Raw genomic sequence first — 55277 nt, 5'->3', positions numbered from 1 at the left:
AGCTCTCGGACACCTCCTCCTACTTACCCCTGGACCATGACCCCACTGACGAGCAACAGGCCACCATCTCTAGCACCATCACCGACTTCATCAACTCCCACGCCCAGCCCGCCCGAACCTCCAACCTCATTGTTCCACAGTCCCGCATGTCCCGATATTACCTTCTCCCCAAAATCCACAAACCTGGCTGTCCCGGTAGACCCATTGTCTCTGCCTGTTCGTGCCCTACCAAACTCATTTCCACATATCTTGACTCCATCCTATCCCCCTTGGTTAAATCCCTCCCTACCTATGTTCAAGACACCTCAGACACTCTCCATCATCTCTGCGCATTCCATTCATTAGGCCCTCATCCTCTCATCTTCACCATGGACGTCCAGTCATTCTGCACCTCCATCCCCCACCAGGATGGGCTCAAAGCCCTCTGGTCCTTCCTTGACCGGTGAAGCAACCTATACCCGGCCACTGACACTCTCCTCCGCCTAGCGGAGCTGGTCCTTACGCTCAATAACTTCTCATTTGACTCCTCCCATTTCATCCAAATACAAGGCGTAGCTTTGGGCACGTGCATGGGCCCCAGCTACGCCTGCCTTTTTGTCGGGTACATCGAACAATCCTTCTTCGAGATGTACCAGGGCCCCATCCCGACCTCTACCTCCGCTACATCGACGACTGTTTTCGTGCCACCTCCTGCACCCACACACAACTGACTGACTTCAACCACTTCACCACCAACTTCCATCAAGCATTCAAATACACCTGGACCCTTTCCAACACTTCCCTACCATTCCTTGACCTCACTATCTCCATCGCAGGTGATAGACCTCTGACCGACATCCACTATAAACCCACTGACTCCCATGGCTATCTGGACTACACTTCCTCCCACCCTGCTTCCTGTAAGGACTCCATCCCCTATTCCCAATTCCTCCGTCTACGCCGCATCTGCTCCCAGGATGAAGCATTCCACACCAGGGCATCTGAAATGTCCTCATTCTTCAGGGAACGGGTGTTACCCTCCCCCACCATTGATGAGGCTCGCACCAGGGTCTCTTCCATACCCCGTAACACTGCTCACTCTCCCCATCCCCCCACTCGCACTCTCCCCATCCCCCCACAAAGTCCCCCTAGTCCTCACCTTTCACCCCACTAGCCGACACATACAACAAGTAAACCTCCGTCAGTTTTGTCTCCTGCAATGTGACCTCACCACTCCCCACATCTTCCCATCTCCCCCCATGTCTGTTATCCACAAAGAACGCTCCCTCTGTAACTCCCTTGTCAATTCTTCCCTTCCCTCCCATACCACCCCCTCCCCGGGCACTTTCCCTTGCAACCGCAAGAGATGCTACACTTGTCGCTTTACCTCCCCCCTGACTCCATTCAAGGACCCAAGCAGTCGTTCCAGGTGCAACAGAGGTTCACCTGCATCTCCTCCAACCTTATCTATTGCATCCGCTGCTCTAGATGTCAGCTGATCTACATCGGTGAGACCAACACCTCATCTCGGTCCGCATTAACCAACCTGACCTTCAGCACTTCAACTCCTCCTCCCATTCCGTATCCGACCTCTCTGTCCTGGGTCTCCTCCATGGCCAGAGTGAGCACCACCGGAAATTGGAGGAACACCACCTCATATTCCGCTTGGGGAGTCTGCATCCTGGTGGCATGAACATTGAATTCTCCAAATTTTGTTAGCCTTTGTTGTCCCCTTCCCATCCTATCTCTCCCTCAGCCCTCGGGCTCCTCCTCCTCCTCCTTCCTTTCTTCTCCCCTTCAGTCTGAAGAAGGGTTTCGGTCCGAAACTTTGCCTATTTCCTTCGCTCAATAGATGTTGCTGCACCTGCTGAGTTTCTCCAGCATTTTTGTGTACATTCGATTTTCCAGCATCTGCAGTTCCTTCTTAAATACTTATTCTACCTCCTGTTTAATCATTTACCTTAATCTAACTTAGTACCTCCTTCCAAGGTGCAGGCTTACCCCTGTTCAAAAACATCTTAAAACTTATGAACCAGTTCTCCAAAGATGCTGTCTTTCCCATTGAGTCACCCCAGTACTTGTTAAAACATATAGAGATGTGACTTAATGAAATCAACAAATTCCACATGGGTGGAAGAGGTAACCCCGATGTAGTGGAGAAAGAGTTGGAGGATGGTGCCATGGCATGTTTGAACAAGAAATATTCAACGTAACCCACAAAAAGGCAGGCATAGCTGGGGCCGATGTGAGTGCCCATGGCTACATCTTTAACGTGGAGATAGTGAAAGGAGTTGAACATGAAATTGAGGGTGAGAACAAATTCCGTCAGGTGGAGAAGAGTGTTTGTAGATGGAAATTGATTGCGTCTCTGTTCAAGGAAGCACGGGAGTGCGTGGGCACCTTCCTGGTGAGGGATGGAGGTGTAAAGAGACTGGGCATCTGTGATAGAGATGAGGCAAAGGGGGCTTGGAAATTGAACGTTTCTCATGAGTTAAAAGGCATGTGGGCTGTCTCAGATGTAGGTCAGAGGGCCTGGATATGGGGGAATAGGATGGAATCAAGTTATTTGGGAGAAAGTTCTGTGAGGTTGGAGCATGCAGAGACAATGGGTCTGCTAGGGCAGTCCTGTTTATGGACATTGGGATAGAGATAGATATGCAGGGCTGGGGATCAATAAGATTGGACGCTGTGCAAGGGAGATAACCTGGGTGATGCAATCAGAAACAGTCGAGAAGGTGATGGCCTAGTCTTCAACTGTGGGGTCCTGGTCAAAGGGTAGATATGAGGAGCAGTCTGAGAGATGGTGCCTGTCCTCAGCATGATAGAGACACTTCCTCTGGCAGCTTGTTCTGTCCATCCAACACCCTCCGAGTGAAAAAGTTGCTCCTCCAGCTCCTATTAGATATTTCCTCTCTCACATTTGCCCTATGCCCAATGGGTCTTGATACCCTTACTCTGGGTAAAGACTGTGTGCATTCACCCGAGGTGTGGGCAGCTTGATTGTGAACATGTATAAACATGCAAAGTCTTTTCACTGACTGAATAGCGCCAAAGCACCTTGATACATGTGACAATAAATTAAACATGTCCCGGAAACATCCTCGTAAATCTTCTCTGCACAGTTTACAGCTTAATGACATTCTTCTGTAGCACGGTGACTAAAACAGAACACAAAACTCCAAATGTGGCCTCACTAATGCCTTGTCCCACCCTGCCATAACATACCAACTTGTACATTCGATACCCAGATTGATGAAGGCCAATGTACCAAAAGTCTTATTCTCTACCCCAATCTACCTGTCACACTATGCTTCTTTAGGGGAACTATGTACCTGCACTCCTAGATCCCTCTGCTCGACAACACTCCCAAAGGCTCTTCCATTTATGGTGAAGATGCTATCCTGGTTCAAATTCTAAAATTGCAACACCTCACACTTATCTGCATTCAAATCCATTAACCATTCCATTGCCTACTTGCCTTGCTGATCAAGATTCTACTGAACTTTGTGCAAAAGGCTTAAATGGTGCAGAATTTTATAGGTGTATTTAGAGATGTTTTTAAGACTTAGTAATGGACACTGAGTGCAGTGAACATTACATGGAACCCGGCTACACAAACACAGTCATTCACACACAAGATTCTTTTTGTTTTGATGCTTGTTTATTAAGCTGATGAAACTACAATGTTACAGTTCAATCACAATCACTGGAAGCACAGAACACACTGTGAGCTTTCCAAACCTTGGTGTAACAAACAATGTGAAATTAAGAGTTTAAATAAAGAGAGAGACAGTAATCATTCCAATCAGCACAATCTAAATCAAGACAGGATCAGCCTCCACCACAGGGACTTTCCCACAGTCCGTGTCTGCCCATCACCACCACCCCCGTGCCCCTGACACTTTCTTGTCTACATGTGTGTATCAGAGAGATGGCACCAAATGCCCTGGACACCACTCTGTAACGCTGCATCTTTTAACTGGGATGCCCAACTATTCCCAGTGGGATTTGAGGAAGGGCTCCAGCAGAATGGACGAGGAGGGGAGTCTGGTTAAAGAGGGCGGACGTCTGTTCTGAGCAGTCCCTGTGCTTCAGTCAAGGGTCAGTGTGTGGGGCAGTGCCCTGGGGTTTACAACCTGCAAATCCATGTAGACATCACCATGGTTCCCCGCTCCCCATCCCTCTCTCAATGTGTGACGGAGAATGGCCGAGACGCTTGTGTATTGAGTTTGAAGCCATTACCCTGTCAGTGAGGGGAATGAGAAACTGGAAGGACTCAGTGAGTTGTTCCTTACCCCGACATAAACAGCCCTTTATTCTGGAATCAACATTACTTCTACTACTAATCTGGTTTAGAGAGGAAAGATCGCAAAGCAAGGTCATATTCAGCTAGTGTAGTTTGAGGAGATTGTGTACCCCTCTGCACATTTAAATGCTTTTTGGAGCCAAAACATTTAAAGTGTACAATCATTATTATCTTTAATTATGACTTTCCCTTCTTGTGTAAATGTTGTTGATCCCCAGTCAATGATGTTCCCTCCATCACTGTAACACCCCTGACTGATCAACTCAATCTCATAGGGTTTTAGAACACGATCCCACATATTAACATCAGTTATCTCTCCGACAAAGGATTGTTCGATGTCAAATTTACCACCGACTGAGTCTTGCTCCTGACCAATAAAAAACTGGCCACCATTTTTCACAACTCCACCCTTACTACTAACCTTCCTTAGACTACGTCCCCCATTGACCCAGACTGTTATCTCACCATTTTGAGACTCCCAGCTCACACAGATGTGTCTCAACCAGGCATCCATTTTTGGGAGTGAAAATCCCGTTATAACAGATCCTAAATACAGGTCAAGTTGTGCATTAGTCTTTTGCCAAATCAGCAGCTCATTGTTGGATCCGCTTACTGCGTAGGAGAACAAAGCGTAATTATGTTTCTCTTCAGAGGCTGCTCTGAGGCAGACAGTAAAGGCAGTCAAATCAGAGAAATCAGCTGCATTCAACTTGACGAAGCTGGTGGCTGTTTTGGTTGGGAATATCACTGATTTCTGCATCAATCCTGTAAAATATGAAGTTTGAATGTTAAATCTCTGTTTGAAATTGTACCTTTGTCATCGGCGATGGAGCATAGGATAACTAGAGAGCAGATTTCTGCAAAATGATTTTTTCTTGAATTCTGAGAGACAGGGCAGGAGTTTCAGAAGTGCATTCTGCAGAACCTCTTCAGCCCGTTTCTAGTTTACAAGGAAGGCAGCATTGCTGAAATTGTTCTGGTAAATTAGCCAGAACTGGTAGAGCAAGTAAAGCAGAGATTACTGCATCCCAAGGGTTAACAGGATGCAGATCATTGCATAGAAATGGACATTGTTGCTACTCCCCCAGAGGAGAGTAGGTCAGGAAATGAAAGGCAAATTCTGGAATGGTCAGAGAGAGCAGGTATGGACATCATGGGCTAAATGGCCACTATCCATGCAGTATCCTACAGTGCAGATAAATGCACATTGCAAGCACTACCAGTAAAAAGAGTCAAGAATATGTCGAGAAATAAAGCATGAATTGTTCAGTTAAGGCGATCCCGGCTCGACGGGCAAAATGTCAACTGGTATATGTAAAAATGTAATAATTACTGCATAGGGGAAGATGTAAAGATGTAAAGATGCACGTTCCGTAGATAGTGGGGCCCCAGCTAAGTAATTTTGACTTTGCCGAGTTGTGTTTTGTTATCTTCCTCAGAGACCCGGGACGGCATACAGAATTGTCGGGGACAATTGAAGAGAATAGTTGGACCACTCCAGCGACTGGGTTGCCAAAGAAGTCTGGGACTTCAGAGATCAAGTTGGACTTGACAGGAAAAGAGTAGTTGGACTGCTCGGGTAACGGGGTTACCAAAGAATTGTCGGGGGACAATTGAGAAGAGTGGTTGGACTCTTCGGGCGATAAACAGGGTCGTCCAAGGTAAGAAATTTGGGCATTCAGTCAAGTTGGACTTGACGGGGAAAAAGTACAGTCATAATTGTCGAGGAGGGAATCAGAATGGGCTCGACAAACTCAAAAGCTTATGAAAGTGATGAGAAATGTATGTTTATACAAAGTAAGCGTAATTGTAGATACTTAAACAAGTGGAAAGAAAGGTATGATTTTAGTGGTAAGTTACTTGTTGATGATTGTAATGACTGCTATTGCCAAAGATGCAACAAAAAGAAGGAAGGATAAAGACAAGTTGGGCTACCATGAAGCACGTCTGTGGCTTCAGGAAGCCAGATCACGCAGAGACGGAAAGGAAAAAGAGAAGGAACAACTTACCAAAAGCGAACCATCGACAAACGCTTTCCTCCAGAAGGGGGACAACGAGGTCCCCCACCGATCACCGGGTATGGCGAGTGCCCCCCCTCCATACACAACGGAGAAAAAGGGGGCGGCCTTGCCACCGGTGTAAGAAACCGTTGGATCGGACTCAACAAGAGCTCCAACCCCCCTACTGGAACAAAAAACAACCATTAAGGAAAGCGGCCAGTTGCACCCAGGTTTGCAAAGTCCGAAAATGACTCACTCAGGTACCATTTTCTAATCTTCATGCAGGTCCTATATTTGAGCCTAAATCTCCACGGTCAATAATAAGACCAAGCAGGGCTGAAATGTATCCTATGATTGCAATGCCTAATCCAAATGCCGGCACAGTGGGGCCAATGTATGTGTACAGGCCATGGAATATGGAGGATATTAAAAAGGCACTGGAGGGCATTCCACATCCTAGAGATAATTTGGCAAAGTGGCAGAGGGACTTTGGAAACGTGGTTGTAAGTTATCGTTTAAATGCGGTAGAATATGAACAAGCGTTGCGAAGTCTTGTCGGGTGTGATTGGTGTTTAATTGAAGGAGACTGGAATGCTATTGTAAATGGAGCACCCCTTCAGTGGGCACCAGGTCAGAATGATTATCATAACAGACGAATAGCTATTGAAAATCGAATAAGAGAGCACTTCCAGAGAGGAGTCGATTACAATAAAATTAGGGAATGTACACAAAATAAAGACGAGCCTGTGCTACACTATTTCTCCAGACTTAGGGTTGTCTTTGAGGCAAATAATGGACAAGAAGTACCGATCCCGTGGGTGGATGATGGACCGTTTGCCCAACAGTTTAAAATCGAACTGTTAAACGGATTAAAACCCGAGATTAGTTTGTATATAAAAAAGCACATGGTGGGATGGAAAACAAAGGCATTCAATGATGTAAAAGATTGGGCAGTACATGCGGTGGAAAACACCAAACAGAAAAAGATTGTAAAGAACGCTTATCTGGCCGGGAAATAAGCGAAAATACCATCCCTGTATTCTACCGCGTAAAACAAGGAGATCAGGGGCGGAGAGGCCAGAGAGGCAGAGGTAGAGGGAGTAGGTCCCCAAGGGAGGAGGGATGTTTTGTCTGCGGAAAGAGATTGTCCCCAGGCTAAGCATATTACACTAAGAGAAGGCGAGGAGGGTTCAAGGTCCCGAAGCTATGACCAATCCTGACTGATCGAGGCTGGCGGGAGGGACAAATCAACCAGAGATACTCCCACTCCCCCAGCCGACAAAGAGCCTCTGCAAATATTGGATCTAGAAGAAATCTTCTATGTCTTACAAGACTACCTAAAGCCTACGATAGGTTTAATAGTGAATGGGGAAAGGATGACATTCTTATGCGATAGCGGAGCATGTAAAACTGTCATAATAAAAGATGAAGAGCCCCCGGGAACACTATACTCCAAGAATTCATTAATAGTAAAGTCTGCCACCGAGCATACTAACATGGAGTTCTTGACAAAACCACTTCAGTTCCAAGAACCAATATCTAATGTGTGTTGTGAGGAATAGGTACTGGTCTCAGCGATTTGATCAGTAACTTTGCTAGGCCGATATATTATGATGGGATAGTGGATTGGTATAATACCCACCACACATAGATGACCCAGATGTCAAAGCACAAGTGGATATTTTAACTGCTGCGCTGCTAGCTTTGGATCTTGACTTTGAGGAAGAAAAAATCTGTAGTCACTGTTTAATCAAACACAGTTGCAAACGGAATCTGCTGCAGTTGATCCAAGAAGGGTTGAGCAAGGCAATGTGTCTTTAACTGCTGACATTTTAGTCATCATTGAGGAAGACTGTGTTATTGATACAGTGCATATCGACCAATCACACATTGCACCACCCTTTTCTACAATGGTAACAGATAACAGCAGGAATTGGCGCTTCAAAGCAGATCTTTCCGAACAACTTATTTTGCTGCTGGAACTGTACAACCCCAAAGATGTGTATAACTATCTGCACCCCTTATCTCTCAGCCTCTGTGCGGATAAGGTATCTTCAGTCCGATGGATTGCCTACAGACTGGTGAGTGAGATGATCAGAAAATGTTATGAGGCTTCAACTCCTGCTTTAGCGGTGGACTTGATCAGTGAACTTGTTGATAGGTTTTGCCACAGTGTGAAGTGATCAGGTCGTCAAGCCTTTGTCTTTGTCTTTGTCTGCCAGGCAGTGATAGAAGATGATTATATCCCAATAGAACAATTTGCTGAGCATTTAATGCCACATTTGCTACAGCTAGCATCTGATCCTGTGCCAAATGTCAGAGTACTGTTAGCAAGACTTTGAGGCAAACCCTAATGGAAAATGGATGATGCGGAAAAACAGGAGGATGGACTGTGGAGATATAAAGATGGACGCTTGATATTGCCAAAGTCCTTATTCCGATTTGCCTGTGTTATGAGCCATGGGGTAACCCATGTCTCAACAGGAGGAATGGTGCAACTAATCGAGAAGGTGTTCAAAACCTATGGGTTCACGAGTTATGCAAAGAAGTACTGCGAAACGTGCGAGATATGTGCCAGGTACAATCCACAAGGAAACATGAAGAAACAACAAGGGAAGTACCCACAACCAAGGTACCCATTTCAAAATTTACATATGGACTTTATTGAATTAACCCCCTCGCAAGGAAAGAAATATTGTTTAGTGATTATTGATGTATTTTCCCAATGGGTTGAAGTTTTTCCCTCTGCCAATGCGGATGCATTGACAGTGGCAAAAGCTCTCCTCAGGGACATCATACCAAGGTTCGGGATACCAGAGAAAATATATAGTGACAATGGGAGCCATTTTGTCAATGAGGTAATAGAGAAGCTCACGGTGACCCTAAAGATACAATTAAAACATCACTTCTCTTACCACCCACAGTCTGCAGGGTTAGTAGAAAGGACGAATGGAACTATTAAAAGCAAATTAAGGAAGGAAACGGGATTTTCCTGGATAGATTGTCTCCCATTAGTCTTATTAAATATGAGAATGCTGCCGAGTACGAGGGGAATGTCCCCGTATGAAATATTGTATGGTAAACCATTCCAATACCCTGTTCTACAAAGGTTTTCTGAAACAGTAAGTGAAGATAGTACCCTAGCACAGTACATGAAGAAAATGCAAATAAACAAATCTCGTGTGTTGAAAGGTTTAACAGGTCTTGACCAAGCGGAAGGGGATCTCGTGGAGGAATTAAAGCCCGGAGACTGGGTGTTCGTAAAAATTATCAAAAGAAAAAGGTGGTCAAGCCCTCAGTGGGAAGGTCCGTATCAAGTACTACTTACTACTCCCACTGCGGTAAGAATTGCCGAAAGGCCAACGTGGGTACATATCACACACTGCAAAAGAGTAAAATTCCCAACTTCAGAGTAGGAGAAAGGGTGACCGACGACGGCTGACGGCCTGTACAGGTCCAGTAACGATCGGAAACCTACACCTCCGAAACCATGAAGTGGGGCTGATTATTCTGAGTGGAATTGCATTAATCACCAGCATATGCGAAGTATACAATATACCTGAACCGAGGAAGTACTTGCACTTTTGAAATCGACCCATGTCAGTATAAAACTAACAGTTGCAAGGACAAAGCATACGTAACGGATGGGGCGTATGTCTGTCTAGCACCCTGCTCAAAATGGCACTATGTTTTCCAACACTCTGAATCCTCAGGCTATAAAGAGACCGGAATGGAGCAATACCAGCGATGGTCATTAAAAAGAAAGTCCTGCACCCATACGAACCCTGGCTGGAGTAACCGGGGAAGATGGGGAAATACACAGCCTACTTGGAAAATGTATATAATTGTGAGAACCATCCAGAAGAAAGATGAAGGGTGGTATGACGTGTGTTGACGTTACAGCTGATGATGCCGTTTACTCACGTAACACTGAAAGATGTGAAGGAGAAATCTGAGACAGGGAATAGAGTGAAATGGGAACTTGCTAAAGGTTCTTTTGATGCACGCATTTACATAGATGAAATTGGAGTGCCCAGAGTGGTTCCAGATGAATTTAAGGCACGCAATCAAATAGCTGCAGGATTTGAGTCTGTAATCTTCTGGTGGTCAACCATTAATAAAAATGTAGATTGGATAAATTGCTTATATTATAATCAGCAGTGATTTATCAATTTTACTTCGGAGTCACGTGAGTGACTACGTGAAGAACCCACCCAGCGCGCAGGCGCGGCATTACGTCAGCAGTGCAACAGCGGCAGCAGCTGGAGCCAGGCTCTCCAGCGGCAGCATAAAGTCAAGACCTCAGGTAAGTGCCTTTTTTGTGTTACAGAGTCGCTCAACGGTGGAGAATTATGGCCACCAGGAAGCGACCAGCCAGAAGGACTGCCTGCCCTACTCCACCCGAGGAGGGGTCCATAGCTGGGCGGCAGCCACTCGTAGCGGAGGAGCCATTTCAACACTCCCGCTCACCCGACACCGAGCCGCCCCCTGTGCTGCCGATATCAACGCCCCGCACAGGGAGGAAGGCTACCCATAAAACGGACCGGCCGGTGTCCTCCGATTCATCGGAGGAACGGGAACGCTCTCCACCGCCGAAACGGGGAGACGCCCGCATCAGCTGCATGAGGCAGCTGTTGGAACAAATGATCGATGAGGAGATGCAGGCTAGGCATCTCCCAGGAGGACGGGCTTTGGCCTCCTCCTTACCATCTCCACACCCTTCTGTACCCTCTATGTTCGAGGGCAGTAAGGGAGGCCAGGACTGGGCTGGCCTATCCCAAGGGCAGGCGGACGACAACATCAGTATGCCGGGCGTGCTAGAAGAAGAGCTACTGGGTGTAGTGGGTCGGTACGCTGCGCCCCCAACAACCGGGATGGTACTACCACCTCGACTGGCGGCCAGCATCAATAGGCTTTCCAACAAGCCGCTGCTGGAGAAGGTCGTCCAGCAGGCCCTTGAAACCTATACAGCGCCAGAGAATTGCGAGGCGCTGCGGGTGAAAACAGTCAACGGGCAAATATGGAACCAGCTGGGGCAGCAGATAAGGACTCACGAAGTAAAAATGCAGCGGGTCCTGAAGCTCCACTCTGCAGCCGTCACCGCCTTTGCTCGGTCCGTCGGGAACGAAGAGCTTTCCATACCCCAGCAGGATGCACTGGCGTTGATGTGCAACACCACGTACGAGCTTAACAGCCTACGGAGGGATAACATCAGGCCTGCCCTCAATCCAAAATACGCAGGCCTCTGCAAAGCCCCAGCGCCCGAACGGGAGGCGCTGCTATTTGGTGCAGACCTGGCCAAAAAACTAAAAGAGTTGGAAGAGGCGGCAAAACCTGTAGGCCTCATGAGGGCAGCGCCAGGACCGAGCAGGGTGAAGACACCCAGTTGGCAGCACGCCTCAGCATCCACCAGCAGGTACCGAGCTGGTGAAAGCCTGGTGACCGCCTCCCACTACCCCCAGAGCTCTTTTTTAGAGCGGGGCCCAGGGCGGAGCCGTGGGAAGATGCGCCGCCCCACCGCAGCACCAACACGGACAACCTTGGGCCAAACCTACCGAAAACGGCCCCACAAATAAACATGGAGGTAGGTGGGTCTGGTTCCTGCCAACATGCACAGACAAAGGGTGTTGTATTAACAGGAGGACGTTTGAGGTTCTTCAAGCATGTTTGGTGCTCCCTTACTAACAATAAGTTTATACTCAACAGTATCAGTGGATACAAAATTGAATTCAAACCAGGCATAGAACCGCCAGTTCAGCACATGCCCCAAAGGGTATTCCTTCCCTCAGCAGTTGAGAAGGTAGAAGGACAAGCTGAACTAGATCGGCTCGTGGCTAAAGGCATCATAGAAATGACCACACACGAGCCGCAAGAATTTGTATCAAATATTTTTCTCAAATCCAAAAAAGATGGTGGATGTCGCATTATTATTGATCTGACGTCACTTAATCAGTCTGTTGAGTATCAACATTTCAAAATGGAGACATTTGTCACTGCCAGACAACTGATCTCCAAGGGATACTACATGGCAAGCATAGATATCAAGGATGCTTACTATTTGGTACCCATTCATAGAGATTATTACAAATATCTGAAATTTATCTGGATGGGCCAGCTATGGCAGTACAAAGCCTTGCCCAATGGTTTAACGACAGCTCCCAGATTATTTACAAAAATTCTCAAAGTGGCCATGAAAAAATTGAGAGAACTAAAACATTTAGTGGTGGCCTATCTGGATGATGTTCTCATATTAGGGAGAACAAGGGAACTAGCTGTCGCAGGAGTTTTAGCCACTAAACAACTCCTTGAAACTTTGGGATTCATCCTTCACCCAGATAAATCAATATTGGAGCCTACTACTAACATGGATTACCTAGGCTTCACTATTGACACTGTCCATATGACTGTCACTCTGCCCAGAGACAAAAAAGTTTCACTCATCGAAGCTTGTAACCATTTAATTGCTACACCGCAACCAAGGATACGGCACGTAGCCAGAGTTATTGGCTCTATAGTAGCAGCATTCCCGGCTGCCCAACATGGGCCCTTGCATTATCAAAATTTGCAAAGAGCAAGGACTCATGCATTACGTCTTAATAGGGGGCATTATGACCGCAAAATGGAGTTACCCACTGAAGCCAAATCAGAACTTCAGTGGTGGGTTGATAATATTTGGCACAGTCACAGTCCTATCACCGTAACCAATCCTAACATAACCATTACAACGGATGCCAGTGCTTTAGGCTGGGGAGCCACTAACTCCATAGACAGCACAGGTGGCAGATGGACTAACTCAGAGGCATCGCTACTACAATCACTGGGCATTAACTTCTTGGAAATCCTCGCCGCCTTTTATGGGCTAAAAGCATATACATCTGATATGCGGCATGTGCATGTTAGGATTATGATCGACAACACTACGGCGGTATCTTATATCCAGCACATGGGTGGCATAAAATCAGTATCATGCGACAAATTAACTGCTATAATCTGGCAATGGTGTGTCGAGACACATATTTGGCTATCAGCTGCCTATTTACCAGGCAAGCTAAATTTAGTGGCGGACACCAGGTCACGAAAATTCAATGACAACATCGAATGGATGTTGGACCCAAAACTATTTGCTAGAATTGTCAAGCAATATGGAACGCCAGATATAGATTTGTTTGCGTCTAGACTAAATCACCAACTACCCATGTATGTGGCTTGGGAACCAGACCCAGAGGCAGCAGCGGTAGATGCCTTCACGCTGGATTGGGGAAATTTCTTTTTCTATGCTTTCCCTCCCTTCTGCCTCATCAGTCGGGTACTCCAGAAAATTCAGGCAGACTCAGCCTCCGGCATTCTGGTCGTGCCCGACTGGCCTACCCAACCATGGTTCCCAATGTTCCACGACATGGTGGTAGAGACACCTATGGTCCTTCACAACCACCCCCAATTATTGACTCACCCGGTAACTGGCATTAGTCATCCATGCCACCAAAAATTGAACCTCCTGGTTTCCAGATTCTGAACAGACCTTACCGGGGATTGGGGTTATCAGAGAGAACAATCACCACCATGTCGGCATCCCTGCGAGTTTCCACCAAAAAACAGTACCTGACCTACATCAGGAAATGGGAACAGTACTGTCTGGAAGCAGGGACATCCTACAAGACGGCTTCGATCTCGGATGTGCTGGAGTTCCTGGCCCACCTGCACCATGACCTAAAGATGAGCTACAGTGCCATCAATACAGCTCGGAGCGCCCTGTCCGCATACCTTATGCCCATAGGACAGCATAGTGTGGGATCCCACCCTCTGGTTATCAAACTCCTTAAAGGGATCTATAACACCAAACCCCCTACACCTAGATACACCCATATGTGGGATGTAAGTGTAGTATTGTCACACCTTCGAGGTTGGCCTCCGGTGGGATCCCTGAGCCTGGAACAGTCCACTTATAAGACCCTCATGCTCATGGCGCTTGTCTCAGCTCAGAGGGTTCAGTCGCTGCATCAGTTAAATCTGAACCACATGGTGACCACCCCAGATACCATTACGTTTACCATGCCGGGGTTGGTCAAACAGAGCAGACCAGGTACATTAGTTGATCTTCCGGGCATACCCTCCAGAACCTAGGCTGTGTGTGGTGACCCACCTTTATAATTATATAGACACAACCCAAACTCTTAGAGGGGGAGAGAAAGCCTTATGGGTCAGCCATAAAAAGCCTTTTGGACGGGTTACCAGCCAGACAATATCCAGATGGTTGAAACAGGTCCTTAATATGGCAGGGATTAACACAGATGTTTTTAAATCCCATTCAACCAGGGCAGCGTCCACGTCAGCGGCGGATCGGATGCAGGTTCCCCTAGACCACATCCTCAGTGCAGCGGGATGGTCAAGGGAATCGACATTCCAAAAATTCTACCGTAAACCGCTGATGCAGAGGGACGTCTTTGCGGAGAGAATTTTAGAAACCGCAAATTTATGATTTAAAGACCAGGGGAGCTATTTTTTGTTGTTCTTAATAAACATTTGTTTTTTAAAACTAACAAACTTGTTGGTCTTTAGCTACCACTTCCTCCCTCGATGATCTTTCGGCAGTGAGTGATAAAACTGTTACACGGTTTGAAATCACAGACCTTTGAAGTCTTCACGTAGTCACTCACGTGACTCCGAAGTAAAATAGTGAGGTTAAACGAGTACTTACCAGTACAAAGTTTGATCTGTATTTTATGAGGAGTTACGATGAGGGATTACGTGCCCTCCGCTCCCACCCTCATTGTATAGATCAAACTCGGACTGATGTCTCATTAATCTTTACTATCTTTACTTCAATTTGTGTCTATCTGTGATTCCACACCGCTGCTTGGAAGTATGCCGCGCCTGCGCGCTGGGTGGGTTCTTCACGTAATCCCTCATCGTAACTCCTCATAAAATACAGATCAAACTTCGTACTGGTAAGTACTCGTTTAATCTCACTATTATACATGAGATGCTGTGAAAGGGTTAGCCGAACAACTAGATCAGACCAGTCTAATGGCCTGGCAGAATAGAATGTCCTTGGACATGCTACTAGCAGACAAGGGAGGAGTATGTGTAATGTTCGGATCATCTTGTTGTGCCTTTATTCCCAATAATACCGCACCTGATGGGTCGGTCTCCAGGGCCCTGGCTGGACTCACTTCACTGGCAGAGGAATTGGCTGAGAATTCAGTAGTCGTCACTTCCTGGGGTACTGGTCTGCAGGGGTACTGGTCTGCCTGGGCTGCTGCATCATCCCCTGTGTGAGAGGACTCGCCCAGTGACTGATTGAAACGTGTTAGTGCAGAAACTGACTAAGAAAATGACTGTTATACGAACTAATACCAACCAAAGCAGAAGAGAGACAATGCTATGAAATTGACTTGAGAGAAACATTCCTGACTGATTGAACCCTCACGAATGATCGAACTACAGAAAGTCGAGAGAACTTGTGGTTCTGTGAAGAAACATACATTTGAAGGACATAAATTTGTTTTAGATTATAATTCAGTAAATTTGTATAAAGAGGAGGAAAATGATGGAAAAATTGATGTAACTATTTCCTTGTGTATTCTATCTGTGTCTGCACAAGATTGTTTACCAAAACTGCCTAGGGCACAGTAATTGACAGGTCTCAGTCAAGAGATTAAGAGTCTATCACAGAACTTGCAGAACGGCTAATCTTGCTCCGGTGTAACTTTCCACAGCTAAATGTATGTCCTTTGAATCCTGAATGTCCTTGTTCATTACCATTTGTCTGGATGCTTTTTTGTCTAAATCAATGTATAAAAGAGATGGTTTTCAGCATTAGCTCAGAGAGGACTCCCACAGACACTTGGGCTCTGTGTCTCTCTCACAATAAAGTTCATTCAGTTTCTACCTCCGTTTTTGTAACAGTCTTTCTTGGAAAATTTCTAACAATTCCTCTGGCTTCAGACATAATTTCTGTTTTAATCCAGTGTCACGTTTTTGGAACTAATGATGTGACACTGACTAATCCGCTCCACGATGGGCCGCTACGGCGACAAGTGGCAGTTCGCCCACAGCCCGAGCTGCGCCCCCTCATCCGCCACCCCAAGAACAAGACTACCTTGCACACATCAGCTTCTGCCCCTACGGGGAGCGGGTTCCTCTGGGGTTGGAGCGGGGCTGGGCTGGAGTTGCTACTGGAAGGGTCACACACATGGCCAGGAAGCAGAAGGGTGTAGGTGGGGGTGGTGACAGATAGGGCTAACAATGAGTGGAGAAAAACAGAAACACCGACGTGCAAAGGAGACCTACAACATTGCACGATTTCTCTCGCGTTATGGCAGGTGATTGTCGCTGGGAAACTGAAGGGATCCACAATCTGCTGCTGCCCACCCGCTGAGTTAAAGAGTTCCCACGATAGACTCACGATACACTAAGGTAAACGCACGGGCCACTACGTTATTACAACGAGTTAAAATGTTTCAATTCTTAACCACAAGAGTAAAATTGACTCGTGGAAAATTTCAAACATGTTTGATTTTTTGCAAGAGTCGACAAGTTACAAGAGTACCTGTCGTTAGCGCCACAAACTTCTAATTTGCGTCCACGAGTTCCATACGTTTAATCGTACGTTATTACCACGAGTTTTAACTCGGGTTACCTCTTGTGTCAACTCGCAACGTGAGAATGGCCTATAAGGGCCTGTCCCACCAGCATAACATAGTCGCTTGAACCGTACGGCCTCGCGGGGCCGGTCCAACTTCGATCGCCGGAGCCATATAGGGTTGTGCGGAGCTGGTCCCGACATCGCGCGGGGCTCCGAAAAAATAGACCGTGTTTAAAAATTCTGCGTGGCAACGGCCTGCCGGCCCACAGCCGCCTCGACGTCGTGTCACTCACTTGACCTCCGCGCGACTCCCGCTTCTGGTTTGGTCGCGCTTGCCGCATGCAGGCGCATGCTGGTGGGACCCCTGTGAAGGCCGTGCTTGCCGCATGCAAGTCGCTTGCCCGTGGGACCGTTTACTCTTTTTGAGCACTGGTATTACTGATACTCTTTTCAAGCAGGTGGGAACCCCAAACCTCAATAATGAGAGGCTGACGAGGTCTGCAAAAACTCCAGCTAGTTGGTCCATGCAGGTTTTGAGAATACTATACCATTAGGTTGGGATGTTTTCTGAGAGTTCACCCTCTTTAAGGACCTTCTGATATACGCTTTGTTCCATCTCATGAAATTGAATGGGAAACTTGGTTTAGTGCGTGATCCAGGCAAATCATCCCAAACATGAGTACCACAGGTCAACAGTGCAAAAGAGAAAGGAAACAGGGTTGTAGAACATAGTGTTACAGTTACAGAAAAAGTGCAGAGAAAAAAAGTACAAGGGTGTTACGAGGTAGATAGGAAGATCAGGATTGGCACGTGAGAAGTTCGATCAACAGTCTGATATCAGCGGCTAAGAAGCTGTTCATGAATATGCTGGAATGTGCTTTCAAGCATTTGTGTCTTTTGCCTGAGGGGATGTTCAAGGAGGTAACCAGCAGAGTGCACAGGGTTAGGAATGGTCACTCAGTGTCTAGTGAAATTCTGGGAGCCTCTGCCTCAGAGGGTTGTGAAGGCTGCATCAATGGAGGTAGGAAAGGAGGGATCGTGGAATTGAGGATAACGGGATGGGTACAGAGCGATGAGTCCCGGTGCACATCATACATGATCATATTGAGTGGTGGGTCAGGTTTGAGGGGCTGAGTAGCCTCCTCTCTGATCATATTTTCTTATATCCAACTTTTCTTTATATTCATGATTTACAGGTCCCTCTGTCTTATGGCTAGGGAGGAGCAAAGATGTGTTGGAGGAATGGCACTGGAAACTTGGCCTTCTCTGAACATTGCAAACTGCAAATGCATTGAAACTTGGTGAAAATGTTGAAAATGGAAGGATGGGATGAGGCATAGTTTTGCTGCAAGCAGACACAGTGATATATTTCCAGATGAGCATGGTGGGTGTTCCCATGCGCCTGCTATATTCTTGTCCTCCTTGGTTTAATTTAATTTAGAGATACAGCCGACCAGCAATCCCCGCACATTACCCTACACCCACTAGGAACAATTTTACATTTACACCAAACCAATTAACCTACAAACCTGTAGCACTTTTGAGTGTGGGAGGTCATGGGGAGAACGTACAAACTCTGTCATGGGAATCAAACCCAGGTCTCCGGCGCTGCATTCGCTGTCAGGCAGCAACTCTACCGCTGCGCCACCGTGACTTGGTAATGGAGTTCATGGGTTTGGGAAGTGCAGAAAAATTGGCCTGAGTGAGCATCTGCAGTGCGTTGTGCAGAGGTACACACTGCAGCCACTGTGTGTCTGTGGTGGAGCGAATTCATGTTTAGGTTTACAGATAGCCTGTCAATCGAGCGGGCTGCTCTGACCCTGTGGCCACAGTGTAAGTGGGCAGACTCACTGACTGTGGAGTCATTGATGGTGGAGGACTCGACAGCGGTAATGTCAGTGATGGCACCATGTGTGTCTGGACTCTCTCTTGTTGAACTTGCCCATTGTCTCCCACTTCTGTGATGCCAATGTTACTGGTCACTCACCAACCCACACCTCAACGTAGTTGAGGTCCAGTGATAGAAATCCAGTGATTTCCGATTACCATTAGAAAAGAGAATGGTGCCGGAGGATTGGCGTACTGCGCATGTTGTTTCATTGTTTAAAAGGGGTTCTAAGAATAAACCTAGCAATTATAGACCTGTTAGTTTGACATCAGTGGTGGGAAAATTAATGGAAAGGATACTTAGAGATAATATATATAATTATTTGGATGAACAGGGTCTGATTAGGAATAGTTAACATGGATTTGTGCCATGTTTGACTAATCTTCCTGAATTTTTTGAAGAGGTTACTAAGGAAATTGATGAGGGTAAAGTGGTGGATGTTGTCTATATGGACTTCAGTAAGGCCTTTGACAAGGTTCCACATGGAAGGTTGGTTAAGAAGATTCAATTGTTACACAGAAAAGCTGGAGAAACTCAGCGGGTGCAGCAGCATCTATGGAGCGAAGGAAATAGGCAACGTTTCGGGACAAACCCTCAGTCTGAAGAAGGGTTTCGGCCCGAAACGTTGCCTATTTCCTTCGCTCCATAGATGCTGCTGCACCCGCTGAGTTTCTCCAGCTTTTCTGTGTAACCTTCGATTCTCCAGCATCTGCAGTTCCCTCTTAAACAAGAAGATTCAATTGTTGGGTATTAATGGTGGAGTAACAAGATGGATTCAACAATGGCTGAATGGGAGATACCAGTTTGTCAGGTTGGAGGCCGGTGACTAGTGGGGTGCCTCAGGGATCTGTGTTGGGTCCACTGTTGTTTGTCATATACAACAATTATCTGGATGAAGGTGTGGTAAATTGGATTAGTAAATATACAGATGATACTAAGGTAGGTGGTGTTGTGGATAATGAAGTAGATTTTCAAAGTCTACAGAGAGATTTAGGCCATTTGGACTGAAAGATGGCAGATGTAATGTAATGCTGATAAGTGTGAGGTGCTATCTTGGCAGGACAAATCAAAATAGGACGTACATGGTAAATGGTAGCGAATTGAGGAATGCAGTTGAACAGAGGGATCTAGGAATAACTGTGCATAGTTCCCTGAAGGTGGAATCTCATGTAGATAGGGTGGCAAAGAAAGCTTTTGGTGTGCTGGACTTTATAAATCAGAGCATTGAGTATAGACGTTGGGATGTAATGTTAAAATTGTACAAGGCATTGGTGAGGCCAATTCTGGAGTATTGTGTACAATTCTGGTCTCCAAATTATAGGAAAGATGTCAACAAGATAGAGAGAGTACAGAGGAGATTTACTGGAATGTTGCCTGGGTTTCAGCAACTAAGTTACAGGGAAAGGTTGAACAAGATAGGTCTTTATTCTTTTGAATGCAGAAGGTTAAGGGGGGACTTGATAGAGGTCTTTAAAATTATGAGGGATAGACAGAGTTGACGTGGATAAGCTTTTTCCATTGAGAGTAGGTAAGATGCAAACAAGAGGACATGATTTGAGAATTAAGGGACAAAAGTTTAGGGGCAACATGAGGGGGAACTTCTTTATTCAGAGAATGTGTGGAATGAGCTTCCAGTGAAAGTGGTGAAGGCAGGTTCGTTTTTATCATTTAAAAATAAATCGGATAGGCATATGGACAGAAAAGGAATGGAAGGTTATTGTCTGAGTGCAGGTAGATGGGACTAGGTGAGAGTATGTGTTCGGCATGGACTAGAAGGGCCGAGATGGCCTGTTTCCATGCTGTAATTGTTATATGGTTATAGGTGGACATGGGTCAAGTCTCTTAGAGCCACAGTGAGAAGCTGTCAGCAACGGCAGACAGAGATCATCCAATTCAGGGAAACACAGAGGAGAAACCCCTAGGATCTGCTCCCTGAGATAAGTCAGTGAATGACAGTTGTAATGTGCTGTAACTCAGTCAGATCTGTATTTAGTGTGGTCACCCCTCAATATACAATCTTTCACCATAACTTTACACATCTGCACGATGACCGGATTCCTGAGAGCGGGTGATAGGTTTCCAAGAGCTTGATGCAAAATAAGAGAAATCAGTAAATCATTTTCTCCAGAAACAAACGGAAGTGTAATAGGGAGGTTGCACGTAAGGTCGTAAGGTCAAAGGGCAAGACTCATGGAGCAGATTAGTCCTTCGGGAGTACAAGGCAGCTTCCGGCTTAATAACACATGAAACACGTACGTTCTTATGTTAAAAACTGCCAAAATTGTCCATTTTTGCACTGATCCCCCGACCCCCACCTTCTCAACACTCCTGCCCTCCCCGTAACTTTACTCCTGGTGGCCCAGCCATGCTGACCCAGGCCTGAGTCGCCGTGTGCTGTGGAAGGAACATAGGCACATTTTGACTTTTTATTTCTGTCATTCATGGTAAGATTTACACAGTAGACATTGTTTTGTGTGCGAGATATACAGGGTTGCAGTGTTTCGAATATCAGCTAACCAATGACGGCAGTTCTTTGACAAGTACTCCGTCTTTCTCTGTAGGAGATCTTGTCGACGAGTATTCTGGACCCACTGTCGACATCTGAAATTACAGAAAATACCATTAAGGATTAACTTATAAGAATAACTTATAGGATTAACTTTTTACTACATACCTGCAGAATGGATGACATATCAATTAAATGCAAAAAATATTTTCAGGGGTGGGGAAAGACACATATATTGAAGACGCATTTTTCCTCTAATATGTCAATTCATCTTAAATGTAGAAGAGATTAAAATCTTCTTACATTAGCATGCATGCCTTACAACAAGAACAAACCAAAAATGTACTGCAGGTGCATAAATCCTTGTTGGAGATGCGGCAGGTTGACAGAACAATTCATAAAGCAAATAGGATGCAGAGGTGTTAATATAAATATTAAAAAATGATGTTACACAAGATAATATATTGTTGGGATCATAAGACTAGAATTGCATAAGGTTATATGTTATATGTCTTTGGTTACAGACATCATACATTAGGAAGGAAATTAGGCATTAATGTGTGCTCCTCGTGGCATGTTGTTGTTCCCTTGGATATGGGAGCTGCACAATTGCAACAGAGTCTAGATCAAAGATCATAGTCCCTTCTACGATCTTTGGTCTAGATGTTTAGCTGTATTTGTAAGAGAGGCTGAAAGAAATTAGATTATTTATCCTGCCCCATATCTCCCACTTGAGAGTTCAGATAGTCGAGTCCTGGCAACGACTCAACTATCTGAGCTATAGGGAGAGATCGGGCAGGCTAAATAATATTTTCACTACACGACAGAAAGTACTAAATGTTTTCTCTGTATTTATATAAAACATGTATACAAAACCCTGAAGAAGGGTTTCGACCCAAAACATTGCCTATTTCCTTCGCTCCATAGATGCTGCCTCACCCGCTGAGTTTCTCCAGCATTTTTGTCACCCATGTGAGTTTTCGGTTACATATAACCATTTAGTTCACTGGTGACACAGTTCAGTGTTTGCATTGTTCAGTTATTCCAAAGTTGATATACAGTCTTCATAGCCATATTTTTTTGGGGGTGTTATTTGGATAAGCCAAAATGTTATTATAGAGGTGCTTAAATGTATTTTCTAGTACATAATACTGGAGAAATAGTTTAGCGTTAGACAGGAAGATTCGATTTGTAAAAAGTTTGTTTGGAAGAGCTTGCTGCTTCTTTCTATAGCAGCTTTCTTGGGTGGGGACGGGGGTTATGTCACTGCCAGTAAAATTTTAGCAATTTATATCAACACATCATTACACACTAGTCATTTTCAACCTGCACTGACCCATTGCTTCGTTTTCAGCATGCAATTTGGTTCATTGTATTTACATTACAACTTCACGTTTTTCTTTATTATGCATGGATAGACACATAAAGCTAGTGAGCTGGAATGTCAAAGGTTTAAACCATCCTGTTAAAAGAAGAAAGGTTTTTTGCATCTTAAACAACCCAAAACAGAAATAGCCTTCTTGCAAAAAACTCATATCCTTTGCTCAGACAATGACCGTCTCTTGTCAGGTTGGGTGGGGCAGGGGTTCCACTCTTCCTTTCAGGCTAAAGCCAGAGGAGTTTCAATCCTTATCAGTCAGAATATTTTCTTTGAGCCACATAATGTGACCTCTGACAAGTTTGGTCGGTATGTAATTGTGATTGGAAAATTATACAATACACTGGTAGTATTTGTCAATGTGCATGCCCCTAATGTAGACGATGTAGGGTTTTTTGAGCGGTTATTTTCAATACTTCCAGATCTGAACACATACTCTCTTATACTCGGTAGTGATTTCAATTGTGGTTAGATCCTCTTTTAGACCCGTCCTCTACTAACCCCAGTACAGTAAGTAAATCAGCTTGTTTCATCCAAGCCTTTCTCTCCCATTACTCCCATCCTCTCCCCACAGTTGTGTTCCATTCTATCTGAATACTACAGACAAGGTTCTCTCCCTCCATCTTTTGCCGAAGCCTGTATTACCCTTAATGCCAAAAAAGGTCAAGGTCCAAACGACTGCGCCTCCGACAGACCCGTCTCTCTTCTAAACACGGATGTTAAAATTTTAGCTAAGGTTCTAGCTCGTAGACTAGAGAATGTCCTCCAAACTGAGGACCAAACCGGCTTTGTTAAGAGCAGACATTCCTTCCTTAACATACGTCGATTCGATTTGTAAAATGTTTGTTTGGAAGAGCTTGCTGCTTCTTTCTATAGCATATTTCTTGGGTGGGGAGGGGGATTATGTCACTGCCAGTAACATTTTAGCAATTTATATAAACACATCATTACACACTGGTAATTTTCAACCTGCACTGACCCGTTGCTTCGTTTTCAGCCTACAATTTGGTTCATTGTATTTACATTACAACTTAACGTTTTTCTTTATTATGCATGGATAGACACATAAAGCTAGTGAGCTGGAATGTCAAAGGTTTAAACCATCCTGTTAAAAGAAGAAAGGCTTTTTCGCATCTTAAACAACTCAAAACATAAATAGCCTTCTTGCACAAAGCTCATATCCGTTGCTCAGACAATGACTGTCCCTTGTGTTTAAGAGGGAACTGCAGATGCTGGAGAATCGAAGGTTATACAGAAAAGCTGGAGAAACTCAGCGGGTGCAGCAGCATCTATGGAGCGAAGGAAATAGGCAACGTTTCGGGCCGAAACCCTTCTTCAGACTGATCGGGGGTGGGGGTGGGTCGGGACAAGAAAGGGAAAAGGAGGAGTAGCCAGAAGGCTGGAGGGTGGGAGGAGATAGTAGGGGAGCTGAGGAAGGGGAGGAGACAGCAAGGACTAACAGAATTGGGAGAATTCGATGTTCATGCCCCGGGGGTGTAGACTCCCCAAACGGAATATGAGGTGCTGTTCCTCCAATTTCCGGTGCTGCTCGCTGTGGCCATGGAGGAGACCCAGGGCAGAGAGGTCGGAGGCGGAGTGGGAGGGGGAGTTGAAGTGCTGCTGCTGCACCCGCTGAGTTTCTCCAGCTTTTCTGTATAACCAATGACTGTCCCTTGTCAGGTTGGGTGGGGCAGGGGTTCCACTCTTCCTTTCAGGCTAAAGCCAGAGGAGTTTCAATCCTTATCGGTCAGACCATTTCCTTTGAGCCACATAATGTGATCTCTGACAAGTTTGGTCGGTATGTAATTGTGATTGGAAAATTATACAATACACTGGTAGTATTTGTTAATGTGTATGCCCCTAATGTAGACGATGTAGGTTTTTTTCGAGCGGTTATTTTCATTACTTCCAGATCTGAACACATACTCTCTTGGTGATTTCAATTGTTGGTTAGATCCTCTTTCAGACCGATCCTCTACTAACCCCAGTATTGTCATTTCTGACCATGGCCCTATTGCTCTGGCCTGTCCCTTCCAGATCTTCCTCAAAAGAGTTGGCAGTGGTGATTCAATTCAACTCTGCTCTCGGATGATAAGTTTGTAGAGTTTATGGAAAGAGAGATGGCCTTTTTTCTTTCCACAAATATATCCCCTGAAATCTCTAGCCTAATCGTATGGGATGCCCTTAAGGCTTACCTTAGGGGGCAGATCATATCTTACACTGCTCAAATGAAGCGGAAATCCAATAAAGAGCGTTTAGATCTGGCTCATCAAATTGGAGAAATTGACAAGCAATATGCGCAAACTCAAAATCCAACTCTTTATAAAAGACGATTGGAACTGAAAACCAAATTTGACCTACTCACTATTGAACACATACCTTTAAAAAATAAAGCCATGTTTTATACATATGGAGATAAATCTGAAAAATTACTTGCAAATCAACTTAAAGGTGCTAAAGCGAGACAGAATATTTCTACAATTCGCATGCTTAATGGCCAGTTCACTTCGGATCACGTGCAAATTAATGGCGCTTTCAGAGACTTTTATTCGCAGCTTTATACTTCAGAATCTCATCCGGATCATAAGGTAATGCATAACTTTCTGAGCAGTCTAAATATTCCCAAACTATCATTAGATTTTAGGGAAAGATTGGATGAACCCACATCACAGGCAGAAATAGCTTCAGCCATTTCCTCAATGCAATCAGTCAAATGTCCGGGCCCTGACAGCTTCCCGGCAGAGTTTTTTTTAAAGTTCTCTCTACTCCTCTCCCCACAGTTATGTTCCATTCTATCTGAATCCTACAGACAAGGTTCACTCCATCCATCTTTTGCCGAAGCCTGTATTACTCTTATCGCCAAAAATGGTAAAGATCCAACCGAATGCGCCTCCTACAGACCCGTCTCCCTTCTAAACACGGATGTTAAAATTTTAGCTAAGGTTCTAGCTCATAGACTAGAGAATATCCTCCCTACTTCAATTTCAGATACCCTGGTGTGGAACGCCTCATCCTGGGAGCAGATGCGGCGTAGACGGAGGAATTGGGAGTAGGGGATGGAGTCCTTACAGGAAGCACGGTGGGAGGAAGTGTAGTCCAGATAGCCATGGGAGTCAGTGGGTTTATAGTGGATGTCGATCAGAAGTCTATCACCTGTGATGGAGATAGTGAGGTCAAGGAATGGTAGGGAAGTGTCAGAAATGGTCCAGGTGTACTTGAGTGCCGGATGCACGTTAGTGGTGAAGTGGATGAAGACAGTCAGTTGTGTGTGGTGCAGGAGGTGACACCAAAGCAGTCGCCGATGTAACAAAGGTAGAGGTTGGGGATGGGAACCTGGTATGTATCGAACAAGGATTGTTCGACGTACCCGACAAAGAGGCAGGCGTAGCTGGGACCCATGCGTGTGCCCATTGCTACGCCTTGTATTTGGAGGAAATGTGAGGAGTCAAACGAGAAGTTATTGAGGGTAAGGCCAAGTTTTGCCAGGTGGAGGAGAGTGTCAGTGGCCGGGTATAGATTGCTTCTCTGGTCGAGGAAGAACCGGAGGGCTTTGAGACCATGCTGGTGGGGGATGGAGGTGTAGAGTGACTGGACGTCCATGGTGAAGATGAGGGGGTGAGGGCCTAGAGAATGGAATGTGCGGAGACGACGGAGAGTGTCTGAGGCGTCTTGAGCATAGGAAGGGAGGGATTTAACCAAGGGGGATAGGATGGAGTCAAGGTATGTGGAAATGAGTTCGGCAGGGCATGGTCCAGGGGTATGTAGGAGGAGGTGGCCGAGAGTTGGCGCGTGGCCTCAGCTTTGTAGAGATCGACTCACCAGACTACCACGGCACCTCCCTTGTCGGCGGGTTTGATAACCCAATCTGGGTTGTTCCGGAGTGAGTCGATGACAGTACGTTCGGGGGTGTGAGACAGGGGAATGGAGAAGTTGAAACAGTTGATTTTGCGAGGGCTGCGGAGTGAGTCGATGTGGTAGCTGTGTGGAATCAGCTTCCAGTGGAAGTGGTGAAAGCAGGTTTATTTTTATCATTTAAAAATAAATTGGATAGGTATATGTACGGGAAAGGAATGGAGGGTTATGGTGCAGGTAGGTGGGACTAGGTGAGAGTATGTGTTCGGCACGGACGAGATGGCCTGTTTCCATGCTGTAATTTTTATATGGTAATATGGTTATAGGTGGACGTGGGTCAAGTCTCTTAGTATCACAGTGAGATACGGCAGACAGAGATCATCCAATTCAGGGAAGCACAGAGGAGAAACCCCTGGGATCTGCTCCATGAGATAAGTCAGTGAATGACAGTTGTAATGTGCTGTAACTCAGTCAGATCTGTATTTAGTGTGGTCACCCCTCAATATGCAACCTTTCACCACAGGGCATGTAGAAATAAATTTACACATCTGCACGACGACCGGATTCCTGAGAGCGTCTGATACATTTCCAAGAGCTTGATGCAAAATAAGAGAAATCAGTAATTCATTTTCTCCAGAAACAAACGGAAGGGTAATAGGGAGGTTGCACATAAGGTCTTAAGGTCAAGGGCGTGACTCACGGAGTAGCTTAATCCTTCTGGAGTACAAGGCAGCTTCAGGCTTACACTAATAACACATGAAACACGTACGTTCTTATGTTTTAAAAACTGCCAAAATTGTCCATTTTTGCGCTGATCCCCCGACCCCCTCCTTCTCAACACTCCTGCCCTCGCCGTAACTTAACTCCTGGCGGCCCAGCCATGCTGACCTGGGCCTGATTCCCCATGTGCTGTGGAAGGAACATAGACACATTTTGACTTTTTATTTGTGTCATTCATGGTAAGATTTACATAGTAGGCATTGTTTTGTGTGAGAGATATCAGGGTTGCAGTGTTTCGAATATCAGCTAACCAATGACGGCAGTTCTTTGACAAGTACTCCGTATTTCACTGTAGGAGATCTTGTCGACGAGTATTCTGGACCCACTGTCGACATCTGAAAATACAGAAAATACCATATAGGATTAACATAAGAATATCATAGGATTAACCTATAAGAACTAATTTGATTATAACTACATACCTGCAGAATGGATGACATATCACTTAAATGCAAAAAATGTTTTCAGGGGTGGGGAACGACATGTATATTGAAGACGCATTTTTCCTCTAATATGTCAATTCATCTTAAATGTAGAAGAGATTAAAATCTTCTTACACTAGCATGCATGCCTTACAACAATAACAAACCAAAAATGTACAGCAAGTGCATAAATCCTTGTTGGAGATGTGGCAGGTTGACAGAATAATCATAAATCAAAAAGGATGCAATTAATAAAGTAAATAGGATGCAGAGATATTAATATAAACATTAAAAAAATATGTTATATAAGACAATACAATGTTGGGAATAGACTAGAATTGCATAAGGTTATATGTTATATGTATTTGGTTACAGTCCTCATACATTAGGAAGGAAATTAGGCATTAATGTGTGCTCCTCGTGGCATGTTGTTGTTCCCTTGGATATGGGAGCTGCACAAGTGCAACAGAGTCTAGATCAAAGATCGTAGTCCCTTCTACGATTTTTGGTCTAGATGTTCAGCTGAATTTGTATGAGAGGCTGAAAGAAATTAGATTATTTATCCTGCCCCATCTCTCTCACTTGATAGCTCAGATTGTCCTGTCCTGGCAACAACTCGACTATCTGAGCTATAGGGAGAGATCGGGCAGGCTAAATAATATTTTCACTACACAACAGAAAGTACTAAATTTTTTCTCTGTATTTAAACAAAACATGTATACAAAACCTTGAAGAAGGGTTTTCGACCCGAAACGTTGCCTATTTACTTTGCTCCATAGATGCTGCCTCACCCGATAAGTTTCTCCAGCATTTATGTCTACCTTCGATTTTCCAGCATCTGCAGTTCCTTCTTAAACATGGTTTCTCACCTTTCGTTTTTCGTGGGAACCTGAAAACAGCTCGGGTCAGCTACATTGGCGTGGAGCAAATTATAGCGGAGCAGTACGGAGATGTGGACACTGCCACAACAGAAGCTGGTTACGGGAATGTCGCTGAAGATTACCCATCAGCTACTACGGCTTTTTCATGGAGTGGTCCATCTTGCTCCGCTCTAAGATCTTTGGGTGTGACTTCAGTTGGAGGTACACCAACAGGATTGTTGTCACACCACGGCAGTGGTAATATAACTCTTTAGAACTCTTTCTCTCTTTCTGCTCTGCTGGACTGCGTCGACCTAGCTGTGAGTATCCCGGTGACCTGGTGAAATTCCCGAAATAGGATAGAGGTTGAGAAAATTAAGGGAAAGGGGGGGTAAAATTGTGTAAAGTAAGTTTTACGACGTGCCCGATAGATTTCCGTCCATAGTCTTAGTTTAAAGCATAAGTTTAGCCAGGTATTATGTAGTATTGGTGAGATTCGATTTCTCATTGTTTAATAAAGCCTGTAAATTTTAGACTTGCTTTTAGTCCATCTTGGTTTCTGTTTTCTCTCATCGGCACACTCTGGTCAATTCAAAGTGTTATCATATCCCACCATAATTCCGAGGTCTAGAACCTATGGGAATCCCTTTTGTTGTATTCTCTCTCTTGGAAACCGCTCGAGTGGAGTGGTGGCCGTTTGACCCTCCGACAAGGGAGAGAATAACTCGGGCAGTTGGGCCCGAAGTGAAATAAAGGGAAACGCAAAACCCCTACAGAATGGCGACCGTGACAGTACCTCGGTGGTTTGGGATATGTGATTTGCCAGAGGGGGTGAGAGAACGTAGCAAGATGGAGGAGAGAATCTCCTCTTATCTGTTTAAAAAGATAAATCTCACCAAACAATGGGTGATAGCATTGTTGACAGCACAGCAGCCTGCAGTAGCTGCTGCTCAATGGACGGAAAGCAAAGCGTATAATAAAGGGCAGGAAAAGGCAGTTTGGCTAGCGTGCCTATCACAGCAGGTCGCAAAAATGCAGAGACAGGTAGATAGACTGGACGAGCAACTGAGAGAAGGTAGGGCCAGCGCTGAAGGAAGCGCCAGAGACGGGAAGGGCTATCTGAGGAATGCAGTAAAGCCAGGCAGTGTATCTTGCAGGCGAGGGAGTCCCACAGAAATGCCCAGGAATTCCTCCAATGCCAGGTGGTAGAGGCAAAGGAGAGGGAACGGAACGCCCAGGAACTCCTGGCTCAGAGTACACAGAAGTGCAGGGAGCTGGTGGGAAAGTTCCAAGATATCCAAGCAGCATACAGGGTGGCCCGTAGCGAGCTAGTGGATAGTGGTCACGGGCCTTGCCAGGCAAGGATAGCGCAGCTGGAGAAGACTCTGTCCAAGACTAGGGGATGGGTTCACCTGGTAGGACCAGGGGGGTCCCCCGGGGGCAGAGGGCTTCCCTCAGCAGATGATTCCCCAGGGGCAAAGGGGAATAGACCACCTCCTGAGGCGCCGGGGATAGGTCCGGGTCATCAGGTGGGGTTAGGGTTGTCCGGGGAGGGACAGGCACAAGGAGGAGCGGGAGAGCACCCTCAGTTAGCGGCTTCCGCGCCATGTGTAGCACACCACGAGGTGGTGGGGTTACTGATCATGGTGGGAAAGCCGGGGGTAAATGGGCAACAGCCCCGGGTAGGGCAGATGTGCCCGGTACGGCAAAGGAAATATGTTCCCCCGGTAGGGCAGGCAGATAGGGGGCCCATAGAGAGTGATATCATCATTCCCCATGGGGCACATGTGCTGAGGGGGATGGTGGCTCACTTTCCCAGGTTAACCAGGGCGGGAGACCCGTCATTGCATTTTATGGAGGTGCAGCAGGCAGCCGACATAAACGATTGCGATGAGGTAGAACGGGTAAAGCTGCTACTGATGACCCTAGATTCATACCTATGCAAGGCGGTGACCTCCAGGGAATGGGGAAGACCTGAAACATGGTGTGCTATGGGTGTGGGAAGCCCGGGCACTACACAGAGGGAGTGCAGAAACCCAAGTAGAGAAGTGGGGGATAGGACCCCGGTAACAGTCGACCCAGCCTCGGAGAAGGGAGCTACATTGCCGGGAACAATAGCTGTAAGAGATCTAATTACCTATTTGCAGTCAAAGGCGGGAGGGTCCGGACGGGTAGCCATGGCAACAGGCCAGGGCGCGCCCGTATCCGCACCCCCGGCACCTTTATGACTGCCAGCGAAACAGCCCACATTCCTATGCCCGTTAAAGTATGGCCCATGTGGGAGACCCTGGGTCAAGATGGAGGTCCAGGATGTGGTCGGGAGTTACCTGCTGGACACAGGTGCTTCCAGTACTATTGTCCACCTGGACAATCCCCGTACATCCCCTCTATCTAGTGGGGTACCCTATAGTCTTGTCGGTTTTACGGGAAACGAGAAGACGGGGTTTTTCTCTGTTCCCTTGTCCATTCAATTAGGAGCACTCCAGGCACGGTGGAAATGCGTCCTGATGTGTTGGGAGCAGCAGGGAAAGGGGATACTAGGCGCCGACTTTACAGTGGCCCACCAGGTCCTAGTGGACCTGAGGAACCACTGTTTGTGGGGCATAGCAGGAGAAGGGGCTGAGAGAGAGAAGGAGGTAATGGTCATCGAGAGGGCATCAGAGAGAGGGGCTCTGTGTGTCGTGAAGCCCAGAGAGGGGTACGATCTAGAGGTCCTAGTGAGGCAGACCCCGACAGAGTATCGAGGCCACGTTAAGCGAAATTTGGCCGCATTCGCTACTCACAAGCACGACTGTGGAAGGGTCACAGGAACAGAGGTTAGGATAGACGAGGATCCCATGTCCCGACCGCAGAAACAGTATAGTTTTCCCTGGTTAAGCAAGGCGTTTTGAGGCCCATAGCCACCCACGTGAACTCACCGCTCTGGCCCGTACGGAAGCCAGACAATTCCTGGAGGGCCACGGTAGATTATAGGGTCCTGAATCAGAATATTCCGGCTTGCGCACCAACTGTGGCAGCAGTAGCAGACCTATTAGCGGAAATTCCAGCGTCTGTATCTGTATTTACGCTGCTAGACATCTCGAACGGTTTCTGGTCTATCCCGGTCAGCAAGGAAGACCAGTACAAATTTGCTTTCACATTCAAGGGGCAGCAGTACACGTGGAACTATCTTCCCCAAGGGTTCCACAATAGCCCCAGTATTTTCCACCAATGTATGGCAGAATGTTTAAAGGAATTTAGTGAGCCCCACAAGATCGTCCAGTATGTGGACGATATTTTGCTATTCACAGACACCAGTGAGGAACATGGGCCCCTAGTAAATGAACTGCTGGAGCTGCTCTGTAAGAGCGGTTTAAAAATAAATCCCAAGAAGGCACAGATAGGGTTACAAGAGGTAAAGTTCTTGGGACTGACCCTTAGGGCCAGTGAAAGGGGTATCGATACAGCAAGAAGGCAGACAGTGCAGGAACTCCCAGTCCCAACGGACGTGGGGGGGGAGGTAAGATCATTTCTGGGAGTCACGGGCTACTGCCGAGACTTTATAGAGGACTATGCCGCGACCGCAACATCTCTGCACCGGCTGCTACGCAAAGGGGTAGAGTGGGAGTGGGATGAGCAGTGAGAGTCGGCATTCGTCCATTTGAAGCGGGACCTGCAAAAGGCCCCAGATCTGGGAGCCATTGACTACAGGGAGGAATTTTTCCTGGAGGTAGCCGCAAGCAGCAATGGCCTGAGCGCAGTGCTCCTCCAGGAACGGCATGGCAAGTTAAGGCCAGTGGTGTATTCCTCCAGAGTCCTCACAGAGATAGATAGGTCCTATTCAAACTGTGAGCGGCACCTGCTAGCCACATACTGGGCAGTGAAGAGGGTACAGGTCTTCATAAGACTGTCCCCCATAACCCTCCTGACCCACCATACCCCAACCTAGATGCTGCTGGACGGTCGGATTAAGGATGGGACCGTTAGCAGTGTGAGGATCACTCGTTGAACCCTTCTCCTTTCCCAAATGGCCTTACGGGTTGAGAGGCTATGTGAGCCCAAGCTCGCAGCCAATTTGGTGTACCCCGGGGAGCCACACCATTGCTTGGTGGAAAGGGTATGGGAGGTGGACTTTGGGCTTAGAGCAGGGTTACATCCCACGGGTAGGGAAATATACGTGGACGGGTCCAGTTTCGTGTGTCCGAGGGCATACGGCTCACGGGCTGTGGGATCTGGGACCCCAAGGCAGAGATAGCCCTAGCTCTTAAACTCCCACATACGTTAAGCGCCCAGCAGGCCGAGCTGGCGACGGTAATGTATGTGGTGACCCATCCCGAGCGTTTCCCCACTCCATACACCATATGTTCGGACAGCATGTTCACATGCAATTCCTGCACGGAATATCTGGCCATCTGGTCCCGCCGAGGGTACACCTCATCGGACGGGAAGCCCCTGACCACTAAACCCCTATTAGAGAGGATTGTAGCAGCCGTAGGGAAGGGCGGGGATAGATATATCCATAAGGTGAAGGCCCATTCCAAAACGGAGCCACGGGGAAAGGGAAATCAGAGGGCGGATGGCTTGGCCAAGGAAGGAGCCAGGAGTGGGAAAGCATGGGACCCCTATGAGGAAGGACAGGTAGCTGCAGCCAGGGAGCAGCCTCGAGAAAAGGAGAGTGCGGGAGTGGTTTTGGCTCCGGACCTGACCACGGTCCAGGCACAAGACCCTATTTTAAAGGCTGCCTCAGCAGCCATTTGCAGGCAGGAGAAAATAGAGGGACCGTATGGGGGTAAAGCCATGTCAGTAAAGGAAGGCATGTTATTCAAGGAGATAAGTGGGTAGTGCCTTCCCTGTAAAGAAGGGAATTTTTAAAACAAGCCCATGAGGGTCTAGGGGCAGGTCACCCCGGGCCAGAGACCACATGGCAGCGAGTTACGATGGCAGGATGGTGGCCAGGGCTCAGGGAAGACTTTGCGACTTTTGTGCCAGCTGTCTGGTTTGCGCAGCAAACAACCCAGACCCCCAGAAAAGGTAGGTTTCCATGGGACACATCGGGAGGGTGGAGGGGCCATGGCAGTCGATTCAAATCGACTACATCGGACCCCTTCCAACCGCCCAAGGAGGTTACAAGTACTGCTTAGTCCTTGTGGATGTGTTCTCAAAATGGGTAGAGGCCTTCCTTGCAGAGCAGCCACCGCTATGGGTACTGCAAAAATCCTGGTTAGGGAGGTGTTCACCAGGTGGAGACTCCCACAGTTCGTGGAGTCAGATCAGGGGAGCTATTTCACAGGACAGGTCATGCAGTCAACCCTTAGAATACTGGGCATCAAGGCCCAATGGCATGTGGCCTACCATCCCCAGTCCTCGGGTCCGGTAGAGCGGTTGAACCGGACAATAAAGGAAAGGATAAGGAAGGAAACAGGGGACTCACCCAACCGGTGGGTGGAGGTTTTACCCCTGGTCCTTATGGGGATTCAGGCCAGCCAGTCCAGGAGTACGAGGTACTCTCCCCATGAGCGTATGACGGGCCGGATCATGAGAACGCCTATGCACGTTATGGTCCCAGCCCTAACAGAGGGACAGCTCAGGGAAGTGAACTGGGACAAGTTTGCCAAGAGGCTATTTGAACAACTTAGGCAGGTTCACTGGCAGGCACCAAAGAAACAAGCTACTGCTGGAGCCTCGCAGGCATTGCGAGTGGGCAGTGGGAGACCAGGTAATGGTCAGGAGATATGCTAGGGTAGGGGTGTTTGAACCCTTGTATGCAGGCCCATACAACATAGTGGACAAAGCCAGTCCCATGGTGTATGCCATTCAGCTTCCCCGTAGAGTCAAATGGTTCCACATCAACCAGTGTAAATTGTTTGACCCCACAAGGGCAGGGAAAAGTAAGATAGGGGTAAGTCAGAGAACAGGATCAGGAACAGACCCGGGTTGATGTGGAAACCGTAGCGGAGCCAGGCGAGTCCACAGATAGTCAGCCTGAGGTAGCCGGCTGTGTTCCAGGGCAAGGACTGGAAGCAGCGGAGAAGGAGGCTGACTCCAGCCCTCTGCAGGCAGGTACCATAGACTGCCTAAGAGAGGCAGAACTAGCAGAAACAGAGGAGATGGAGGTATCACCTCTGGTATGGGAACCCCCGGTCAGACGTAGGAGTGACAGGGTCACTAAAACCCCAGTAAGGTGGTCCCCATCCCTAATTAAACCTAGGGCTGGGGCCGGCCACAGGAGGGCCGGGAAGGAGAGTGTCCGAAACAGGGCACTTCGGAGTGCAGCTGGAGGGAGCCCAGTCTCCACAGGGAACGTAGGGGTATATCAAAACCCCGTAGTGCACGGGGAGGTGAGGGGCAGTCAGGCCCCTTGACAGGAGGAGTTCTGGCCTGCACGGTAAGGCCCAACAGAGGGGTGACCCCAGCGTGACGGGGACCAGTTATGAGTTGGCCACCCGGAGACGGGTGGCGTTGTATATAGCATTGGTTTGGCTGTGGTTTGTGTAGTTAGCGTTTGGTAATTAGATATAGGGTTTTTGTATAGCTACAGGGGAGTACAGGGACAGACAGTACGGGATCGAAGGGATGTGCTGTGGAAAAGTAGACCACAACAGACAAAATCAAAACCCCAAATGTCATTTTAGGCGGATAGCTTTGTGGAGGCAAGGAGGTGTTTTGCTTTGTTTTCCAGATGGGTAGCCCCGCCGTATGGATGATGGCAATGATGTGCCTCCGGATGTGCGTGGCGCGTCACGGGGACATGGAGGAGTCCATCGTATATGGGTGCTCAGGGGACAGAACACCCCTCGTGTCTACTGGGCAAGGAAACCTGGTAGCAGATAGCCAGGCCGGATACTCCCATGAGGGGAGATGACCTGGGTGGCTGGGGTCGAACTCAACCAGGTTCTCCAGCCACAGGAGCTTCGCCTACGGGGAAGCATCCATACCCTGTGCCGAGATACAGATGGCTACTGACCGGGTTAGGGTGACTGAGGGCAGGCGGGTGTGTTTAACCTGTAAGGGGGACGTTCCTTTGGGGAGATGGTGGTGGCTCAGGAAGCTAAGCTCGGACATGAGGGATCGATCCTCGGACTGGGAAAGACTGGACAATGATACCTACCGGACCATCACGGGGTCACCGGGAGGGATCACTGTATGTTGGGACAAATGGCTGGCCTATGACCAGGGGCTTTGTTTATGTCTATGGGGGTCTGCCAAGGTGTGTCCGGTAAGGGCATCAATCACTTTCGTCAAGTGGTGGCAGGACCCCGGGAACGGGATAGATTGGGACTGCAGTGGGCAGGCATGTGTGGCCCCCAGGACTGGGATGACAGTAAAAGCCACCGAATTGCTGGTTCAGGTGAAGAAGCCCCTACCCACAGCCCAACCGATCGACCCTCACAACTGTCCAACCACCACCAAAGGGCCGGAGAATGGGTTAGCACTTCTCCCAACCAAAAGGGTGCTGTACCAGGGAGTGCATTACGCTGTGGCCTCAGTAGTATTAAATTTGACTGAAGTGCGGTTACCCGCATGATGCCCCCGCGAGACGGAATTATTATATCAGGCCCTGTTAAAAGACATGTTCCAGAAATTCCACAACCTGGATTTTGGGGACATAGACATAGAAGAGATGTACCGCGGGGGAGGGGATTTCACTTTGGGGTCCAGTAGGCAAAGACGAGGGGTGGTTAACGACGGGTTCACAGCATTTAACACGGGGACGCCTATTATTAATAGCATGGACAACGTAGAACTGGCCTTACAGATCAATCAGTTGAAGGGCCAGTTACGAAAGGTTCTGGGGGAGGAAAATGTGGCGGTAGGATCGGGACTGCACGAAGAGGTGGCAATGACTCTACATCTAAAAGAAATCATAGCACAATTGGAGACACATGCAAAAACGATAAACGCTTTGATTAAAGAGGTCCGGATGCGTCCGATCAGGCTGCACAGAATGAGGTGTGTGGGCTGTATGGTGCGTGGTTGTTGGGGGAGGGGAGGAGCATCCTGGAAGACCTGAGGCAAGGTCGGGTCCCCTCCTGGATAAGCAACCAGCACCCAGCGGCGCTACACCCTTATAACAGCACTTTGAGTCCTTGTCAGCTTCGTGTGGCCTCCGAGGCCTACCGGGTACCGGTGGATTGTGGAAAATCCAATCACACCATAATGGGAGTGGTCGTATGAATCCCGGTGATGGGAACCTCGGCACGACCAGCTCCTCTGTACCGAGTGGAGAACGTGGGAGTTGTTCGTGGGGGGGTGCATATTCGCTACGGGAAGGTCCCGCCCTATGCCATAGTGAGGGAGCAAGCTGTGACAGGCATTGACCTTTCGGGTTGTCGGAGCCGGGGAGCACAGGTAATCCTGTCCCCAGCACATGGGCGCTGAGGCTAGGCCGCAGTGTGGGTTCAGGGCTGTTGAGGCACAACCTATAAACTGCACCATGGAGGCGATGGCGGCAGACCATGTCCCTCCACAGGTGGCATATATAGGCAGTGGGACGTACTGTGTCACCACAAGTGCCCAGCGGTATCACAGCACGGATCACAGCTGTGGTGCCCGATACCGCACAGCAGCTTCTGCTTTAAACCCAGGGCAGAAGTCCATGTGGCACAGCAGCGAATATTACCCATCCCGGAACCTTCTTCGGTTCACCTCTCGGTACGTACACTTCTTCTCCCTGGAACAAAAGACTCTGGATATCGCCAGGGAGATCGAAGAGATCAAGTCTCCAAGTTGGTGGGACCTGGAGTCCTGGATCATAGTTCCAGTATGGGCCCGCATTGTGTCCCATGTTCTGATCATCTGCCAGATGATAATTGTGCTGTATTTGCTATGCATTAGATTCAGATTCAGATTCAATTTTAATTGTCATTGTCAGTGTACAGTACAGAGACAACGAAATGCATTGATTAATTGCAAATTTAAAAGGCGGAGGAGGATGGCCAAATTTTTTGTACAAATAAACCCACCCAGTGGATTATCCAAAGCGTTATTTAAATAGTTGTTGGCAACGTATGAGAGTGTTTCCTGCCTGAAGCAGAGTTGGACTCATTGTGACTTGGCCCCAAGTATTTCCTTGGCCCCGCTAAAGGTGTCCTCCGGGGCCCGACTGTTGGGAGTTGAGAGTCTGGGCGTTGGGCCCCATTGGTGATGAAGGATGACTCCTTGCTGTTGGAGGTATTGCGGGTGGCTTTATCACATGACCTCCTGGGTCCCACCCCTTTGCTTCCTTCATTGGCTACTCAACCCATCAATCCCATTGCGGCCGGTCTCTGGTTTGTGAATGGATCATTCCACACGGCTTGTTCCCTATCTTGTTCATAAACAAAAATGTCTTCAAAGAAATAAAAATGGTTAGATTTTTTTCCTGGGCTGTGTGATTAATTCAAGGGATGGAGATTTGTTGCAACATGTCCACTGATGGTTTCTATGGCTACCGGGGCAACATCCTACATCCCAATACTCTCCGTTACCTGCTGCCCCAACCAGTACGTGGATGTCTGTCATCGAGGCAGACGTTGAATGCCATAGTGTGGTAAAGCATGGGAACTGGCCCTTTGGCCCATCAAATCCCTGTCCTTCATCAACCATCCATTGCATTGCAGCTTCAGCCATCAAAACTGTTGGAGTTGGAGGGGAGTCCCCTCTCACAAAATCTAGGTAGTGCCAGAAGGGCCATCATTTTTGACACGGATGGCAAGAGGACAGAACGTCTGGCAGTACAATGTGCATGGTGATCCTGCAATGGACCACCGCTGCTGACTCACAACCACTTCCCAATGGTGGATCCTAACACCACAAAAGCACAGTGAGAGCAAACTAAAGGTGTTGGGGGTTGTGGGGCGAAAGCAGTGGAATGAAATTGAATGGCGGAGTAGATTTGATGGGCCTAATGGCCTAATTCTGCTCCTAGAACATATGAACATAAAAGCAACTGGGAACACAGCGCCCCGGGAATTGAAGCTCAAACCAGGCCAGCAGATGACGACAAGTCATCACAGGTTTACACCAAATACCATTAACATTACAAGCTTGCTCTCCACAACCGTAATGCACATTTTCTGAAAAAGCTATTTGTTAAATACGGACTCAACCAAACAACATTTGTGATGGGAAACGCACTTAATTACTTTGGATCATATTCAACCTATTTTAATTTGAGTATTACAAGGATGTTGCCAGGACTCAAGGGTCTGAACGTCACGGATTGGGCAGGATAGAACTTTATTACTTGCAGCATAGGAAGCTCAGGTGTGATCTTATAGAGGTATTAAAATTGTGAGGGTAATAAATAGTACAAATGCACACAGTCTTAGAACCAGAGGACATATGTTTAAGGTGAATGGGGAAAGATTTAATGGGAACCTGAGGGTCAACTTTTTCACACTGGATGTGGTGAGTGTATGGAAAGAGTTGCCAGAGGTGGCAGGTGAGATAACAGTATCTAAAAGGCACTTGGACAGGTACATGGATTTAATGTTTAGTTTGGAGGCAGATATGATAGTGGCACATAATAGTAAGATTAAACGAGAACTTACCAGTTTGAAGTTTGATCTTTATTTTATGAGGAGTTACGATGAGGGACTACGTGAAGAACCCCGTACAGTCGCACGTGCGTCAATCTTCAAAGCAGCGGTGTCAAATCACAGATAATAGTGACTGAAGTATAATAGTAAGGTGAAAGAAGACTCGAACTACCCAGATGACCTTTACGAGGGCTGAGAGTGGAGGGCACATAGTCCCTCATCGTAACTCCTCATAAAATAAAGATCAAACTCCAAACTGGTAAGTTCTCATTTAATCTTACTATTTTACTTCGGAGTCACATGAGTAACTACGTGAAGATTTCAAAGCTCTGTGATTTCATGCCGCGAGCAACAAGTCTACACAACCACAACTGCCCCATTGACAAATGAGGGAAAACAATCATAATGCATACAGTCATGACATAGATTTAAACATGCTGATGCTGTTAACTAAGTAATAACAATAGTCACATCGCTCATCTGGATGAAACCTATAACAGAACGTAAAATAAAGTTGAGAAATACCCCTGGTCTGGCAACGGGTTATTATAAAATGTTTGAAAATTCGTTAGTTTGACCACGCTACAGCCGTTATGATGTGGTCCAGCGGAACGTAATTAACCCTTGCTGCTGCTGTTATAGCAGCCCTGGTGGAGTAAGGTCCGGATCAATATCTACTCCTGCATAACTTAACACCTGGCAAGATCTGAGCAGATACGTTCTTATAATGTTTTTAGTAACTAACAATCCTAGTTAGTTCACAGTCTAGAAAGCTCTTGGTGACCTTGACGTATTGTAATCTATGTGTGCCCTCACATAACGAAAGGTCCCTGGGTATGCCTTGAACTATTTTGAGACCGAACACCCTTACTGCTCTGCTTAAATAAATTATAGCATAAAATACTATGCATATATTTGCTGATGTAATCATCCTCTCCTGTCACAATAATGTAGCGAATGACCTGTTGCTCTAAACCAGCACCAGGATGATAACTGGATGATAATGAGGTCCGATCAAAGCTAAGCATGTAGCTGGAACCCCCTGGTTAAATGGTGTTAACAGAATGTCAACCTCCCATACTGCATTGTACTTGTCCTGGGAAAACTTGTGTTAAAGATATCCTTTACAAACTGATATCCGAGGTGAACCCAACAAAGTGGACCTCGTTTGCTGCAGTAAGTCTGATGGAAAGCACCTTGGCACAGTTAATGACCCTATAACTCAATATTGTCAAAGACCATTTAAAATGAACTATGTTTCTCAGACAGCTAATCCGGGAGCAGCCAAAACTGTACATAGAGACACCGGGAATTGCAGATGTTGGAGTCTTCAGCAAAACGCCAAGTACTGCAGGAACTCAGCAGGTCAGGCAGCACCTGTGGAAGGAATGGACATTTCGGGTCATGACCTTTCTTCAGACTGATTTAGTTGGAGGGGAGAAAGCTGGAGAAGAGAGGTAGGGGCGTGACTAAACCAGACATGTGATAGGTGGGGATACGAAATGCTGGAGTAACTCAGCGGGTCAGGCAGCATCTCTGAAGAACATGGATAGGCGACATTTCAGGTTGAGATACCTCTTCAGACCATATACATACAAAGGTATCCACCTTCTGCATTGGTGAGGGTGGCTGGTGATTAGCTGATGAGTGGAGTAAATGACAAAGACTCAAGATGGACAGAAGACAAGAGGGTGTCAGACAAGGAGTGGAGTGAATTGTGAAGCTAGAGGGAAGAGGTCAGGCGGTATTGGGGGGAAGAGGGGTTGAATGCCACTATGGTATCTGCCTGCACCATCCAACCAGCGTCACTGCCTGTCCATTCCCTCCCCAGATGCAAAGCTGACATATTTCCATTGCAGTTTGTTTTTGAAGCAGTTAAATGACTTCCAGGAATGAAGCCCTCTCCACCTCAGGGAAGGGACGTGTTTTGCATTGTGCCAACTTCCTCAAAGTTTCTTTGTTATCTTTTATCTTGTATATTAAATATTTGTAGTATGCAATTCTTTGTCTTCCTTGAGTATCTGTTAATGTGCACTCAGATTTTTCAGCACACACTCACGAGATACTTGCTCCCAGCTCGGTTGGGTTTGTAAGACAAAAGAAACACTCTTCTGCTCCAAATTATGGCTCATCGCATCCTTCCCTGGATTTAGATTTTCTCCAAAGGCCATAGGTTTAATTTGCGAGGGGAAAGATTTAATAGGAACGTGAGCAAGTAAGTAATTTTTATTTATAAATTTTAAAGCAAATCACGTTGAAGCCAAAATGCTTTACAGAGAAGAAATCAGACTACCATACATCCATATAAAATAAAAAAGACACAACACACTATAGAATTTAACATGAACGTCCCCCCACAGCAGAATCAACACTTTCAACTTTTGTGAGGGAAGGCACTGAAAAGTCCAGTCCTCCTCCTCTTTGTTCAGCTGTGGTCGGGGCCCATTTGAGGCCTCTGCTGTCGCCGCAACAGCAGCCCGATGTCATAGTCCCTCTCGCCGCATGATGGAGTTCCAGCGTCGGAAGACAACTCTTCAGCGGCATTGGAGTATCTGGAACGGCCGTTTCCTCCCCGGAGGCCGCGGCTCCCGAAGTCCACGGGCCGCGCTGGTCAGAGCCCGGCGAGAGATCACAGGCCCCGCGGTGTTTGAAATCAGCGCCACCAGCGGCTGGACGCCCGCAGGTAGTGGGCATATAGGTCAACAAGCTGCCAGTGGAGGTAGTTGAGGCAAGTACAATAACAACATTTGAAAGATACTTGGATAGGTACAAGGAAAGGAAAGGGTTAGAGGGATATGGGTCAAACACAGGCAAATGGGAGCAACATAGATGGGCATTTTGATCGGCATGGACATGTTGGGCTGAAAGGCCTGTTTCCATGCTGTATGATACCATGATGTTGCTGAACAGACCAGTCACATGTACTGAGAGCATATTCAAGACTATTGTCGTGCAATTCTGCCAGTTCTAACATGTGTCCTGCTATTTCCAAGGTAGACAAAAATGCTGGAGAAACTCAGCGGGTGATGCAGCATCTATGGAGCGAAGGAATAGGTGACATTTCGCTCCATAGTTGCTGTCTCACCTGCTGAGTTTCTCCAACATTTTGTCTACCTTCAATTTTTTCCAGCGTCAGCAGTTCTTTCGTAAAAAAAATCTGCTATTTCCAGCACTTTTTCTCCAGCTGGTTCACCAGCAGCCTTGGCCATGTGCCCAGTGAGGTTCACTTCTTCAATTAAATACAAATAGGCGCTGACTATAGGCCCTGAAATACAAACAGGCCCTCTGCCCCACAATGTCTGTGCCGAACGAGATAAACCAACGTCCTCTGCCAATACGTAATCTATATCCCTCCATTCCCTTCATATCCAAGTACCTATCTAAATGCCTCTGAAACATCACTGTCGTATCTGCCTTCACCAACACCCCTGCATTCCCATCCAGGCACCCATCACCCTCTGAGTGAAAATGTACCTTGCACATATTTATTTTACCCCTTTCACCTTAAAGCTATGCCCTCTAGTCTTGAACATTTCCACCCTGAGATAAAGGTTCTGACTGTCTGCCCTATCTGTGCTTCACATAATTTTGCATTCTACTATCAGATCACCCTCAGCCTCTGACATTCTAGAGAAAACAATCCCAGATTTTCAAACCTCTCCTTGTAGCTTAGACCCTCAAACCCAAACAGCATTTTGGTAAAGACACAAAGTGCTGAGGTAATTCAGCATTCAGGAACATGGATAGGTGATGTTTCGAGTTGAGACGCTTCTTCAGACACTTCAATTCAGATTTCAGGTCCTGACCTGAAATGTCACCAATCTGTGTTCTTTCGTTATACTGCCTGACTCCAGCATTTTGTGTCTATTTTTGTAAACCAGCATTTGCAGTTCCTTGTTTCAGCATTTTAGTAAACTTCTCCCCAGTTCAGGGCCCTATCTAAAACCCTCTTGAATACCACTATTGTATTGCCTGGTTTGGTGGTGGAGGTTGATAAGAGGAGGCACAAATGTGTCAATTCAGTGGAGGAAGTTTGTTCCAAACGCGATTTGCTTCTTTCCTTTAGTCATGCAGGCACCGCCAACAGTACAGATAACTTTAGCCTAAAGATCGAGTGAGACAGCATCTATGGAGGGAAGGAAATAGGCAAGGTTTCGGGCCGAAACCCTTCTTCTGAAGAAGTATTTCAGCCCAAAACGTTACCTATTTCCTTCACTCCAAAGATGCTGCCTCAACTGCTGAATTTCTCCAGCATTTTTGTCTACCTTCGATTATCCAGCATCTCCAGTTCCTTCTTAAACATTTAGCCTAAAGATCACCAGGTGCAGTTGGCGGGCCTGAACTCAGTGCAATTCTTGTAGACAAATACATTTGAGAGCAGAGATCCCAGACTGGTGGATTAATTTACACACACTTTTTCCCACAGGAGATGGGGTATGAGCAGACAAAGCAGTGTCTGCACATCGACTGCACACAGCCCAAACCCCAAAGCCATTGTATAAACACCGTCAGCCAACAGTGCAGGAAAGACACAAAAAGCTGGTGTAACTCAGTGGGTCGGGCAGCATCTTTGAAGAAAAGGATGTTTCGGGTCGAGACACATCTTCAAGAAAGCTTCAACGCGAACCTCTGAACTTCACCCCATAACCAGGGATTTCCCTTGTGCAATAATGTAGGAAGAAACAAGGTGGACAATCTCAGTGAAAACATCAACAATTCTGGGTTGCTCATGTTCAGAAACATGAGTTGGTTAGAGTAAAACCAAATGATTCAAGCATTAGGTGGCTTTCTGTCATCAACTCACTCCCTCTTCTGCTGGATAGTTCAACACCCTTTCTCATCAGTGCCCAAGATAATTGGACCTTGTAAGTATACACTTGTTCTGTTTCAGCCATTTATTACGGGTCGGTGTCTCATAGAAACATAGAAACGTAGAAATTAGGTGCAGGAGTAGGCCATTCGGTCCTTCGAGCCTGCACCGCCATTCAATATGATCATTGCTGAACATCCAACTCAGTATCCCGTACCTGCCTTCTCCCCATACCCTCTGATCCCCTTAGCCACAAGGGCTACATCTAACTCCCTCTTAAATATAGCCAATGAACTGGCCTCGACTACCCTCTGTGGCAGAGAGTTCCAGAGATTCACCACTCTCTGTGTGAAAAAAGCTCTTCTCATCTCAGTTTTAAAGGATTTCCCCCATTATCCTTAAGCTGTGACCCCTTGTCCTGGACTTCCCCAACATCGGGAGCAATCTTCCTGCATCTAGCCTGTCCAACCCCTTAAGAATTTTGTAAGTTTCTATAAGATCCCCTCTCAATCTCCTAAATTCTAGAGAGTATAAACCAAGTCTATCCAGTCTTTATTCATAAGACAGTCCTGACATCCCAGGAAGCAGTCTGGTGAACCTTCTCTGCACTCCCTCTATGGCAATAATGTCCTTCCTCAGATTTGGAGACCAAAACTGTATGCAATACTCCAGGTGTGGTCTCACCAAGACCCTGTACAACTGCAGTAGAACCTCCCTGCTCCTATACTCAAATCCTTTTGCTATGAAAGCTAACATACCATTCGCTTTCTTCACTGTCTGCTGCACCTGCATGCCTACTTTCAATGACTGGTGTACCATGACACCCAGGTCTCGCTGCATCTCCCCTTTTCCTAGTCGGCCACCATTTAGATAATAGTCTGCTTTCCTGTTTTTTGTCTCAGCACCTACCTGCACCTAGAATCTTCAAGGAATCAGCCTCTGCGGCAGTGAATATATTATTGTTGGAACAACATTTCTGCGATATGTTGTCTACTGCAGACCGAGTGATTTGACTGTTTTGGTGCCTTATAACCAATTGTTGTAAGGGAAGGGAAAAATTGGGACTGGAGTCATGAGGTATTGGTGAGTTTACTGGCGCAGGGAACCATAGTGGGGATTGTAACAACTGTGAACAGCTTAATCCTAAATAAGACACAAAGTTTTGGAGTAACTCGGTGGATCAGGCAGCATCTTTAGAGAACATAGAGAGGCAATGTTCTGGGTCAAGTCCCCTCACAAGGACCTACAAAGCCACCTGTTCCTGTTCTCTACACCTTTGGAAGGAAGAATGAAAACACAAATTTTAATTAGTCAGACCCGCTGAGTTACTTCAGCATTTTGTGTCTATTTTTGTAAACCAGCATCTGCAGTTCCCTGTTTCGATACCTCATCCTAAATCTTCAGTGATCTTAGAAAAGTTGCAAATACACCAGAGACAGAAAAAAATGTCTGCTCGCTCCATGCCAGGTTTGAGGATGCCAACACACTTTCTATTTCCAGACCTTTTATAATCTGGCCCAAAGTCTTCATTTGGTGTGTGGACAGTATTGTGTCCAGTGTATGAGCAGAGATAATCTGCCCATTTAATTGTCATTGTTCCCAGGACCACATACAGGTGCACAACCTTTTATCCGGAGTTCCGGAAACCGAAAAACTCCGAAAACCGTCCATTTTTTCCAATGTTGTCTGCGCACCAAAGCTCGCGGTTGGCGCCAAACTTGTCCCTAAACGACCCACGGTCAACCCAGGTCTGTACTATTGTAGCGGCTGCCTCCTCACAGTCTGTCAGGCTGGGTGGTGTACTGAGCATTGTGTCACATCTTCATAGTAAAACCAGCTTGTTGACATTCTCCATCGCAACTGGAATGTGTGAGAATCTGTGGCATTTTCGCTCATGATAGAAATGTAGTTTGAAAACAGAGGAACGCTCAAACACAGTTAAATACTTCTTACCATCACTTCCCTGTTGCATTTCAAAAGTAATCTAGTCCTGGGTGCAACAGAAGGAATATAAATCATGGATTATTTATCACGGGAAATGTCGATACATTGACAAACTGGTCTTGCAGTCAACCCCAGCGACGGCTTCACTCTACACCACCCACACTTTGGCAATTCTGTTGTCTGGACAATCTGCTTGTGCTGTTCCCTTCTTTACGTCTCACTGCTGGATATTATCCAATCTGTCGCCACGTTGCATGTCAACGTGGGCTGCTGCTTAGTGCAGGAGCAGCCTGTCCTCACCTGTAGCTAACTCGATTAGCCTACTTACCTGGCCCAGGTATCAGACATGCTTGATACATAGGGTCCTGAAATCACTTTAGTTTAGGTTCAGAGATGCAGCATGGAAACGGGCCCTTCAGTCTACCAAGTGCACGCCAGCCAACGATCACCCGCACACAAGTTCTATTCTACACACGAGGGACAATTTACAGAAGCCAATTAACATGCGAACCAGCATGTCTGGGATGTGGGAGGAAACTGGAGAACCCGGAGAAAACCCACCTGGTCATAGAGAGTAAATATAAACTCCATACAGGCAGCGCTCATAGTCTGGACCGAGCCCGGGTCTCTGACGCTGTAAGGCAGCAAGTCTACCACTGCGCCTCCATGCCACCACTTTGTGGATCAACATCGTGTAGTCTCAGCCTGTTTAATTAAAATTTGTTTTTTCATTCTTCCCTCCAAAGGTGTGAAACGTCACATTGTCCAAATTACGCTCCATCTGCCAACTTCATGTGTTCTGACAACTCCACCCCTCAATTCCTCTCATTCCTGCCCCACCCCTTCAGTTCCTTCCTGTGATTGGCTGTGACTGTGTTCAGCAGAATATAAATTGCAGCAGCTTGCACCCAGAGTATTGGACCCAGTTGAGGTGAAACCTGATTGTTGGAGACGGACACAGTGAGTACCAGAGGGACTGTCTGTGTGTTGCTGACACACGGGACTGGCTGCTGGTTCTCAGTTTCAATAGATTGATACCTAATGAAATGAATTGGGGATTCTTTGTTTCAACAGGTCGGAGACAGGATGAAACCCTTCATTCCAGTTGTGCTTGTGATGTGCATTTACCTGTCAGGATCGGTCAGTGCAGGTTAGTATTTTTTCTGACGTGAGGAGTTCCTGAGTGCAAACATCAGTCATGGTGCATCTGAGGATAGAGATACTGAGGAGCATGCAGGGCAGCAGGAGCCCAGATTCCATTCCCGGTCTGTGCCGAGGCAGTAGGTCTCTCCATGTGGTTCTGAGTCACCATCAGGAAGATGCCAGGGTCCCGCCCCAGCCTGTTCAATAGGACAGGATTGTGCCAACACTTTGGCAATACTTGGTGAGTGGGAACCAGTAAACTCATTGAGTACACTGTATGGAAAAACATCAACTCCCAAAGTTTGTTGTTCTTCCCTGCACCAGATTATTGGGATATTTGTAGTTATTTCTGGTGGTGAAGAACGTCCGGTTTTATCTCTTTAGTAAAGCGAGAATAGGAAGAGGAGACAGGCCGGGTGATACTAGGACCAAATGTGTCGTATTTCGGGCAAACCAGAAATCACTTGACTCTGCAAAACTTCCCCTGGTCTAGAAGTTATGCCTTTGGTAAATGGTGTTTGTTCTGGCGAAGGTAGCACAGGGATAAAACAAAGAACAGTACAGCACAGGAATGGCCTGATGTGATGTGACCATGACCAGTGTGAACTCCTTGCACATGATCTGTTTCCCTCTACTCCTACATGTTCATGTGTCTGTCTAAATGCCCCTTAAACACTGCATTTGTTATGTTGTATCTGTTTTCCACCACCACCCCAGTCAGTGTGTTCCAGGCACCCACCACTCTGTAAACAGAAACTTGCCTTTCACATCTACTTTTAATTTCCTCCCTCCCTCCCACTTTAAACCTGTGGCTTCTGGTTCTTATCACTTCTACCCTGAGGACAAAGACTCCCCATCATTTTGTACTTCTTCAGTTTGTCCCTCAGCCTCCAACACTCCAGTGAAAACCACACAAGGGAGTGTTGTAGGGCTCTGGGAAGTGTTGGGCACTAGAGCATATAGGAGTGCAGCTATATAATTCCTTGAAAGTAGTGTCACAGGTAGATGAGGTGGTCAAAAAAGGCTTTTGGCACACTGGCCTTCATCAGTCAGGGTATTGAGGATAGAAGTTGGAAAGTCTTGTTGCAGTTATTTAAAAGATTGGTGAGGCTGCATCTAGAATGTTGAGTTCAATTCTGGGCATTATGTATTAGGAAAGATATTGTTAAGTTGGAAAGGGTGACAGAAGTTGAACAATGATGAAAAATAGTAAGATTAAACGAGAACTTACCAGTTTGAAGTTTGATCTGTCTTTTATGAGGAGTTACGATGAGGGATTACGTGAAGAACCCGCTCAGCACGCATGCACAGCATACTTCAAAGCAGCGGTGTGGAATCACAGACAGACACAGTTATTGAAGTAAACACAATAAAGAAAAGGAGACATCAGTTTAACATTTTGACCCATATTAATGAGGGTGGGAGCGGAGGGCACGTAATCCCTCATCGTAACTCCTCATAAAATACAGATCAAACTTCAAACTGGTAAGTTCTCGTTTAATCTGACTATTTTACTTCGGAGTCATGTGAGTGACTACGTGAAGACTTCAAAGCTCTGTGATTTCAAACCGTGTAACAGGTATTATTTCACGCACTGCCGAAGTCCTTGAGGGAGGAAGAGTGTTATCGTAATCAACCAATGAATCTTTTTGTAGAAAAACACAATGGTATTTTTTAACAATAACAACAAAGAAATTAAATTGCTCCCCTGGGCTTAAATTAAATATTTGCAGTCTGTAAAATCTTTCCTGCAAATAAAACAGGTTCTGCCAACGACTTATTATAAAATTTCTTAACGGTCTTTCCACCCGACCATCCTCTTGTAGCCAGGATGTGGTCGATAGGCACGTCCATTCTTTTAGCTGTCGACGTGGATGTTGCCCTGGTGGAATGAAATTTGTACATGTTAGTTTTTATCCCAGCAGCTTTTAGCACCTGCTTGAGCCATCTCGAAATGGTTTGGCTCGTCACCCGACCATAAGGTTTTTTATGACTGACCCACAAGGTTTTTCATCTCCCTCAAATATTTTGGTTGTGTCTATGTAGGATAGTAGGTGGGTCATGGGACATAACCGTGGTTCTGGCGGATAAGCCCGGAATTCCACGCCTGGATTCGGTGTTCCTGGTCTGCTCTGTTTGATCATTCCCTGGATAACGACAGAGATCTGGTCTGGAGCTGTGAGCATGGTGTTCAGTCGCAATAGGTGTAGTGACTGGACCCTCTGTGCAGATACGTGCCATCAACATGAGTGTTTTGAGCATAGATTGTTCCAGGTTGAGGGATCTGGCTGGTGGCCATCCCCTGAGGTATGTCAGGACCACACTGACATCCCATGTATGGGTGTACCTTGGTCTAGGGGGTTAGAGTTGTAAATACCCTTGATTAGTTTGACCACCAGCGGGTCGGACCCCATGGCCTGCTGTCCTGGAGCTGGTTTTAAATAGACAGGCAGGGCACTTCTAGCTGCGTTGATGGCTCTGTAGCTGAGTCCTTCATCGTGGTGAAGGTTCGCCAGGAATTCCAGTACGTTGGTAACTGTATCTGTTGAGTAGGTGGTCCCTGTATCCAAGCAGTACTTCTCCCATTTTTTTGATGCTGGACAAGTGCTGTTTTTTAGTGGATGTTCGGAGGGATGCTGACATGGTGTCGACGGTTTGTTCTGATAATCCCAGTCCCAGAAGTGGTTTGTGCAGAGTCTGCAACCCAGGAGTTTGATTTTTTTTTTTTTTTTTTTTTCCCCCAGTGCCGGACACTGGGTGTTAATAACTCTGGGTCACTGGGGAATACCACCGGAGTTTCAACAACCATGTCATGGAGTATTGGGAACCATGGCTGCGCAAGCCAGTCGGGTACTATCAAAATATCTGAAGCAGAGTTCATTTGTATTGTGCGTAGTCCCTGACTGATGAGGCGAAGGGAGGAAATGCATAGAAGAAGAATTTCCCCAATCCAGCGCAAGCCTCAGGGTCTGGTTCCCAAGCGACATACATAGGTACCTGGTGATTTAGCCTTGATGCAAATAAATTGATATCTGGCGTGCCATATTGCTTGATAACTTTTGCGAAAGATTTTGGGGGGTTTTACCATCCATTCGATCTTGTCATTAAATTTACGTGACCTGGTGTCTGCCACTGTATTTAGCTTACCTGGCAGGTAAGTTGCTGATAGCCAAATGTGTCTATCGACACACCATTGCCAAATTGTGTTGACCAACTTGTCGCATGATACCGATTTTATGCCGTCCATATGGTTAATGTAGGCCACCACCGTAGTATTTATATATTTGTAACTGTACATGCAAGTGATGCATATTTGTGCATATGCTTTAAACCATAAAAGTCACCCATCTCTAGATAATTAATGCCCAGTGTAAGTGGTAATGATGACTCCGGGTTAGTCCATCTATTACCTGTGCTGGATATAGAGTTAATTGCTCCCCAGCTTTGAGTACTGGCATCTGTTTGGATAACTAACATAGGGTTAGTGATGATAATAGGGCTGTAAACTATGCCAAACGTTTTTTGCACACCACTATAGTTCTGATATTGCTTCAGTGGGTAACTTCATGACACAATCATAATCACCTGTATGTCGTTTTTGGTGCAAAGGTCCGAATTATGTAGCCGGAAAATGCTGCTACCATTTTCCCAATTACTCTGTTACTTGTCGAGTAGTTGGTAGTTTGTTGACCATTAAATTGTTGCATGATTATGCCAATTCAACTATTTTGTCTCTTGGCAATGTTACAGTCACATAGACTGAATTAATTGTGAAGCCCAAGCAGTCCATGATTGTGGATGGCTTCAACTTAGATTTATCTGGATTTAAGACAATCCCAGGGTTTCGAATAACTGTTTTGTAGCTGATACAGCTAACATAGTCAATTCCATGGTCTTGCCTACCATTTAAGATATCATCAAGATATGCCATGACAATATGTTTTTGTCTTCTGAATATTGCCAGAGCTGGTTTTAGTGTCTTGGTGAACAATCTTGGGCTGATGTGAACCCATTGGGTAACGCTTTAAACTGCTATAGCTGCCCCATCGAGGTAAATTTCAGGTATCTGCGATGATCCTTGTGAATGGTACTAAATAGTAAACATCTTTAAGATCAATGCTTGCCATGAAGGATCCTTTGGAATTTAGTTGTTTGACAGTAACAACTGTTTCCATTTTGAAATGTATATACTTAACAAACATACTTAGTGAAGTTAAGTCAATGATGATGCGACATCCACCATCTTTTTTTTGGGTTTAGTGAATATATTTGATACGAAATGCAAGGGTTCAGGTTTTCCCATGATACCCTTTGTAATTAGTCTCACCAGTTCAGCTTGTCCCTCTCGTTTCTTTAACAGAGAGGGGAAAATACCCTCTGGGGTGAATGTTGACCTGGTGGTAATTTTCCTAGTATGAATTGTATTTGTATCCACTAATTGAGTATATACTGATCACTCGTGATAGACTCCCGTGTGTTAGTATTACTCTATATGCTGGTAGGAACCAGACCCACCTACCTCCATGGTTATGGGTATTCTTCTGTTTCCTGCCGGTCCAACGAGTGTTGCACGTCGTCTGACGTGGCGATGACGTTGGGGGTGGCACATTTTCCATGGGGTCCGCTCTGGGCCCTGGTCTAAAGAAGACTTTTGGTGATAGAATGCGGACCCCGAGCTTTCATCATTCCCATATGGTAGATGTCGACTGATGGATGCGATGGGGTGCTGCTGCTTATTGTTTTTGGTTTTGCTCATCCCGGGGCCTGTCCTCATGAGACCGAAAGCTTGTTAAGGCCTCTCCATATCCTTCATATGCTTTGTGAGGTTTTTGCCAAAGAGCAGTGGGTCTGGCTCAGTGCCTGGGGTTTTGCACAACCCCGCAAATTTAGGATTTTATGGCAGGTCTTATGATTTGTTTAAGAAGGTTGTGATCATCTCCATATTGGTCCACGGAACAAGCAGACGATGTGATGGCTGACATCAGGAGCCTGAGGATCCGCTGCAGTTTTAGCTCCTGGTTCCGAATGTTTGCCCCAACGTGCCCCCAATTTTGGCTGTACAGCCGGCACTTTAAGGGACTCGCAGTTCTCTGGAGCTCTATACGCCTCATTGACCACCTCTCCTGTAGGGTCTTGAACGGCCTCCTGCACGTGGGTTGCCACGTAGCAGTCCACCACACCTAGCAGCTCTTCCTGTTCCTGCACCCCTTGCATACTCCCGAGATCTTCAGCCATCTTCTTGACCAGCCCAGTCCTGGTCACCAAAGCGACCCTCGGGTAAGGAGGAAACAATGGATAGAGCAGAAGGCACTGTGGAGGGAGTGCCTGAACTCCCCCTGCGAGAGCGCCCCTCACATGCACGTCTCGCTGGAGCTCCTGCTCCAGGAGCCGCTCCATGCGGCTCAGGCGGCTGTTTCTCCCCCGGGCGGGTGGAGAGATGTCCCCGTCCGACAAGTCGGAAGCCACTAGCGGGACGCCTCTTCCATGGCTTTACTTCCAGCCCGCTGCTGTGTCGAGGAATAGCGGAGCACCGGGTAAGCGGTCCTACTGCCTTGTTGCTGCCCCCCCCCAGATGGAACGCTCCTCCGTGGAGTCGAGCGGGGGACAGGTCTGTTCAGGTCGGCTGGCTGTCCCCCCCCCCCCCCCCCCCCCCCCCCCCCCCCCGTGCAGGTGGAGAGACGTCCCCGTCTGACAAGTCAGAGGCCACCGGCCGGACGTCTCTTCCGTGGCTTTACTTCCAGCATGGTGTCGGGGAATGTGGAGCGCCGGGTAAGCGGTCTTCCTACTGCGTTGTTGCTGGCCCCCCCCCCAGATGGGAACGCTCCTTCGTGGTGAGTCGAGCGGGGGGGGGGAAATGTTTGTTCTAGAGCCTATCTTCTCTGCCTGACAGCAGAAGCCTCCCCGTAAAAGAAAAATCCCCGACCTCAGAGCTTACCTGACGGTCCCGTTCTTTCAACCCTGTAGCGGGAGCGCCTGACTCCCGATGCGCCGCTGTTCACTTTGCTCTGCTGAACGTATGCCGCGCGCATGCGTGCTGAGCGGGTTCTCTGTCACATAGTCACTTGCGTGACTCTGAAGTAAAATGAATGGTCAGACTCATCATGCAACGGTGAAAGAAACAGGTGTCCTAAATTTTTCTGAGGCGCAACTTTCATCATTGTTCAACTTCTATCAAGGAGAAGCTATACTTCACCCTCGTTAGACCTCATTTGGACTACGCAGTTGCAGCATGGGACCCATACACAAATAAAAACATTTCTTCCATTGAACGTGTCCAAAGGCAGGCTGCTCGATTTGTTACTAACACCTATGAGAGAGAAGCGAGTGTTATGCCCCTGTTCCACTTAGGAAACCTGAACGGAAACCTCTGGAGACTTTGCGCCCCACCAAAGGTTTCCGTGCGGTTCCTGGAGATTGCAGGTGGTTGCTGGAGGTTGCAGGTAGTGGAAGCAGGTAGGGAGACCGACAAAAACCTCCGAGAACTGCACGAAGACCTTGGGTGGGGCACAAAGTCTCCAGAGTTTTCCGTTCAGGTTTCCTAAGTGGGACAGGGGCATTAGCAAACTTCTGAATTCTCTGGGGTGGAATCCCCTCCAAGACAGACGTGAAGCTCACCGTTTGACCTTTTTTTTACAAAATGTTAAATGGTCAGCTCGACATAGATTACAAGACCTGCACCAAACCCAAACCAATTAGGAACAGACGAGGGCATTCAATCCAATTTGTGATTCCAGCTACCAAGACAAATGTGTACAGAAATTTGTTCGTCCCCCACACAGTTAAAGCATGGAATAATCTCCACCCTACTATAGTTACCCAACCAGATCCAACTAAATTTAAGGCAGCTCTTTCTTCCCAATAACCCATTCTGGCTTAAGTCCTCCCTGCACCACCTCCAGTTTAAATTTCATTTGCAATATTTTGGAGGACCAAGAACCAATGTGCAGAGATTTACAAGGATGTTGTCAGGACTCGAGCGCCTGAGCTATAGGGAGAGGCTGAGCAAGCTGGGGCTCTATTCCCAGGAGCACAGGAAGATGAGCGTGGTCTTATTGAGGTTTATAAAATTATGAGAGGAATAGATTGGGTAAATGCAGTCTCTTGCCCAGATAGGGGATTCGAAAACTAGGGGACAAATGTTTAAGGTTAAGGGGGAACTATGTTGTAAGAATCTGAGGGGTAACTTTGTGATACAAAGGGTGGTGGACATATGGAACCAGCTGCCAGAGTAAATAATTGAGACAAGGACTAGCGCAACGTTTGACAAAGAATTAGACAGGGACCTGGGTAGGACAGGTTTAGAGTGATACGGGCCAAATGTAGGCAAGTGGGACAAGTGGATCATATTCATCAGTGTGGGCAAGTTAGGCTGAAGAGCCAATTTTCTCACTGTGTAGGAAGGAATTGCAGATGCTGGTTTGAACCAAAGATAGACACAAAATGCTGGAGTAACTCCGTGGGACAGAAAGCATCTCTAGAGAGAAATAATGGGTGACATATCGGGTTGAGACGCTTCTTCAGTCTGTAGTCTGAAGAAGGGTCTCGATCCCAAACTTCACCCATTTAATCTCTCCAGAGATGCTGCCTGTCCCACTGAGTTACTCCAACATTTTGTTGTTTTATTATCCACGTTTGTCCCAACTCTCTCTGTGCCTAGTGTGCACACCAATGCAGGCAATGTCCTGGTGAACCTCTTCCACACTTTCTCGAAAGGCTCCACACCATTCCTATAAAAAGCTGGGAATTATGGGAGCAGTCGCCTACAATGACTCTGGGACTAACCAGCCTTTCCTCGCGTGTCGGGAATTAAGTTTCAGATCAGAGAGAGAGAGTACAGATCAGTCAAGGGGTTAGTCACGGCAGGTGGATCTGACTGGATATTTTGACAGGATGGTCATCCTATTATTTACCTGCACGGCCACAAGTTGTGTGTTCAACTCCCTCATGAGAGGCTCTTGGCTCAATTGGAGGGCAATGAAATTGGCATGAAATTTGGAGGCAATTTATTGAGCTGGTCTGGCACAACCGTTCATCTGGCAGGAGCTGAGAGTCACAATGAGAAGGTATTCCCCCATCATGAATAGTGTCCCGCAAGTATAGTTTCTAAGATTAGGTTTATCTTTGCCCATGTGTAAACGAGCTTACAGCAAAAAGCTTTGTTTTGCATTGCTATCCAAAACAGATTCAGGTATGCCATATTAAATCAGGGTAAAATTCAAGTACAATACATAGACCAAAGTGGAAAATACATCGTGCAGAATGTACCCAGTATAATTCTCTCCTTTCCTTAGGACAAAGTCCCAATGATTAGATATGAATTGAACA

General features: G+C 46.7%; 2 protein-coding genes and 1 long non-coding RNA gene across 3 annotated transcripts; 1 reads left to right on the top strand and 2 right to left on the bottom strand.

Annotated features, from left to right (window-relative positions):
• Window positions 1-3620: 3620 nt before the first annotated feature.
• On the bottom strand, window positions 3621-5087 carry LOC129709650 (C-reactive protein-like). The gene has a single exon (XM_055656133.1). It carries the CDS (start codon window positions 5043-5045, stop codon window positions 4434-4436), a length of 612 nt encoding a protein of 203 aa, XP_055512108.1. The 5' UTR covers window positions 5046-5087; the 3' UTR covers window positions 3621-4433.
• A 219-nt stretch (window positions 5088-5306) lies between these two features.
• Window positions 5307-10714, top strand: LOC129709649 (protein NYNRIN-like). The gene is made up of 2 exons (XM_055656132.1): window positions 5307-5427; window positions 5725-10714. Exon 2 carries the CDS (start codon window positions 8646-8648, stop codon window positions 9699-9701), a length of 1056 nt encoding a protein of 351 aa, XP_055512107.1. The 5' UTR covers window positions 5307-5427; window positions 5725-8645; the 3' UTR covers window positions 9702-10714.
• A 10498-nt stretch (window positions 10715-21212) lies between these two features.
• LOC129709648 (uncharacterized) lies at window positions 21213-28855 on the bottom strand. Its single transcript, XR_008725537.1, has 3 exons — window positions 28566-28855; window positions 27526-27609; window positions 21213-21359 (listed from the first exon to the last, which is right to left on the bottom strand). It is a non-coding gene; the product is annotated as an uncharacterized LOC129709648 (long non-coding RNA).
• Window positions 28856-55277: the final 26422 nt, after the last annotated feature.

Source organism: Leucoraja erinacea, chromosome 26 (assembly GCF_028641065.1).
Source record: "Leucoraja erinacea ecotype New England chromosome 26, Leri_hhj_1, whole genome shotgun sequence".
NCBI lineage: Eukaryota > Metazoa > Chordata > Chondrichthyes > Rajiformes > Rajidae > Leucoraja > Leucoraja erinaceus.
This window is presented reverse-complemented; position numbering and strand designations above follow the sequence as displayed.

Excerpts from the sequence above, each read along its gene's own strand:
- LOC129709650 (XM_055656133.1), bottom strand. The coding sequence starts at position 5,045 with ATGCAGAAATCAGTGATATTCCCAACCAAAACAGCCACCAGCTTCGTC.
- LOC129709649 (XM_055656132.1), top strand. The coding sequence starts at position 8,646 with ATGGATGATGCGGAAAAACAGGAGGATGGACTGTGGAGATATAAAGAT.